Consider the following 61,223-nt stretch of genomic DNA (forward strand, 5'->3'; position numbering starts at 1 on the left):
TGCAAGGGGCGGGGTGATTGAAAACATTGTGTCTGCAAGGGGCGGGGTGATTGGAAACATTGTGTCTGCAAGGGGCGGGGTGATTGAAAACATTGTGTCTGCAAGGGGCGGGGTGATTGGAAACGTTGTATCTGCAAGGGGCGGGGTGATTGGAAACATTGTATCTGCAAGGGGCGGGGTGATTGGAAACATTGTGTCTGCAAGGGGCGGGGTGATTGGAAACATGGTATCTGCAAGGGGCGGGGTGATTGGAAACATTGTGTCTGCAAGGGGCGGAGTGATTGGAAACATGGTATCTGCAAGGGGCGGGGTGATTGGAAACGTTGTGTCTGCAAGGGGCTGGGTGATTGGAAACGTTGTATCTGCAAGGGGCGGGGTGATTGGAAACATTGTGTCTGCAAGGGGCGGGGTGATTGGAAACGTTGTATCTGCAAGGGGCGGGGTGATTGGAAACATGGTATCTGCAAGGGGCGGGGTGATTGGAAACATTGTGTCTGCAAGGGGCGGAGTGATTGGAAACATGGTATCTGCAAGGGGCGGGGTGATTGGAAACATTGTGTCTGCAAGGGGCGGGGTGATTGGAAACATGGTATCTGCAAGGGGCGGGGTGATAGGAAACATTGTGTCTGCAAGGGGCGGGGTGATTGGAAACGTTGTATCTGCAAGGGGCGGAGTGATTGGATACATTGTATCTGCAAGGGGCGGAGTGATTGGAAACATTGTGTCTGCAAGGGGCGGAGTGATTGGAAACATTGTATCTGCAAGGGGCGGAGTGATTGGATACATTGTATCTGCAAGGGGCGGGGTGATTGGAAACATTGTGTCTGCAAGGGACGGAGTGATTGGATACATTGTATCTGCAAGGGGCGGGGTGATTGGATACATTGTATCTGCAAGGGGCGGGGTGATTGGGTACATTGTATCTGCAAGGGGCGGGGTGATTGGATACATTGTATCTGCAAGGGGCGGGGTGATAAGGTGGAGAGACCCTTGCAGTACCGGGATAAGGTCATCTAGCACCAAAATCCAGGTCATCCGGGGCAAAAATGCCAAATGGCGCCCCAAAAACACGCATGAGCATTATGTGCCAGCAAAGGTCCCACCCCCTCCCCCGGCACACTTACCCCCTAAACATAAATTCCCTTTCCAAGCCAAAATTATCCCCAAACAAGAATCCCTCCCCCCATCACAAATCCTCTCCCCCTCCAAATCCCCCCCATCACAAATCCTCTCCCCCTCCAAATCCCCCCCATCACAAATCCTCTCCCTCTCCAAATCCCCCCCCATCAAAAATCCTCTCTCCCTCCAAATCCCCCCCCCCCACCCCATCACAAATCCTCTCCCCTCCAAATCCCCCCACCCCATCACAAATCCTCTCCCCCTCCAAATCCCCCCCACCCCATCACAAATCCTCTCCCCCTCCAAATCCCTCCCCCCATCAAAAATCCTCTCTCCCTCCAAATCCCCCCCACCCCGTCACAAATCCTCTCCCCCTCCAAATTTCCCTCTCCCAACACTAATCCTCCCCCCCTCCAATCCCCCTTCCTAACAGAAAACCACCCCCCTAGTACAACCCCCCCCACCCCTTCTAGCACAACCCCCAAATCCCCTCCCTGTCCCACCCCTTGTCCCAGCTGTGGCCCCTTGCAGTGGGAACCCAGGGCTGTGCCACCCATAAGACCAACTGGGGCATGACGGGCAGCACTGAGGTCAGTGTCCAAGAATGGCCGCCATGGGTAGCATCCACGTCCCCCAGCACGGCCATGGTGGTCCCTGATCCTGTAGATCCAGAGAGAGATCTGTGGACATTCAGTGAGGGATCGGCCCCTTCGGCTGGTGAAACCGATGATCTCAGTGATTGCTCCACTGAAAATCAGGTTTCTGTGTGCAGACTCTAATCTTATCTTCAGCCGTGTTTGTTTTTGTAACTGTGCAAACTAATGAGGCCACAGAGTCCCCGAAGTGTGTTCCTCAGAGACTCCGACCGACTCCAACCGACTCCAACCCTCCTTAATGACGGTAATTCCGTGCAGCTCCGAGACCAATTAATTCTCAACAAGAAGAAGCTTAGCAGTCAAATGCAGCCAGGAATGCTTAACCCATCAGAGGCCAGAAGATCCGCCACCCAACCCAATGAGGGGTACGGCACCTGGAGGACCTTCCACATCTCGTTCACATTCCAGAGCAGCTGAAAGTCTAAGGAACCCACCTGAACCCAACTTGTCTCAACGGGTCTAACGGAAAGAAATTCAGTGCGTTGTGCAACATACGATGTCATGTGATGTTTATTCCCCAGAAAATTCTCTTTCCACTTTTTTTTCCCTTAATAAACTTTAAAATAAATATATAGAACAATGTATGGCAAATACACCCAACGGCCACTTTATGAGGTCCACCTTGCTAGTCCCGGGTTGGACCCCCTTTTGCCTTCATTCTTCGTGGCATAGATTTAACAAGGTGTAGGAAACATTCCTCATAGATCTTGCTCCCGGGTTGGACCCCCTTTCACCTTCATTCTTGGTGGCATAGATCCAACAAGGTGCTGGAAACGTTCCTCAGAGATTTTGCTCCATATTGACATGATGGTGTCACGCAGTTGCTGCAGATTTGTCGGCTGCACATCCATGATGGGAATCTCCAGTTCCACCACATCCCAAAGGTGGTCTATTGGATGGAGATCTGGTGACTGTGGAGGCCATCGGAGTCCAGTGACCTCATTGTCATGTTCAAGAAACCAGTGTGAGATGATTGGAGCTTTGTGACATGGAGCATTATCCTGCTGGGAGGAGCCATCAGAAGATGGGGACACTGGAGTCATAGAGGGGTGGACATGGTCATCAAGAAGACTCAGGTAGGCCGTGGCATTTAAACGATGTTCAATTGGTACTAAGGGGCCAAAGTGTGCCAAGAAAATCTCCCCCACACCATGACACCACCACCACCAGCCTGAACCATGGATACAAGGCAGGATGGATCCCCACACCATGACACCACCAGCTTGAACCATTGATACAAGGCAGGATGGATCCACCACACCATGACACCACCACCAGCCTGAACCAATGATGCAAGGCAGGATGGATCCCCCACACCATGACACCACCACCAGCCTGAACCAATGATACAAGGCAGGATGGATCCCCCACACCATGACACCACCACCAGCCTGAACCAATGATACAAGGCAGGATGGATCCCCCACACCATGACACCACCACCAGCCTGAACCATTGATACAAGGCAGGATGGATCCACCACACCATGACACCACCACCACCAGCCTGAACCATTGATACAAGGCAGGATGGATGCCCCACACCATGACACCACCACCAGCCTGAACCATTGATACAAGGCAGGATGGATCCACCACGACACCACCACCAGCCTGAACCATTGATACAAGGCAGGATGGATCCACCACACCATGACACCACCACCACCACCCTGAACCATTGATACAAGGCAGGATGGATCCATGCTTTCATGTTGTTTACACCAAATTCTGACCCTCCCATCTGAATGTCGCAGCTGAAATCCAGACTCATCAGACCCGGCAACGTTCTTCCAATCTTCTATTGTCCAATTTTGGTGATCCTGTGTGAATTGTAGCCTCCGTTTTCTGTTCTTGGCTGACAGGAGTGGAACCCGGTGTGGTCTTCTGCTGCTGTAGCCCATCTGCTTCAAGGTTGGACGTGTTGTGCATTCAGAGATAGAATTCTGAATACCTTGGGTGTAACGAGGGGTTTTTGGAGTTCCTGTTGCCTTTCTATCATCTGACCTCAACAAGGCATTATCCTCCACACAACTGCCACTCACTGGATATTTTCTCTTTTTCGAACCATTCTCTGTAAACTCCAGAGATGGCTGTGCGTGAAAATCCCAGGAGATCATCAGTATTTGAAATTCTCAGACCAGCCCGTCTGGCACCAACAACCATGCCACGTTCAAAGTCACTTAAATCCCCTTTATTCCCCATTCTGATGCTCGGTTTGAACTTCAGGAAGTAGTCTTCACCACATTTAGATCCCTAAATGCATTGAGTTGCTGCCATGCGATTGGCTGATCAGCAATTTGTGTTAGCGAGCCATTGGACAGGTGGACCTCATAAAGTGGCCAGTGAGTGTATTACAGCGTATCATAATAGATCGGCCTTTCTCAACTACAATGGTGGAGTGGTGCGCTGAACTGGTCTCCAGCACCTAGAAGAAGTGGTAACCCAACACCAGGACAGGTACCCAACCTTCGTGGAGACATGAACTGTATGGATCATTTTCTCAGGTTCCCCACAACTCAGAACCATTATCCAATTGGTAGCCCAAAACCATGACAGGTACCCCACTTTCATGGCCACATAGACTATATGGATAATTTTCTTGGGTTTCCCACAACTCAGACCCTTATCCAATTGGTGCCCAACACCAGATACCCCACTTTTGTGGCCACATGAACTGTATTACAGTAAGTGTTTTTTTTTTTTGTGGGAGTGGTCTTAATGATTCAGAGCCATTATTCCATTGGTAGCCAAACACCATGACAGGTACCCCACTTTCATGGTCACATAGACTGTATAGATCATTTTTTTGGGTTCCCCATGATTCAAACTATTATCCCATTGGTAGCCCAACACCATGACAAGTACCCTACTTTCGTGGCCACATGAACTGTATTAAGTTTTTTTGGTGTTCTCCATGATTCAGAACCATTATTCCATTGGTAGTCGACCACCAAGACAGGTACCCTACTTTTGTAGTCACATGGACTGTATGGATCATTTTCTCATGTTCCCCACAACTCAGAACTATTATCCCATTGGTAGCCGAACACCATGACAGGGACCCTACTTTCATGGCCACATGAACTGTATGGAGCATTTTTTGGGGTTCTCCATGATTCAGAACCATTATCAACACCATGACAGGTACTCCACTTTCGGCACCACATAGACTGTATGATTAATTTTCTTGGGTTCCCCACAATTTAAAAGCATTATCTCATTGGTAGCCCAGCCCACTTTGTGTCCAAATGAACTGTATGGATGATTTTCTTGGGTTTCCCACAATTCAGAACCATTATCTCATCGGTAGCCCAGCCCACTTTGTGTCCAAATGAACTGTATGGATGATTTTCTTGGGTTTCTCACAATTCAGAACCATTATCTCATTGGTAGCCCAGCCCACTTTGTGTCCAAATGAACTGTATGGATGATTTTCTTGGGTTTCCCACAATTCAGAACCATTATCTCATCGGTAGCCCAGCCCACTTTGTGTCCAAATGAACTGTATGGATGATTTTCTTGGGTTTCTCACAATTCAGAACCATTATCTCATCGGTAGCCCAGCCCACTTTGTGTCCAAATGAACTGTATGGATGATTTTCTTGGGTTTCCCACAATTCAGAACCATTATCTCATCGGTAGCCCAGCCCACTTTGTGTCCAAATGAACTGTATGGATGATTTTCTTGGGTTTCCCACAATTCAGAACCATTATCTCATCGGTAGCCCAGCCCACTTTGTGTCCAAATGAACTGTATGGATGATTTTCTTGGGTTTCCCACAATTCAGAACCATTATCTCATCAGTAGCCCAGCCCACTTTGTGTCCAAATGAACTGTATAGATAATTTTCTTGGGTTCCCCGTGATTAAAACTATTATCCCATTGGTGGCCCAACACCATGACAGGTACCCTACTTTCGTGGCCACATGAACTGTATGGAGTGTTTTTTGGGGTCCTCTATGATTCAGAACCATTATCCCATTGGTAGCCCTACACCATGACAGGTACCCCACATTTGTGGTCACATGGACTATATGGATCCTTTTCTCGGGTTCCTCATGATTCAGAACCATTATACTTGAGTGCCTGTGGCAAAAACAAATAGTTTGGAGGCTTGTTTTCCAACCTTGCCACCCAACAGGCTCCCCCACCCCACCCGTGTTCCCCCTAGCCACACTTAGCTTTAAATTCCCAATATCTCCTCCCCTTCCGTTGTCTATTGTTCCCCAATACACCTTTTTTTTTCCTCTCCTCCTCTGTTTCTGTCCCCCCGGACTGCGCAGTCCTACTGAGATCTTCTTGTAAGGATGCCTATCGATCACAAAGGGGTTCTACTCCCCGTACGGCCCAAGTCTACTGCAATACATATCATGAAATATAGTACTCCTTGAGGGACCTGGAGTTTGTACTGGATACACCTAATTGGATCATCGGGGGTCAGCGGTTACTATCAGAGAGACAGAAACTCATCATTGCTTGAGGAACCTTAGCAACCTCTGGAGCAACCGTTCTCAACCTTGAAATAACTTTCTGGGCTCAGGGAACCCCTGGTAATAATATCTATCTCAGTGATGGGACACTATTCCTCCCACTGACACCAATGATGGGGCACTATTCCTCCCACTGACACCAATGATGGGGCACTATTCCTCCCACTGACACCAATGATGGGGCACTATTCCTCCCACTGACACCACTGATGGGGCACTATTCCTCCCACTGACACAAATGATGGAGCACTATTCCTCCCACTGACACCAATGATGGGGCACTATTCCTCCCACTGACACCAATGATGGGGCACTATTCCTCCCACTGATACCAATGATGGGGAACTATTCCTCCCACTGACACCAATGATGGGGCACTATTCCTCCCACTGACACCAATGATGGGGCACTATTCCTCCCACTGACACCAATGATAGGGCATGGGGCACTATTCCTCCCACTGACACTAATGATGGGGCACTATTCCTCCCACCGACACCAATGATGGGGCACTATTCCTCCCACTGACACCAATGATGGGGCACTATTCCTCCCACCGACACCAATGATGGGGCACTATTCCTCCCACTGACACCAATGATGGGGCACTATTCCTCCCACTCACACCAACGATGGGGCACTATTCCTTCTACTGACACCAATGATGGGACACTATTCCTCCCACTGACACCAATGATAGGGCATGGGGCACTATTCCTCCCACCGATACCAATGATGGGGCGCTATTCCTCCCACTGACACCAATGATGGGGCACTATTCCTCCCACAGATACCAATGATGGGACACTATTCCTCCCACTGACACCAATGATGGGGCACTATTCCTCCCACTGACACCAATGATGGGGCACTATTCCTCCCACTGATACCAATGACGGGGCACTATTCCTCCCACTAACACCAATGATGGGGCACTATTCCTCCCACTGACACCAATGATGGGGCACTATTGCCCCCACTGATACCAATGATGGGGCACTATTCCTCCCACTGATACCAATGATGGGGCACTATTCCTCCCACTGACACCAATGATGGGGCACTATTGCCCCCACTGATACCAATGATAGGGCACTATTCCTCCCACTGACACCAATGATGGGGCACTATTCCTCCCACTGATACCAATGATGGGGCACTATTATTCCCACTAACATCAATGATGGGGCACTTTTCCTCCCTCTGACACCAATGATGGGGCACTATTCCTCCCACTGACACCAATGATGGGACACTGTTCCTCCCACTGACACCAATGATGGGACACTGTTCCTCCCACTGACACCAATGATGGGACACTATTCCTCCCACTGACACCAATGATGGGACACTATTCCTCCCACTGACACCAATGATGGGACACTGTTCCTCCCACTGACACCAATGATGGGACACTATTCCTCCAACTGATACCAATGATGGGGCACTATTCCTCCCACTGATACCAATGATGGGGCACTATTCCCCCCACTGACACCAATGATGGGGCACTATTCCTCCCACTGACACCAGTGATGGGGCACTATTCCTCCCACTGACACCAATGATGGGACACTATTCCTTCCACTGACACCAATGGTGGAGCACTATTCCTCCCACTGACACCTGTGGTGGAGCACTATTCCTCCCACTGACACCAGTGGTGGAGCACTATTCCTCCCACTGACACCAATGATGGGACACTATTCCTCCCACTGATACCAATAATGGGGCACTATTCCTTCCACTGACACCAATGGTGGAGCACTATTCCTCCCACTGATACCAATGATGGGGCACTAATCCTCCCACTGACACCAATGATGGGGCACTATTCCTCCCACTGACACCAGTGGTGGAACACTATTCCTCCCACTGACACCAGTGGTGGAGCACTATTCCTCCCACTGACACCAATGATGGGACACTATTCCTTCCACTGACACCAATGGTGGAGCACTATTCCTCCCACTGACACCAATGATGGGACACTATTCCTTCCACTGACACCAATGGTGGAGCACTATTCCTCCCACTGACACCAATGATGGGGCACTATTCCTCCCACTGACACCAGTGATGGGGCACTATTCCTCCCACTGACACCAATGATGGGACACTATTCCTTCCACTGACACCAATGGTGGAGCACTATTCCTCCCACTGACACCAGTGATGGGGCACTATTCCTCCCACTGACACCAATGATGGGACACTATTCCTTCCACTGACACCAATGGTGGAGCACTATTCCTCCCACTGACACCTGTGGTGGAGCACTATTCCTCCCACTGACACCAGTGGTGGAGCACTATTCCTCCCACTGACACCAATGATGGGACACTATTCCTCCCACTGATACCAATAATGGGGCACTATTCCTCCCACTGACACCAATGATGGGGCACTATTCCTCCCACTGACACCAATGATGGGGCACTATTCCTCCCACTGACACCAATGATGGGGCACTATTCCTCCCACTGACACCAATGATGGGGCACTAATCCTCCCACTGACACCAATGATGGGGCACTATTCCTCCCACTGACACCAATGATGGGGCACTATTCCTCCCACTGACACCAATGATGGGGCACTATTCCTCCCACTGACAACAATGACGGGGCACTATTCCTCCCACTGACACCAATGATGGGGCACTAATCCTCCCACTGACACCAATGATGGGGCACTAATCCTCCCACTGACACCAATGATGGGGCACTATTCCTCCCACTGATACCAATGATGGGGCACTATTCCTCCCACTGACACCAATGATGGGGCACTATTCCTCCCACTGACACCAATGATGGGGCACTATTCCTCCCACTGACACCAATGATGGGGCACTATTCCTCCCACTGACACCAATGATGGGGCACTATTCCTCCCACTGACACCAATGATGGGGCACTATTCCTCCCACTGACACCAGTGGTGGAGCACTATTCCTCCCACTGACACCAATGATGGGGCACTATTCCTCCCACTGACACCAATGATGGGGCACTATTCCTCCCACTGACACCAATGATGGGGCACTATTCCTCCCACTGACACCAATGATGGGGCACTATTCTTCTTATTGAAACAATTGATGAGACACTATTCTTTCCACTGATATAATTTTCTGCTCTCACTGGCCACTGTCTAGACCCCTAGATCCCTTTGTTTAGAAAGGTTTTAAAGACCCCTGCCTACCCCCCTATTTAATTGAAGTCTTCTTGTAAAGTTGCTGTATCCTGGTAAAGAATACGACCCCCCCCAAAAAAAAGTAATATTCCTATGCATCTGTTGTGTCCCAAGATGGCCAGTTTTCTGGCTATGCTGGAAGACTTCTGCTTACACCCGCCCCCCCCCCCTGCACAGCCTGCCTGTTGTCCAGTGGCCAAGACTTGTGCTGACAACCCCCCTGCACAGCTTGCCTGTTCTCCAATGGTCAGACTTGTGCTGACACGCCCCCCACACAGCTTGCCTGTTCTCCAATGGTCAGACTTGTGCTGACACGCCCCCCCCCCCACACAGCTTGCCTGTCCTCCAATGGTTAGACTTGTGCTGACACGCCCCCCCTGCACAGTCTGTCTGTCCTCCAATGGTCAGACTTGTGCTGACACGCCCCCCCTGCACAGTCTGTCTGTCCTCCAATGGTCAGACTTGTGCTGACACGCCCCCCCTGCACAGTCTGTCTGTCCTCCAATGGTCAGACTTGTGCTGACACGCCCCCCCTGCACAGCTTGCCAGTCCTCCAATGGTCAGACTTGTGCTGACACGCCCCCCCTGCACAGCTTGCCTGTTCTCCAATGGTCAGACTTGTGCTGACACGCCCCCCCTGCACAGCTTGCCTTTTCTCCAATGGTCAGACTTGTGCTGACACGCCCCCCCCCCCCCCACACACAGCTTGCCTGTCCTCCAATGGTCAGACTTGTGCTGACACGCCCCTCTGCAGAGCTATCCACTGGAGAAATCAGTGTCCTGCTGTTTTTCTGTCTCATGCTGACTCGCCCCCCTCTACAGGCCCCACCCTCAGCTCTCTAGGCCCCTTATGCAGCTGAGAACAAAGGTCATGTGATCACTTATAGAAAAAGAACAAAAAGACTGAGTGGGGTGTTTTCCCAGGTGAGGGGTCACAGATTGCCGGTATTGGCCTGCTTGGCTTTGTATGATCAGCAAATCAAACCCATAAGGAGCTGTGATTGGTCAGAGGGCAATCAATGTAATTCCGTTCGGATGACGTCTGCTCTGCTCTGAGCTCTTTGTAACGTGACACATTTTCCTGTTATTTTCTCTCATAAAAGTCTGTTTTTACCTTTTTTTCCTGCATAAACTTTTTATTGCCTACAAAGTACAGGGAGCAGCAAATCATAAAGGTGTTTCATGACAATCTATGGTTAGTGAGAAGGTGGTAGAGCTGCACATTCGTCCCGGCAAAATGCCTCCAGGTCAAGTCTTTGGTGGTCTTGCATGAAGTCTTTGGTGGTCTTGCATGAAGTCTTTGGTGGCCTTGCATGAAGTCTTTGGTGGCCTTGCATGAAGTCTTTGGTGGTCTTCCATGAAGTCTTTGGTGGTCTTTCATGAAGTCTTTGGTGGCCTTGCATGAAGTCTTTGGTGGTCTTTCATGAAGTCTTTGGTGGCCTTGCATGAAGTCTTTGGTGGTCTTCCATGAAGTCTTTGGTGGTCTTCCATGAAGTCTTTGGTGGTCTTGCATGAAGTCTTTGGTGATCTTGCATGAAGTCTTTGGTGGTCTTGCATGAAGTCTTTGGTGGTCTTCCATGAAGTCTTTGGTGGTCTTGCATGAAGTCTTTGGTGATCTTGCATGAAGTCTTTGGTGGGCTTGTTTGAGATCTCCCCAGAGTGTCTCAATGATTCAAAGGCCAGGAGATGGTGATGGCCACTCCAGAACCTTCACTTTTTTCTACCGTAACCACTGGAGGGTCAATTTGACCTTGTGCTCGGGGTCATTGTTGTGCTGGAAAGTCCAAGACTGTCCCATGTGCAGTTTTCCTGCAGAAGAATGCAAATTGTCTGTCGGTATTTTCTGATAACATGCTGTATTCATCTTGCCATCAATTTTCACCGGATTCCCCCGTGCCTTTAGAGCTCACCCCCCCCAAACATCGATAAGCCACCACCATGCTTCACAGTGGGGATGGTATTCTTGTCACTATGTGGGTGGCACAGGGGCTAAATGGTTAGTATTTCTGCCTGGCAGTACTCAGGTCGTTTGTTCGAATCATAACCACGGCACCACCTGCCTGGAGTTTGCATGTTCTCCCTGTGCCTGCGCGGGTTTCCTCCGGGCGCTCCGGTTTCCTCTCAAACTCCATAAGACATACTAGGAGGTGAATTGGCTCCTGTCTAAATTGGCCCTAGTATGTGAATGTATGAATGTGAGTTAAGGACCTTAGATTGTAGGCTCCTCGGGGGCGGGGCCTGTTGTGAATGTACAATATATATGTAAAGCATACATTGATGGTGCTATATAAGTACCTGTAGTAATAATTTAGGCCTTGTTGATGCCTCTCCAAACATACGCTTATAGTTGTGACCAGAAAGCTCTATTTTGGTCTTGTCGCTCCAGATTACAAAGTGCCAGAAGCTGTGAGGCGTGTCAGGGTATTGTCGGCCATATTGTAACCGGGCTTTTTTGTGGCATTGGCGCAGTAAAAGCTTCTTTCTGGCAACTCAACCACGCAGCTCATTTTTGTTCAAGTATTGTCGTATTGTGCTTCTTGAAACAACCACGCTTTCTTTTTTCCAGAGCAGCCTGGATTTCTTTTGGGGTTTTTCTTTGTATCCCGAACAATTCCTCTGGCAGTTGTGACTGCCATCTTTCTTGCTCTCCCTGACCTTGGCTTGGTATCAAGAGACCCTGGAATTTGCCACTTCTTAATAAGTGATTGATCAGTCCTGGCTGACATATTCAAGGCTTTGGATATCTTTCTATATCCTTTTCCATCTTTATAATGTTCCATTACCTTGTTACGCAGGTCTTTTGGCAGTTATTTTCTGCTCCCCATGGCTCAGTATCTAGCCTGCTCAGTGCATTCATGCGAGAGCTAACAAACTCACTATTTATACACAGACACTAGTTACAATCTAAAAAGCCACAGACAGGCCCAGACTGGCCATAGGGCACAGCGGGCATGTGCCCGGTGGGCCGGGGCCACCAGGATAGGAGGGGCAGCACATAGAGGAACCAAACCATGCATTTCTCGGTTCCTCTATGTGCCACCTGACCACCCCTCCTATCCATCTCCTGCATACCCTTGGGTCCTGTGTGCTACTCCCACTCCCCCCCCCCATCTCATGCAGTGCTGTGGGGGGGGGGGATTTGTCAGCATATTCTGTCCCCAGTGTTGATAATTCCTCCTCCACCACAGACGGGAGAGGAGAGAGAAAGCTGGTTCTGCCCCTCCTCCTCCCGCACTCTCCTCCTGTGACTGCCCCGCCCACACTCTCTGCCAACCTTGTGTCGTCTTTCTTTCTTTCCCTCCCTCCTTCTTTCCCTCCTTCCTTCCTTCTTTCCCTCCTTCCTTCTTTCTTTCTTTCTTTCTTTCTTTCTTTCTTTCTTTCTTTCTCCAAGTGACAGCCAAGTAACCTCAAGAATACAGAGATCTGTAAAGAAGAGTGGACCAAAATCCCTCCTGAGATGTCTGCAAATCTGTGCTCACCAACAAGGGTTCCTCCACCAACTACAAGAAACGTCTCACCTCTGTGCTTCCAACAAGGGTTCCTCCACCAACTACAAGAAACGTCTCACCTCTGTGCTTCCAACAAGGGTTCCCCCACCAACTACAAGGAATGTCTCACCTCTGTGCTCACCAACAAGGGTTCCTCCACCAACTACAAGGAACGTCTCACCTCTGTGCTCACCAACAAGGGTTCCTCCACCAACTACAAGGAACGTCTCACCTCTGTGCTCACCAACAAGGGTTCCTCCACCAACTACAAGAAATGTCTCACCTCTGTGCTCACCAACAAGGGTTCCTCCACCAACTACAAGGAACGTCTCACCTCTGTGCTCACCAACAAGGGTTCCTCCACCACCTACAAGGAACGTCTCACCTCTGTGCTCACCAACAAGGGTCTCTCCACCAACTACAAGGAACATCTCACCTCTGTGCTCACCAACAAGGGTTCCTCCACCAACTTCAGGAAACGTTTCACCTCTGTGCTTCCCAACAAGGGTTCCTCCACCAACTACAAGAAACGTCTGACCTCTGTACTCGCCAAAAAGGGTTGCTCCACCAACTACAAGAAACGTCTCACCTCTGTGCTCACCAACAAAGGTTCCTCCACCAACTACAAGAATCGTCTCACCTCTGTGCTTGCCAACAAGGGTTCCTCCACCAACTACAAGAATCGTCTCACCTCTGTGCTTGCCAACAAGGGTTCCTCCACCAACTACAAGAGACGTCTCACCTCTGTGCTCACCAGCAAGGGTTCCTCCACCAACTACAAGGAATGTCTCACCTCTATGCTCACCAACAAGAGTTCCTCCACCAACTACAAGGAACGTCTTACCTCTGTGCTCACCAACAAGGGTCTCTCCACCAACTACAAGCAACGTCTCACCTCTGTGCTCGCCAACAAGGGTTCTGCCACCAACTACAAGAGATGTCTTACCTCTGTGCTCACCAACAAGGGTTCCTCCACCAACTACAAGGAATGTCTCACCTCTGTGCTCACCAAGAAGGATTCCTCCACCAACTACAAGAATCGTCTCACCTCTGTGCTCTCCAACAAGGGTTCCGCCACCAACTACAACAGATGTCTCACCTCTGTGTTTGCCAACAAGGGTGCCTCCACCAAATTCAGGAAACGTCTCACCTCTGTGCTTCCCAACAAGGGTTCCTCCACCAACTACAAGAAACGTCTGACCTCTGTGCTTGCCAACAAGGGTTCCTCCATCAACTACAAGGAATGTCTCACCTCTGTGCTCACCAACAAGGATCTCTCCACCAACTACAAGCAACGTCTCACCTCTGTGCTCGACAACAAAGGTTCCTCCACCAACTACAAGGAACGTCTCACCTCTGCGCTCGCCAACAAGGGTTCCTCCACCAACTACAAGGAACGTCTCACCTCTGTGCCCGCCAACAAGGGTTCCTCCACCAACTACAAGAAACGTCTCACCTCTGTGCTCGCCAACAAGGGTTCCTCCACCAATACAAGGAAAGTCTCACCTCTGTGCTCACCAACAAAGGTTCCTCCACCAACTACAAGGAACGTCTCACCTCTGTGCTCACCAACAAGGGTTCCTCCACCAACTACAAGGAACGTCTCACCTCTGTGCTCGCCAAGAAGGGTTCCTCCACCAAGTACTAAGTCATGTTTTGCTTGGAGATCAAATACTTATTTTACTCCCTGAACTGCAACTCCATTTATAACATTTGTATTGTGTGTTTTTTGGATTTCTGGTTGATATTCTGTCTCTCTCATGTAAAATACACCTATGATAACAATGATAGATCCTTCATTTTTGTGTAAGTGGTCAAACTTACAAAATCTTCAGGGGATTGAATCATTATTTTCCCCGCTGTATTCTAAACTTACATTAAAATTGTTATATTTAAATACACTTTACGTCTTAAACGAGAGGATGGACTCCATAGTTTGGACCAGGGGTGTATTTACCACAAGGCAAACAAGGCACTTGCCTAGGGCGGCATTTTTCAGGGAGGCAGCACCCCCCCCAAGAAGAAGGGATGGAAGAAAGGACACGCACCATGGGAACCAGGTGGGATCTGAGAGAGCCTGTGGGGTGCTTTATGGTGTATTTAGAGCCTGACTCTCATTCCCGGGGATGTCCGGAGCTGTGAAGATGAGTGTCTGGCGGGAGGGGAGGGGGTTAGTGGAAAGATCTCCTAGGTGGGGGGCAGGGGTGTTGTTGGTCAATGTCAGGCTTTTTCCGTGGGAGGGGGAAGGAGGGTGGTGTTGGTTCATGTCCATAGGGGCAGATGATCTTTGTGTTGCCTAGGGCAGCACAAAACCTAAATACACCGCTGGCTTGGACTTAGCGCCTTCATAACTGGAATGCAGTTGCTGATGGATTTCATGAAAACTTCTAATTGGTGAAGTGCAAGTCCACATCCTTCAAGAGCAAAGGGCATCACCAGCACATCACAAGCTCAGCTAAGAACCATTTATTAGTCACAAGAAGGAAAGTGTGACATTTCGGAGCCCCTTCAGCAGGCAAACAGTGAAGGAAAGGCTGCTCTGTTCTCCGAATGGCTGAGCTCGTGATGTGCTGGTGACACTCTTTGCTCTTAAGGATGCTAGACAATGCCATCCGCCTTCTGCTCACAACTAGGCCCCACACCCAGGCCATCTTTTCTTTACGACAGGTTCTCTTTAAATAAGAACCTTGTACAGAAGACTTTTTTTTGAAGGAGAGAAAATAGTAGAACAATTGTCTCCTTTATACCAGAGATATTTTCACAACCACAAGCGTTCCTTTATTCTTCTGGATACAATGTGTTCCATTTTCATCCTCTGAAAACATGAAGGTTCCACAGATCAAAGAGAACCTGTTGCCCTTTCCTCCCACCGTACCTTTTTGTTTCATAGAGCCTGGTATTTTAGGTTGATTTAGTGAGGAATAAGTTCAGCTACAGATGTGAGAGAGAAGATGAATGATACAACCTACACTATACAGACGTATGAACACCTGACCACCACGCCTGTATGAGCTTGGTGGACATCCAGTTCCAAAACTTGGAGGAGGACGTTTGCTTTATTTACAACATTCCTTCTTCTCTGGGTCGTCGCTAGAGACCTTCACAACATGGGGGCCCTACTGATAGCTACACTATATGAACAAGAGCATATGGACACTTGATCATCATGTCTCTATGAGCTTGCTGGACATCCAGTTCCAAAACCTGAAAGTGGTTGTTGGCCTTAATCCCAACTCGCCTTCTTTGGGTCAACACCAGATACTTTCCCAGCATGGGGGGGCTTACTGATAGCTACACTATATGGCCAAGAATTTGTGGACATCTGACCTTCACAACTATATGAGCTTGTTGGACATCTCATTCCAAAACCTGTGGAAGACTGAAGGGGAGGAGTCGGTATACCTGTGCAAGACTGAAGGGGAGGGGCCGCTACATTTGTGCAAGACTGGAGGGGAGGAGCTGGTACACCTGTGCAAGACTGAAGGGGAGGAGCCGCTACACTTGTGCAGGACTGAAGGGGAGGAGCCGGTACACCTGTGCAAGACTGGAGGGGAGGAGCTGGTACACCTGTGCAAGACTGAAGGGGAGGAGCCGCTACACTTGTGCAAGACTGAAGGGGAGGAGCCAGTACACCTGTGCAAGACTGGAGGGGAGGAGCCGGTACACCTGTGCAAGACTGAAGGGGAGGAGCCGCTACACTTGTGCAAGACTGAAGGGGAGGAGCCGGTACACCTGTGCAAGACTGGAGGGGAGGAGCTGGTACACCTGTGCAAGACTGAAGGGGAGGAGCCGCTACACTTGTGCAAGACTGAAGGGGAGGAGCCAGTACACCTGTGCAAGACTGGAGGGGAGGAGCCGGTACACCTGCGCAAGACTGAAGGGGAGGATTTTGGAATGAATATTCATTGTGACGGGTTCTCTTTAATCAGAATTCCTCAGTATAAGGGCAGCGGGGGAGGTGCTTTTCTCTTGTTAGTGCGGTCAGATCCGGCAGCGCATTAGCGCGGTGTCTGTGTCCGATGATAACGCGGAGTTGTATTCAGGCTGAGTAAGCTTTGTTCTGACACACAATGCAGAAATCGATGACCTTTCCTCCCTGAAAACAAAGTGAGCGATCGGCAAAAAAAAAGGCGGGTGTTCGGTTTCACCTCCCAGCTCTGGAGTGTGCGAATTAAGAGCCGCATGTGATCCTGATGGTAACATCTGCTAATGAGGAATGTGTGATGTTAGAAATTTAAAGGGTATGTACACCCCGAGAATGATTTCTTCTTATTGGCTTCCGTTTTTTCTGAACAGCGATATCATTGTGTAGATGGTCGGCGTAGACCCGGGCAGGGGGCGGGCTCATTCAGGGGTGTCAGCGGGTGCGGTCAGCTACCTGTGCAAACTCTCCATTCCTTGTCCATTACGGCCTTCTGGATTAAAAGTCATTTGGAGGCTGTCTATGGGAAGGCCCCCCACAAGGTTTAGGAGGGTGTCTATGGGAAGGTTGGACCATTCTTCCAGAAGCACATTTGTCAGGTCAGGCACTGATGTCGGGGGAGGGGCACTGATGTCGGGGGAGGAGGCCTGGCTCCCAGTCTCCGCTCTAATTCATCCCAAAGGTGTTCTATGGGGTTGAGGTCAGGACTCTGTGCAGGACAGTCAAGTTCCTCCACCCCAAACTGGCTCCTCCATGTCTTTATGGACCTTGCTTTGTGCACTGGTGGGCAGTCATGTTGGAACAGGAAGGGGCCATCCCCAAACTCCTCCCACAAAGTTGGGAGCATGAAATTGTCCAAAATGTTGCCTTAAGAGTTCCCTTCACTGGAACTAGGGGGCCAAGCCCAACCCCTGAAAAACAACCCCACACCATAATCCCCCCTCCACCAAACTTTACACTTGGCACAATGCAGTCAGGCAAGTACCGTTCTCCTGGCCACCGCCAAACCCAGACATGTCCATCGGATTGCCAGACAGAGAAGTGTGATTGGTCACTCCAGAGAACACGCCTCCACTGCTCCAGTGGCGGCGTGCTTTACACCACGGCATCCGCCGCTTTGCATTGCACTTGGTGATGGAAGGCTTGGATGCAGCTGCTCGGCCATGGAAACCCATTCCATGAAGCTCTCTACGCACTGTTGTTGGGCTCATCTGAAGGCCACACCAAGTTTGGAGGTCTTTAGCTATTGACTCTGCAGACAGTTGGCGACTTCTGCGCACTGTGCGCTTCAGCATGCGCTGACCCCGCTCTGTCATGTGACGTGGCCTACCACTTGGTGGCTGAGTGGCTGTTGTTCCCAGTTGCTTCCACTTTGTTATAATCCCACTAACAGTTGAGCGTGGAATATTTAGTAGCCAGGAAATGTCACGGATGGACTTATTGCCCAGGTGGCCACCTATCACGGGACCACGCTTGGAGTCACTGAGCTCCTGAGAGCGACCCATTCTTTCACCAATGTTTGTAGAAGCAGTCTGCATGCCTAGGGGCTTGATTGTATACACCTGTGTCCATGGAGGGGATTGGAACACCTGAATCACATGATATGGAGGGGATTGGAACACCTGAATCACATGATATGGAGGGGATTGGAACACCTGAATCACATGATTGGAGGGGATTGGAACACCTGAATCATATGATATGGAGGGGATTGGGACACCTGAATCACATGATTGGGAGGGGATTGGAACACCTGAATCACATGATTTGGAGGGGATTGGAACACCTGAATCACATGATTTGGAGGGGATTGGAACACCTGAATCACATGATATGGAGGGGATTGGAACACCTGAATTTCATGATATGGAGGGGATTGGAACACCTGAATCACATGATATGGAGGGGATTGGAACACCTGAATCACATGATTTGGAGGGGATTGGAACACCTGAATTACATGATATGGAGGGGATTGGATAACACCCCCCCACCCCCCCGTACAGCATGCCTGTCCTCCAATGGTCAGACTTGTGATGACACGCCCCCCTCCTGCACAGCCTGCCTGTCCTCCAATGGCCAGACTTCTGATGACACGCCCCCCTCCTGCACAGCCTGCCTGTCCTCCAATGGTCAGACTTCTGATGACACGCCCCCCTCCTGCACAGCCTGCCTGTCCTCCAATGGCCAGACTTCTGATGACACGCCCCCCCTCCTGCACAGCCTGCCTGTCCTCCAATGGTCAGACTTCTGATGACACGCCCCCCAGCTATACTCTAAATATGACCATTTCCTGTGTCGGATCTCCGCTGTCTCTCTGTATCTCTCATCCTACTTTCTGTATTTCTAATGATTCTAGTCATGTATTGGAATAAAAATGGGATTTTTTTTTTTTTAAGAATGTTGTGATTGGTTGTCGGACGAACTCTTCCAAAGTTCCTCGGGGAGTTTTGTATTTGAGAGTTCCGGCGTATCGGGGACCGAGCTGCACCGCCATCCCTTGTACCGCGGTCCCTCTGTATGGCACCCCAAGCATGGGTAGCAAATGTGCCAATATGTGCGCTGCAAAAAATGCCCGATGCACCGCGACTGAAACGGTTCTGGATCTACTTTTGGTGCGTTTGTGAACTTCGAGTGAATGGGCTGCCTCAGGCATGGCGTGCGTTAGCACAAAAACGTTCCGGTGCGAATGGGACCTCGGGAACAATCCAGCCTGACCGGAAATAAGGGGGTGGGGAGGATGGACAGAAGTTCCTCTTTAAATACCAAGATTCTTTTTTTTCAGCAGAGCAGCTAAGAAGAGACTGGTAAACATGAAAGGGAGAATACATTTAACTCCGAACGTGAAGATGCTGAATCTTTAGATACAATATTTTATATTCACATTTCTATTTTTTCTTTAAATTTCTTTAAAACGTACTTTAAAAAATAAGGAAGTTACTCCCTTTAGAACAGTGATCTCCAAACTGCGGCCCACGGGCCAGATGTGGCCCTTTGCTTGCATTTATCCGATCCTTGGGGCACTTTTTCTCCCACTGACACCAATGATGGGACACTATTCCTCCCACTGACACCAATGATGGGACACTATTCCTCCCACTGACACCAATGATGGGACACTATTCCTCCCACTGACACCAATGATGGGGCACTATTCCTCCCGCTGACACCAATGATGGGGCACTATTCCTTCCACTGACACTAATGATGGGGCACTATTCCTCCCACTGACACCAATGATGGGGCACTATTCCTCCCACTGACACCAATGATGGGGCACTATTCTTCCCACTGACACCAATGATGGGACACTATTCCTCCCACTGACACCAATGATGGGACACTATTCCTCCCGCTGACACCAATGATGGGGCACTATTCCTCCCACTGACACCTATGATGGGGCACTATTCCTTCCGCTGACACCAATGATGGGACACTATTCCTCCCGCTGACACCAATGATGGGACACTATTCCTTCCGCTGACACCAATGATGGGGCACTATTCCTCCCGCTGACACCAATGATGGGGCACTATTCCTCCCGCTGACACCAATGATGGGGCACTATTCCTCCACTGACACCAATGATTGGCACTATTCCTCCCACTGACACCAATGATGGGGCACTATTCCTCCCACTGACACCAATGATGGGGCACTATTCCTCCCACTGACACCAATGATGGGGCACTATTCCTCCCACTGATACCAACGATGGGGCACTGTTCCTCTGACTGACACCAATGATGGGGCATGACTCCTCCCACTGACACCAATGATGGGGCACTATTCCTCCCACTGATACCAATGATGGGACACTATTCCTCCCACTGACACCAATGATGGGACACTATTCCTCCCACTGACACCAATGATGGGGCACTATTCCTCCCACTGACACCGATGATGGGGCACTATTCCTCTACTGACACCAATGATGGGGCACTATTCCTCTACTGACACCAATGATGGGGCACTATTCCTCCCACTGACACCAATGATGGGGCGCTATTCCTCTACTGACACCAATGATGGGGCACTATTCCTCCCACTGACACCAATGATGGGGCACTATTCCTCCCACTGACACCAATGATGGGGCACTATTCCTCTACTGACACCAATGACCAATGATGGGGCACTATTCCTCCCACTGACACCAATGATGGGGCATGACTCCTCCCACTGACATCAATGATGGGGCACTATTCCTCCCACTGATACCAACGATGGGGCACTATTCCTTCCACTGACACCAATGATGGGGCACTATTCCTCCACTGACACCAATGATTGGCACTATTCCTCCCACTGACACCAATGATGGGGCACTATTCCTCCCACTGACACCAATGATGGGGCACTATTCCTCCCACTGACACCAATGATGGGGCACTATTCCTCCCACTGATACCAACGATGGGGCACTGTTCCTCTGACTGACACCAATGATGGGGCATGACTCCTCCCACTGACACCAATGATGGGGCACTATTCCTCCCACTGATACCAATGATGGGACACTATTCCTCCCACTGACACCAATGATGGGACACTATTCCTCCCACTGACACCAATGATGGGGCACTATTCCTCCCACTGACACCGATGATGGGGCACTATTCCTCTACTGACACCAATGATGGGGCACTATTCCTCTACTGACACCAATGATGGGGCACTATTCCTCCCACTGACACCAATGATGGGGCGCTATTCCTCTACTGACACCAATGATGGGGCACTATTCCTCCCACTGACACCAATGATGGGGCACTATTCCTCCCACTGACACCAATGATGGGGCACTATTCCTCTACTGACACCAATGACCAATGATGGGGCACTATTCCTCCCACTGACACCAATGATGGGGCATGACTCCTCCCACTGACATCAATGATGGGGCACTATTCCTCCCACTGACACCAATGATTGGGCATGACTCCTCCCACTGACACCAATGATGGGGCATTATTCCTCCCACTGACCACCAAGCCTAGTGTATGGATTACTCCCACCGTTGCTCGTGCATTTTCTGCTCCCATTGGTCACAATCTGGCCCCCCTAAAGTCTGAAGTCAGTAATCTGGCCGTTGGTGTCACACATTTGGGGCCCCCGGATGTGGAACATAAAGACGTTTAGAAGTTCGATGAGCTCACAATAGATCCGGAATTGTACGTGGAATGGAATATTCTGGGATGGCTCGGGTCTGTCACAGGCGGCTGGAAAGTCCCTTCCACAGTTTGCAGTCCTGTCAGCGGGACTCTTCACGAGCGGCAGAGCGAGGAACACGCACAACGCAGGAAGAAAAAAGTCGTCCATCAACAGATCGCTTTCATCCTCCGGAGATCTGCCAGCCGTCCGACAACGAGAAACGAGAAAACGAGAAACGAGAAAACGAGACGCGACTTTCCTTTAAATAAATGTTTTATTCAATATTTCCAGAAACAAAAATATACAAACAGACAAAACACATCGCAGAGAACAAATTTTACAAGTTTTCCTGGTCGATTTTAAATAGCGCACACGCACTCTTCTGGAAACCAGCACGGGATTGGCTCCTGCTGAGGAGGGCGGAGAGAAACGCAGGAAACCGACTTCTCCCCCCCCTCCCCCGCAGAACCAGGTCATTCACGCCACAATCGCACATTCACACCCAAAAACAGTGTAAAAAGAACATTCTTTACATCATTTATTATACAGGAAGTCGGGGATAATGGAGACGCAGAAATATCGATTCGCTTTACCAGGCGGCGGGCGCTACGCCGCGATTATCGCTGAAATGAGGGACTAGGAGACCGCCGATTGGCTTACTCAAGAAAGCGGCGACAATTACGGCACACAACCTGCGCCAGACCAGCAGAGGGCGCCTCACTGAAACCTGAGCCGTGATAGGGCCGTGTCGATTGGTTGGTACGGGTTAGGAAGCTAAATTCTGATTGGTTGATGGGAGATATCATAAGTTCTGATTGGTTTGCAGGAGCTATGACATTAATTTCTGATTGATTGCTGGAGGTTATGATGCTAAATTCTGATTGGTTGGTAGGGGTTAGGAAGCTAAATTCTGATGTGTTGGTGGGAGATATCATAAGTTCTGATTGGTTTGCAGGAGTTATGACACTAAATTCTGATTGGTTGGTGGGGGATATGAAGCTAAATTCTAATTGCTTGTTATGGGTTATGACATAAAATTCTGATTGGTTGCTATGTGTTATGACATTAAATTCTGATTGGTTGCTATGGGTTATGACATAAAATTCTGATTGGTTGAGGGGCGGTTGTGATGATAAATTCTATCTGGTTCCCAGGGTCGCACTTTGCTTTCTTGAGTAAGCCGGGTAGCAGTCTGTGAAGGCACAGGGATACCGGAGAGCAGGAAGGCAGCAGCTGAACTCCTTATTGCCCTAAGAATAGAAAAACAAACTTTATATATTGCCATGAAGATAGAAGTGGAGCTGCAGCCTTTCTCAGCCGAGGAGCTGCTGTCAGGGTACCATCCGGGGAGGGGGGGGGGGGCTCTCAAAAATGAGATGAAACTAAAAAAAAAAAATCTACACACCAGCCTTTCCCCACCGAGGTGCCATCCTCAGGGGCACTACCAGCCGGGAGATTTCTGTGACATCATTGCCTATATATATAGTCATGACCATATTTGGTCAGTGATGTCAGCCAACATGCCCCACCCCTTTGTGTAGCAGGCGGCCGAGGTGAGAGTCCAGCGGGAACACATCATCTCAGCACGTCATCACGTTGTATGTTGGCAGGTTGTCAGGAGTCATTCATTGTGATGGAGGAAGTGGTGGTGGACACCATGGGGTGTTGTATGTTGGCTGGTTCATTCATTGTGATGGTGGAAGTGGTGGTGGACACCATGGGGTGTTGTATGTTGGCTGGTTCATTCATTGTGATGGTGGAAGTGGTGGTGGACACCATGGGGTGTTGTATGTTGGCCGGTTCATTCATTGTGATGGTGGAAGTGGTGGTGGACACCATGGGGTGTTGTATGTTGGCCGGTTCATTCATTGTGAAGGTGGAAGTGGTGGTGGACACCATGGGGTGTTGTATGTTGTCAGGAGTCATTCATTGTGAAGGTGGAAGTGGTGGTGGACACCACGGGGTGTTGTAGTTGGCCGGTTCATTCATTGTGATGGTGGAAGTGGTGGTGGACACCATGGGGTGTTGTATGTTGGCCGGTTCATTCATTGTGATGGTGGAAGTGGTGGTGGACACCATGGGGTGTTGTATGTTGGCCGGTTTATTCATTGTGATGGTGGAAGTGGTGGTGGACACCATGGGGTGTTGTATGTTGTCAGGAGTCATTCATTGTGATGGTGGAAGTGGTGGTGGACACCATGGGGTGTTGTATGTTGGCTGGTTCATTCATTGTGAAGGTGGAAGTGGTGGTGGACACCATGGGGTGTTGTATGTTGGCCGGTTCATTCATTGTGATGGTGGAAGTGGTGGTGGACACCATGGGGTGTTGTATGTTGGCCGGTTCATTCATTGTGATGATGGAAGTGGTGGTGGACACCATGGGGTGTTGTATATTGGCCGGTTCATTCATTGTGAAGGTGGAAGTGGTGGTGGACACCATGGGGTGTTGTATGTTGTCAGGAGTCATTCATTGTGATGGTGGAAGTGGTGGTGGACACCATGGGGTGTTGTATGTTGTCAGGAGTCATTCATTGTGATGGTGGAAGTGGTGGTGGACACCATGGGGTGTTGTATGTTGGCCGGTTCATTCATTGTGATGGTGGAAGTGGTGGTGGACACCATGGGGTGTTGTATGTTGGCCGGTTCATTCATTGTGATGGTGGAAGTGGTGGTGGACGCCATGGGCTGTTTTATGTTGGCCAGTTCATTCATTGTGAAGGTGGAAGTGGTGGTGGACGCCATGGGCTGTTTTATGTTGGCCAGTTCATTCATTGTGATGGTGGAAGTGGTGGTGGACGCCATGGGCTGTTTTATGTTGGCCAGTTCATTCATTGTGATGGTGGAAGTGGTGGTGGACACCGCAGGTGTTTTTTTGGGGGTTTTAGGCCCCTTTCCAATGTGGGAGGCATGTGTTCCTGGTGTGGTTTGGGGGTGCGCATGTTCCCTTCCCTGGCCAGCCAGATTCTGGTGTAGATTTTGGGCAACCCCCTCCCCCAATATAGTTTTTTTCTCCTGTTGCATGGGGTCCCCCTTAAAATTGTAATCAAGGATAAGGGTTTGGCCTGGATTTTGGAAGCTCTCACATCATTTTTATCTTTTTCCATTTTACACTGAGGTCCCTCAAGATCTTAAATACTTTTAAAGGGCGCCGTAAAGGTTAAGAAACACCGTTCCGGTGCACACGCTAAAGGCAGCCATTTTTTTGCGCCCTGGGCCATCACAATTTGGTCTACTGGCTGGTGACCTCATATGGACACAAGATTCCCAATTTCGGTCCTATGAGCCCATTTTTGGAGGCCTAGAATTGGGATAGGAAGAGAATTCCTTCTGCTTTAAGGCCTAGTTTTTACCACCCCAAGTTGTGAAGGCAGGAGGAGGGGCGGACTGACAATTCATGGGGTCCCTGGGCAATAGGGGATCATGGGGCCCCTGTGTCCTTGCCCACACCCAAAAAAGCCTATGAAAAAGCCAAGGAAAGGTACCAGGGGCATCTCATGGGGCCCCCTACTGACCCCGGGCCCTCCCAGTCGAGCTGTGATCTTCAAAAGGATTCCGCAGGCTTTAAAGATAATCTTCCTGTTTTCTCAGCAACAAATCCCTCAGACACACCTACAGGTTCGTCCTTCTGGGAGATACAGCGTTTCAAAATGGCTGCCTTCAGCACCCGCGCGGCAAACGGCGCCCCTTGAAAGGAAAGACTGCAGCAAAAATGTAACGCCACGGTGTCCTGTCATTGACTAAACTTGACCTCATCCTGACAGCTGACCCTCCATGCGTGTGATTGGCTGCTGGCGAGGGCCGTGGGATCCTAAGGGGCGGGGTCAGCGGTATTTTGAAGCCTTCGGCCTGGTATAGGTCCGTCCCCGCGGGAAGGTTGTTCGTGGCAGCCGTGGCTTTGTACAAAGAACCTTCGTCAGGCACAAGTCAGATAAGTCGTTGATGCAGCCGATTCCTCGGGAGGGCGAATTCCAGATGGTCGTCGGATTGAGGGGGTCTCACCATTGGCTGTACGGGGAATTCGACTAAAACAGAAGGAAAGAAAAATGTAAAATTTCATTTCAAGAATTCCACAAGCCGCAAAAGTACGTTTTCATTTCAATTTTATTACAAAGAAGAAGAAGCAGAGAAAAAAAGATGAAAGATGAAATTATATATATATTATTATTATACAGGATTTATGGCGCCAACAGTGTGCTCAGCGCTGTACAATATAACGGGAGACAATACAGCAACAATACAGATCAATACAAGAGGGAAAGGAGGGGCTGATCCTGGGAGCTTACAATCTAAGGGGGAGGGGCTGATCCTGGGAGCTTACAATCTAAGAGGGAGGGCCTGATCCTGGGAGTTTACAATCTAAGGGGGAGGGGCTGATCCTGGGAGCTTACAATCTAAGAGGGAGGGGCTGATCCTGGGAGCTTACAATCTAAGAGGGAGGGGCTGATCCTGGGAGCTTACAATCTAAGAGGGAGGGGCTGATCCTGGGAGTTTACAATCTAAGGGGGAGGGGCTGATCCTGGGAGCTTACAATCTAAGAGGGAGGGGCTGATCCTGGGAGTTTACAATCTAAGAGGGAGGGGCTGATCCTGGGAGTTTACAATCTAAGAGGGAGGGCCTGATCCTGAGAGTTTACAATCTAAGAGGGAGGGCCTGATCCTGGGAGTTTACAATCTAAGAGGGAGGGCCTGATCCTGGGAGCTGACAATCTAAGAGGGAGGGCCTGATCCTGGCAGTTTACAATCTAAGAGGGAGGGGCTGATCCTGGGAGTTTACAATCTAAGAGGGAGGGGCTGATCCTGGGAGCTTACAATCTAGGAGGGAGGGGCTGATCCTGGGAGTTTACAATCTAGGAGGGAGGGCCTGATCCTGGGAGTTTACAATCTAGGAGGGAGGGGCTGATCCTGGGAGCTTACAATCTAGGAGGGAGGGGCTGATCCTGGGAGCTGACAATCTCAGAGGGAGGGGCTGATCCTGGGATCTTACAATCTAAGAGGGAGGGCCTGATCCTGGGAGTTTACAATCTAGGAGGGAGGGGCTGATCCTGGGAGCTGACAATCTCAGAGGGAGGGGCTGATCCTGGGAGCTTACAGTCTAAGAGGGAGGGGCTGATCCTGGGAGCTTACAATCTAAGAGGGAGGGGCTGATCCTGGGAGCTTACAATCTAGGAGGGAGGGGCTGATCCTGGGAGTTTACAATCTAAGAGGGAGGGCCTGATCCTGGGAGCTGACAATCTAAGAGGGAGGGCCTGATCCTGGCAGTTTACAATCTAAGAGGGAGGGACTGATCCTGGGAGTTTACAATCTAAGAGGGAGGGGCTGATCCTGGGAGCTTACAATCTAGGAGGGAGGGGCTGATCCTGGGAGTTTACAATCTAGGAGGGAGGGGCTGATCCTGGGAGCTTACAATCTAGGAGGGAGGGGCTGATCCTGGGAGCTGACAATCTCAGAGGGAGGGGCTGATCCTGGGATTTTACAATCTAAGAGGGAGGGCCTGATCCTGGGAGCTGACAATCTCAGAGGGAGGGGCTGATCCTGGGAGCTTACAGTCTAAGAGGGAGGGGCTGATCCTGGGAGCTTACAATCTAAGAGGGAGGGGCTGATCCTGGGAGCTTACAGTCTAAGAGGGAGGGGCTGATCCTGGGAGTTTACAATCTAGGAGGGAGGGGCTGATCCTGGGAGCTTACAGTCTAAGAGGGAGGGGCTGATCCTGGGAGTTTACAATCTAGGAGGGAGGGGCTGATCCTGGGAGCTTACAATCTAAGAGGGAGGGGCTGATCCTGGGAGCTTACAATCTAGGAGATTATATATATAAAATGATTAATATACATTAATGCGATATAATATATTAACACACATTAATGATTGTATTTACATATATAAATATATATAATAATTAATGATAATAATATTAATAAAACATTATTATAAAGAAGAAGAAATAAAAATGTATATATATATATATAAATTTTAATTAATGAGATATATTGATGCACATTAATAATTGTATATATATATAATTAGTATTAATAATAGTAATATTAATACATTATTATAAAGAATAAGAAAGAAGCAGAGAAAAAAAGAAGTAAGAAGAAGAAATTATATCTATATATAAATATTTAATGATTGATATAAATTAATTATATATCTATATAAAATGATTCTTGGGGAGTTAATAAAACCCATCCGGTGTGCATGAGGCCCAAGGGGTACAAGTCCAGGCAGTGCTGACTGAGAGGGTGACGTTCTGCTTTAGTAATATATACATAGAATATTTTCCCATTATTTGTTTCTTCTGCTGGTTTCGATTGTTGCATCACAAATCCCTTCCCCCTCGTCCAGAACTTCTTCATTTTTTCAAGTTTCATTGTTAATAGGACAAATTACACCAAAACTGGATTTTTACAAAATCTACGTTAATACTGTTTTAAAAGATCGGCCTAACTGCAAAAAAAAAAAATATTTTTCTTAATTTTTTTTGTCTTTAGATTGCTTATACAATATTGTTTTGCAAGACAATGTAAGCAAAATAAAGCTTCAACTGTTGAAAAAACAAACAAACTATCACTGTGCAACCTAAGGGGTTAATCCTCCGCACTGTGTAAAACCGCAGTTTGATCCTGTCTTCTCTGATCCTCCCCTTCCTCCAGTGCCCCTCCTCTTATCTCCTGACAGGAAATAACAGGAGACACTCTGCACATGCTCAGTTTGGTGTGTATTGCTAGAGAGGGTTTTTTTTTTCCCATGGGAGACTGCATGTGATCAGCACAGAGCCAATCAGCAGATATATTGAATGCGGGGTCCGGGGAGAGTGGATATAGTGAATGCGGGGTCCAGGGAGAGCGGATATAGTGAATGCGGGGTCCGGGGAGAGCGGATATAGTGAATACGGGGTACGGGGAGAGCGGATATGGTGAATGCGGGGTACGGGGAGAGCGGATATGGTGAATGCGGGGTCCGGGGAGAGCGGATATAGTGAATGCGGGGTCCGGGGAGAGCGGATATGGTGAATGCGGGGTCCGGGGAGAGCGGATATAGTGAATGCGGGGTCCGGGGAGAGCGGATATAGTGAATGCGGGGTCCGGGGAGAGCGGATATAGCGAATGCAGGGTCCGGGGAGAGAGGATATAGGGAATGCGGGGTCCGGGGAGAGCGGATATAGTGAATGCGGGGTCCGGGGAGAGCGGATATAGTGAATGCAGGGTCCGGGGAGAGCGGATATAGTGAATGCGGGGTCCGGGGAGAGCGGATATAGTGAATGCGGGGTCCGGGGAGAGCGGATATAGTGAATGCGGGGTCCGGGGAGAGCGGATATAGTGAATGCGGGGTCCGGGGAGAGCGGATATAGTGAATGCGGGGTCCGGGGAGAGCGGATATAGTGAATGCGGGGTCCGGGGAGAGCGGATATAGTGAATGCGGGGTCCGGGGAGAGCGGATATAGTGAATGCGGGGTCCGGGGAGAGCGGATATAGTGAATGCGGGGTCCGGGGAGAGCGGATATAGTGAATGCGGGGTCCGGGGAGAGCGGATATAGTGAATGCGGGGTCCGGGGAGAGCGGATATAGTGAATGCGGGGTCCGGGGAGAGCGGATATAGTGAATGCGGGGTGACAATCCGGAATCCTCTCCCTATCTCTGTCACTGGTGGTCATACCTGTCCGTTGTTTGCGGCGTGGCGGTTTTGATTGCTGAAGGCGTCCTCGGCCCGCAGTGTGGAGTTCCCGCTCACGGCTGGGTGGGTGTTGGCAGTGGCTCTGGGGATTATGATGTCATACGGAACTTCTGCCTGTGGACAAAGACAAGCAAAAAGGTTTAATATGAAAAAAGGCGAATCCATCGATCTCAAACCAATAACGATAAATCGCACGGAATGCGGTAAATATTCGATGCCGGAACCCTGAGCTGTGTGATTGGAGGTGGGTAGGGGGCGGAAACAAGGGATGGTGCTCGGAGGTGGGTAGGGGGCGGAAACAAGGGATGATGCTGGGAGGTGGGTAGGGGGCGGAAACAGAAGATGGTGCTGGGAGGTGGGTAGGGGGCGGAAATAAGGGATGGTGCTCGGAGATGGGTAGGGGCGGAAACAAGGGATGGTGCTCAGAGATGGGTAGGGGGCAGAAACGAGATGGTGCTCGGAGATGGGTAGGGGCGGAAACAAGGGATGGTGCTGGGAGGTGGGTAGGGGGCAGAAACAAGGGATGGTGCTGGGAGGTGGGTAGGGGGCAGAAACAAGGGATGGTGCTGGGAGGTGGGTAGGGGCGGAAACAAGGGATGGTGCTGGGAGGTGGGTAGGGGGCAGAAACAAGGGATGGTGCTCGGAGCAGGGGCAGACTGACCATTTGGAAACTTGGGCACTGCCTGAGGGCCCAGGGTCAGTAGGGGGCCCCATGAGATGCCCCTGGTACCTTTTTCATAGGCTTTTTTTGAGTTTGGGCAAGGACACAAGGGTCCCATGATCCCCTATTGCCCGGGGACCCCATGAGTTGTCAGTCTGCCCCTGGCTCGGAGGTGGGTAGGGGGCGGAAGCAAGGGATGGTGCTCGGAGGTGGGTAGGGGGCGGAAACAAGAGATGGTGCTCTGAGGTGGGTAAAGGGCGTAAACAAGGGATGGTGCTCAGAGGTGGGTAGGGGGTGGACACAAGGGATGGTGATCAGAAGTGGGTAGAGGAGGAACCAAGGATGGTGCTCGGAGGTGCGTAGGGGTGGAGACAAGGAATGGTGCTCGGAGGTGGGTAGGGGGCAGAGACAAGGGATGGTGATCGGAGGTGGGTAGGGGCAGAAACAAGGGATGGTGCTCGGAGGTGGGTAGGGGCAGAGACAAGGAATGGTGCTCGGAGGTGGGTAGGGGTGGAGACAAGGGATGGTGCTCGGAGGTGGGTAGGGGGCAGAGACAAGGGATGGTGATCGGAAGTGGGTAGGGGTGGAACCAAGGGATGGTGCTCAGAGGTGGGTAGGAACGGACACAAGGGATGGTGCTTGGAGATGGGTAGGGGGCGAAAACAAGAAATGGTGCTAGGAGGTGGGTAGGGGGCGGAAACAAGGGATGGTATTCGGAGGTGGGTAGGGGGCAGAGACAAGGATGGTGCTCAGAGGTGGGTAGGGGGCAGAGACAAGGGATGGTGCTCGGAGGTGGGTAGGGGGCAGAGACAAGGGATGGTGCTCGGAGGTGGGTAGGGGGCAGAGACAAGGGATGGTGCTCGGAGGTGGGTAGGGGGCGGAGACAAGGGATGGTGCTCGGAGGTGGGTAGGGGGTGGACACAAGGGATGGTGCTCGGAGGTGGGTAGGGGCAGAGACAAGGATGGTGCTCAGAGGTGGGTAGGGGGTGGAGACAAGGGATGGTGCTCGGAGGTGGGTAGGGGCGGAGACAAGGGATGGTGCTCGGAGGTGGGTAGGGGCGGAGACAAGGGATGGTGCTCGGAGGTGGGTAGGGGCAGAGACAAGGGATGGTGCTCGGAGGTGGGTGGGGTGGAGACAAGGGATGGTGCTCGGAGGTGGGTGGGGTGGAGAGAAGGGGTGGCTTGGAATGAGAGAATTCCTGAACCTAATCTCTGAGAAAGCTACATATATCTACACACACAGTATACATAGTGTATATAAATATATATATATATAAAATGAATATTATGGATATTATTATAAATATTGTTATTATTATTATTATTATTACATTATACAATATATTTTCTGGCGACAACTAAAGGGAACAAATGCCTCCAGACAGCAATGAAGACCTGACAGGGGGTCCAGCCCTCCCCCACTCTCCCAGAACACATGGAACCTTTTCATTCTCGGTGGAGGGAAGTTCAGAGCCCCATAAAACGATCCTTCCTTTCTGAACGGCTACAACGTATCAAACAAGATGGTTCTCGTTGGCCGGTCGCAGACGTCCCGATCTATTCTGGGAAGGTATTTATTGTACCGGAGTGGAGTGGCCCTTTAAGAAGCGGCGTCTCGGTGTTGGCAGGGCGCGGGGCCCGCCGTGAATAGTCTGCAGAGTCACCGAGTCACCGCACCGGAGAGGAAAGACATTGGCGGGGAGAGGCGCATCGCAGACGGGGGCCCCGGGCCCCAGCTTACCGTGTTCTTGTTCATGAGCGCCATCTCCGTGGGCTGGTACACGCTGCTCCTGATCTGCCCGTTGTACCCGCTGTAGGGCGACACCGGCTTCTTGGCTGCTGGAAAACAAAAGCCGAGTAACGATCACCTTGTGTGTGAACAGGACAGAATGTATCCATTGTGCGATATTCTGTACATTGTATCCGCGGGGAGCGCGTTACATTGTATCCGTGACGTCACACGTGGTGACTAACGAGAGCCGCGTACACACGGGATGAGAAAAAGACGCAAATCGCAGCTTACCTGTCCTTCGGGTGACGGCTGCATTCCTTTTCTTGTTTTCAGATTTTTTTCCCCCATTTATTTCCACCCGGTGATCCCGCCAGTAACACATTCCCTGTCATCGGGTGACAACGCTCATTCACTGCACTGTATCCACAAAGGAGCAACGTTGTCACCTTAGGACAGGAAATGCTACAGAACAGCTCCCCCCTCCTCTTCTTCTTCAGTGCTTGTCAACCTATGAGCCAAAGGGGGCCCGAAATGTGGCCCCTGACATCACCAAAGGACCCCACACGGACCTAATAGAGGAGATGAGGGTCAGAGAGTGTGGACAGGATGTAATGTTGACTGGGGATATGCTGCAGAAGACCAAGGGCCACACATCATATACCAAAGGGCCACATGCGGCCCTCGGGCCACAGGTTGGGCACCCAGGACATAGAGGGCAGGGGATGGATGGATGGAGACATGGAGGGATGGATGGAGACATGGGTGGGTGGATGGATGGATGGAGACATGGAGGGATGGATGGTTGGCGGGATGGATGGATGGAGACATGGAGGGGTGGATGGAGACATGGTTGGATGGATGGTTGGAGGGATGGATGGATGGAGACATGGAGGGATGGATGCATGGATGGAGACATGGTTGGATGGATGGATGGTTGGAGGGATGGATGGAGATATGGGTGGGTGGATGGATGGATGGAGACATGGTTGGATGGAGACATGGTTGGATGGATGGTTGGAGGGATGGAGACATGGAGGGATGGATGGAGGCATGGAAGGAGGGATGGATGGATGGATGGATGGAGACATGGAGGGATGGATGGATGGTTGGAGGGATGGATGGAGATATGGGTGGGTGGATGGATGGATGGAGACATGGTTGGATGGAGACATGGTTGGATGGATAGTTGGAGGGATGGAGACATGGAGGGATGGATGGAGGCATGGAAGGAGGGATGGATGGATGGAGACATGGAGGGATGGATGGATGGATGGGGGAGATTGCTTTGAATATTAAAAATAAATAAAATAGTCTTCTCAGTCTGTGGTTGTCACCTTAGGACAGGAAATGCTACAAAACAGCAACCCCCCTCCTCCCCTTGTCAACTTATGAGCTAAAGGGCGCCTGAAATGTGGCCCCTGACATCACCAAAGGACCCCACACAGACCTAATAGAGGAGATGAGGGTCAGAGAGTGTGGACAGGAAGTATTGTTGACTGGGGATATGCTGCAGAAGACCAAGGGCCACACATCATATATCAAAGGGCCACATGCGGACCTCAGGGCACATTTTGGGCACCCAGGACATAGAGGGTGGGGGGGGGGGGGGTTGTAATCCTCAGAGTTAGCTGGCAACAATGTAACTAAGGCTAAGGCTCCGTGCACATCTGGAGATTTGGGATCAAGGGTGGAATTGCCGCGTTTCTGCTCACGATTCCAAAACGCACGGAACTCCTGGAAAGCGCACCGTGCGTGTTTGTGTGCCGTTCATTGTTAATGGCACCTAAAGCGGTTTTGCTGCGATTGAAGCTCCTGCTCCTGTTTGGGTGACGAGCTGCAGGCGAAGCGGTTCACCGCCACTGCCGCACGATCATTTGCGCGACAATCGCGGCAGAACTGCCTCCTGCTTTAGGTGCCATTAAAAACGAGTGGCACACAGACACGCACGGGGCGCTCTGACAGGAGTGCGTTGCGATTCGGAGTCGTGGGCAGAATCATGGTGATCCCAGATCACTGGGGCCTTAGCCTTATGCAGGCCATACATGGGTCGAAAATCGGCCAATTTTCACACCGTTAGTGGGTTAATTGGTCGGCTGTTTTTCGGGGTTTTGGCACATTTTTTTATCGGTCAAGTTGGAAAATTCGTGGCCGATTTTGACGATCGGCCGATTTTCCCGGCTATGATGGGCAAATCTGCCGATCGTTTTACCGATAAAAAATCTGCGCATGAGCCGTGACCTGGAAGAGGAAGAAGAATCCCAGTCCGCTGTTATATTTTATATGTCAAGTCTTGGGGTTGCAACAATGTATCTATTTGTATCTATTTGTATCCGAATAAAAACATCTGTATCCGAAATGAATACAAATAGATACAAATAGATACATTGTTGCAACCGCAAGACTTTTTCATGTCAAATATAATAGCGGAGCTCTCTGCAGGGACAGAAGTAATTAAATGCAGACGGGATGAAAATCGGCCAATTTTTTTACCGTTGGTGGTAATGTCGGCCGATCTAATGACTGATTTTTCTTTTTTTTTTAATAAAAAAACTTTCGGTTTTTGACCCGTGTATGACCTGCATTAGTTACATTTTTGCCAGCTATCTCTGAGGATTACAGCCCCCCCCCCCCGCCCAACCTGTGGCCCTAGGTACACGTGGTGCGCTTTTGGCAGGATTGCAGTGTGATTCGAAATCGCGGTGATCCCAAACCTTCAGACTTGAAAGGGCCCTAAAAATGCAGCAGAGGCAAAAATCGCAGAAAGGGGAGGCGGCCTGTTCAAATCTGATGAACAGGGAAGGAGCGTTCCTGTTCCTGATTTTATGAGCGTGATTTACGCACATTTCCACAGATTCCACGCATGGGGCAACGTAATCACTTCAATAGGCTGCCCTATGCGTGTTTGTCGCCCACAAGAAGCTCCTTCTCCTTTATTGGCCGATGAGCTTCACGTGATTTCCAGGCGATTCTGTTGCATGCATGACCAAAAAAAAAAAATCGTGTTTGGGGTGCTGTTAAGAAATAGGCTCCGTTCACACTTGTGCGACTTATCACGCGACTTTGCGAAATCCAAGCTGCAGAACATTCTTTTCGATGGCGATTGTTGAAATCGGTGCGACTCAAAGATGCAGCGACTTTGGAAAGGTGTCTGCTGCTACTTTGTTGCAAGAGAGTGTAGAGTTGGATCACCTGGAAATCATGTGACTGTGGAGTCGCTCCAGTGTGAATGGAGTCATATGGCGCCCAAACACGCATTGCGCTTTTATTTACCACAGTTTGGAATCGCAGCGATCCTGTCGAGCGATTCCAAATCCCTGAGTGTGATCGTTGGCAACAATGTAACTGATAAAGGTGCAGAAGAGAGCAAAGTAAGTTTTCAGCTCACTGGAATCTGGCAGTCTAACCCCCCCAGGGGCGGACTGACCATTTGGGAACTCGGGCAGTGCCCGAGGGCCCGGGGTCAGTAGGGGGCCCCATGAGATGCCCTTGGTACCATTTCATAGGCTTTTTTTGAGTGTGGTCGAGGACACAGGGGCCCCATAATCCCTTATTGCCCGGGGGCCCCATGAGTTGTCAGTCCACCCCTGAACCAGACTAAACAGAAGTTCATTGCTGATGGCGACCCACACTTTAGACTGAACGACTATCTGCCATTTTGAGTTCACGTCCCGATGACAGCCACCTTCCGTGCTTCTTGTAGGGGTGTCACTGGGACAGGAAGTAAGGGAAAATCTTCCCAATGAGGTCACAGCTCGGAGGCAAAACATGACAGGTATTTGAACCCTTCCAAAAAAAAAAAAAAAAAAGGGAGTTAGAGATTAGCAGGCAATTCACTGAATGTGACGCGGCCCTTACGAACTGCTCTTTCAATGGGTCATGTGATCATCACCAACTGACAAAAGTGACAGCTCCTTTAAATACAACTACAATCAGAGGTTCATCTCAAAGGGTGTTGGGTTTGGAACTTAGCAGAGACAATACTAGAGCTCAGGATCTCCATATTTGTGTAGGCCTCAACCCAACCAAACCCAACAGAAGGCCAGATGGCCCTAAAATGTGAACTTCTGATTGAGCGTGGCAAGGACATTAGGGACAGACAGTGACTCCGGGGACAGACAGTGACTCCGGGGACAGACAGGATTCTATGTGTTCTGGATGACCACAGGGACTAGATAAGCTTTCAAACTGCTTCAGTCATCCGGTGAAGGAGTAAAATCATCGTCTGCTTACCTGCTTGCGACTCGTCCATAGAAAAGGCTTTGTTCTCCACGTACATGCTCTGAGAACCTTGTTCCTTGAGGATGGTTTCATAACCCACGCCTCTTGTCGTGTAGAGCTCCTCTTCGAAAGTCTGCTCCAGGCTCGGTTTGGTCAGCTGAGAGATCTCGGGAATAATGTAGAGGAAGATGAAGGCCCAGGCGTTGGATACAAGAGCGATGGCCAACGTTGGGTCATCCCAGTACACTGGGTCTCCAACCTGGATGTTTCCATAAACGTACATAACAATCCAAACGATCCAAATGCAGGCAGAGACAAAAAGGGTGATGATGATGAAAGCCGAATGCTTCTTCCAGTGGCCGTATCGCCCACTCAGTGCCGGCCAGCAGGTCACAAACCCGGCCACAATGAGGAACATGACGTAAATCAGAGCCATGACGAAATCCTGGTTTTCAATGGCACATGGAGCTCCTGGGGTGCCCGTTGTCCGTACAATGGTGACAATGAGCCATTCGGTGTTAATGATGACTTCTACGAGAGAAAGGGCCAAAGCAATGCCGAAAATGGTCCAGCCGCTCGGCCCCTTGTTCCTTCTCACCAGGTAGTTGAGGTTAATTGCGTGCGCCCACAAACATGAGAAGCAGATGCCAAAGAGCACTCCAAAGAGGAACCTCCTTGACGCACAAGTGGAGAAGTATTTTTGGACTATCATATCAAAGACCAAACAGAAGAGGCCAAAGGTGCCGATAAGGAAGAACACCTGAGTTCCCAGCATGCTTTTCTTCCTCTTGTCCTGGATAAATGGGATGCTGGCTAACAGAACAATGGTTAGGATGAACGAGGCCACAATGCCAGCACTGGTAATCGCTTCTAGAACAATACCCCATACAGAGGAAAGGTCACATAAATAGTAATATATTGAGTTGATGTTTCCACATCCTGCTGGAGGAGTCTGCGCATCTGTCAAATGTAGGAAACCAGACAGAAGCAAAATGGAAACCAAAAATGTCCAAGAGGTGGAGAGGTTTGTTGAACTAGCCATGTCCTGCAACAAAAAGAAGAAAGATTACTGAAGACAATCCATGACCAGTGCATCTGTTACCTTTTATAATGTTATATACTCTAAGGAATATGTGTAAAGTTTGTCCCGTAACGATCATAATGTTGTCAATAATCAAGAAAACTTGTTACAAATGTACTTTTAAAAAACAAATTATATGTACAGGACATGGTTTGACCAGTTTGGTGTGGAGGAACTCGAGTGTAGGTTTGAGGTCCTTGAGGAACTCAAGTGTCCTATACAGAGACGTGACCTCAACCCTACTTTTGGAAGACCTTTAGGATCAGGTCTTCTCATTCCATTGGTGTACAATAGCTTTGATGTCATAGAGGAACGTGAGTGTCCTGCACAGAGCCGAGACCTCAACCCTACTTTTGGAAGAACTTTGGGATCAGGTCTTCTCATTCCATTGGTGTTCAATAGGTTTGATGTCATAGAGGAACGTGAGTGTCCTGCACAGAGCCGAGACCTCAACCCTACTTTAGGAAGAACTTTGGTATAGGGTCTTCTTATCCAGCATTGGCACCTGCCCTTAACCCTGCAAAACAGCTTTGGGATGAGGTCTTTTCTTCCTAAAGGTGTTCAGTAGATTTGAGGTCCTGGAGGAATTCAAGTCTCCTGCACAGAGCCCAGACGTTAGCCTTTTGGAAGACCTTTGGGATCAGGTCTTCTCATTCCATAGGTATTCAGTAGGTTTGATGTCATAGACGAACTTGAGTGTCCTCCACAGAGCCCTGACTTCAACCCTACTTTTGGAAGACCTCCGGTCTTCTTGTACAGCATCCAGCTAGTGGTGTATTTAGGTTTTGTGCTGCCCTAGGCAACCTGACAGTGATCAGCAACACCCCTGCCACATCCCCCCACCTGAGAGAGCCTTCCACTAACACCCCCCCCCCACACACACACAGTGACAGAGAGAAAGACACACACTTTCACAGCTCTGATCATCCCCGGGAACAACAGTTAGGCTCTGCATGCACCATCAAGCAGCCTGGAGCCTCTCTCGGATCCCACAGGGTCCCCATGTAGTATATGTCCCTTCTTCCAGGGGGCAGTGCTGCCTCCCTAAATAATGCCGCCCTAGGCAAATGCCTTGTGGTGAATACGCCACCTGCCCTTAACCCTACAGAACAACTTTGGGGTGAGGTATTTTCTTCCCAAAGGTGTTCAGTAAGTTTGAGGTCCTGGAGGAGCTCGAGTGTCCTGCACAGAGCCCAGACCTAAACCCTACTTTTGGAAGTCTTTTGGTATAGGGTCTTCTTATACAACATCCAGCCCTTAACCCTACAAAACAGCTTTGGGATGAGATCTTTTCTTCCTAAAGGCGTTTAGTAGGTTTGAGGTCCTGGAGGAACCCTAACTTCAACCCTACTTTTGGAAGACCTTTGGTATAGGGTCTTCTCATTCCAAAGGCTTTCAGCAGGGCTGCAATCATAAAAGAACTCAAGTACTCTGCACAGAGCCCTGACCTCAACCCTTCTGAACACCTCTGGGATGAATTGGACCACTGATGGTGAGCCAGGGATTCCTCATCCAACCCACAAAGACACTCAAAAATCTTCTGGAAAGCCTTTGAGGATGTTATAGTTGTAAAGGGGAGCAACTTCATATTAAGGGCCATGGTTGCTTCTGAACCCAGCAAACCCATTGATTGAATGATTGTAGATAAGCCCATGACAACAAGGTCTCGTTCACACCATAGCGCATCCATTAGTAGACATGTTCGGTTCGTTTCATTCTGAATCGAATTTCGGATTTATTTTTTTGTTATTCGGAGATTCAGATGTATCATAATTACAAATTACAAAAATAAAAAATATAAACTAATCCTAAATAATGCAACGAAATTCGGCTAAAATTCAAATCGAAGACAAGTTTGAATTTAAAAACAATATCGAACAAACATTTGAAAACCAATTTCAAGCGGAGCTCCACTCAAGTTCTGCTGTAAGGACTATTTGCCCATTCCCTGTAGGGGTTTTCTGGGTGGGAAATGTCTCAGACAAATTTGCATATTTTTGAATAATCCCACACTGCTTGGGGGCTGAGCCAAGGAAAGGAGTAGGCAAATTAGTATGCAAAATAGGGTGACCATGGTCCTTTGCAATTGGATCAGAACACTCTCTCTAATGTGCAACAACAACAAAAGGAGTATGGTGTATGTATAGCAAGCCCCATGGAATGGGTTTCTATGGCTGAACAGTTGCATCTGAGTCTTATATTACCAAATGCAATGCAATGCAAAGGGTTGGATGCTGTGGTGTAAAGCATGCTGCCACTGGAGTCTAGAGCATGGCGATGTGTTCTGGAGAGACCAATCATGCTTTTCTGTCTGGCAATCTTATGAATATGTCTGGGTTTGGTGGTTTCCAGAACATTACTTGCTTGACTGCATTGTGTAAAGTTTGGTGGAGGGGGGATTATGGTGTGGGGGTGCTTTTCAGGGGTTGGGCTTGGCCCCCTAGGTCCAGTGAAGGGAACACTTTAGGCGACAATTTTATGCTCCCAACTTTGTGGGAAGGGGCACACCAGTTCACAAAGCAAGGTCCATAAAGACATGGAGGAGCCAGTTTGGGGTGGAGGAACTTGACTGTCCTGCACAGAGTCCTGACCTCAACCCCATAGAACACCTTTGGGATGAATTAGAGCGGAGACTGCGAGCCAGGCCTCCTCCCCCGACATCAGTGCCTGACCTCACAAGATGGCCATGCTACAAAGAGACAATTACAAGCACAATGTTTCCCATCTAACAGTCTAATTTCCTTCAATTAACAATGTAACCCTTTCAGCTCTGGGATTTGCACCCCACAGGGAGGGCTGCCCGGGGCAGTAAAGTGTTAAAGCCGCCTTCAGCTCAGGGCATGGCTGGGAACACATGACTGCACCTTGCTGGGGTTTGGTAAATACAAACTAGTTTCTGCCAGCGGGAGTCAAAGTTTACACACAAGCATCAGAGTTCCAGCAGGAGGGCTTTGTCTCTGTCCTCACGCTGCACAATGCGCCATCTCACTGAATAGCCCTCGGAGGGCGCCGTTGCACTCATGGATAATCTTTTTAGCGGAATTGGTTGGTGTTTCTATAGGCATTAAAAAAAGTTAATAAAAGCCCTGAAACAAAAGCAAGATATAAATCTGGGGTCACACGGGGTTAAATCTGCGGGCTTTACTCCAGAGGGAGGATGAATCCATGCAAGGTCCCAGGGACATCATTTTATTCAAGGGATCTGCCTGCGGCTCTCACTTAAAGGGCATGTAGACCCCAACAATGAACTTCCTTTATGTATTCGTTTTGGTTTGCTAAGCGTTTTGTTGTATCTGATTGAGAAGAATACATTTTTTTTTAAAGTTGGTTAAAAAACGAACAAAAAAAGTGCAAAACACCAACACAAAAAAGTACACTTAGGGGTGTGCTCTAGTCCACAGACCTCTACCCTGTGGGGCGCAAGGCTCCTGACAGGGACTGAGGTTTCCATCATGGTCCAACAAAGGGGTCCACCAGAAGGCTTGGCGGACCCCTTTCCTTGTGGCTAGCCAAAGCCGACCACCAAGTACTAGGGGGGCACTCCTGAAGAGAACAGGGGAGGAAGGAACCAAAAGGCCACACATCTAATTTAGGGGGTGCTGAATCCTCAAAATACATGGCTTGTCTAAACTGAAATCGGAATCTGTACTTCTGGCTTCTTTGATCGTTCTCCACTTCCTATTGAAGTGGCTTTGAAAGCCCTTCTGTACATGAGAGCCGCCTGCCCGCCATGGAATTGGACCCATTTTGCACATTCACTCATGTTGGTTTATTCCCCTCCCCTTTGTCCTAATGGAATATTTTTTCCTTTGTAAGATGTTTGGCCTCGTCTAGTGTGGCGCTCCTTTGATCTACCTCCAAGTCCAATCTGGAGTGGCTTTGGAAGCCCTTCTGTACATAAGAGCTGCCTTCCCGGCATCCAAATGCCGCACATCACTAACTTCACGACCTGTGGAGCTGAATTTTCCCCGGGAGTCCAGGACCAATTATTTGTTCAAGCTCAACATGCCAAGTTAAAATTGTCACACTCTTAAGAATTGTGGCCGCAGCAATGTCAACCCACCCAACGTCAACCCGGGCTGCCATGCAAATTTGAAGGTGAGTGGGTTAGGGGTTAACAAATGCTGACCAACCTCCTAATTTTGAACTAAGCCTAATAGATTTTCTAGCCCTTCCCCCTGAATACAAAGCAAAACACAAAAATGTGGTTGTAGTTGATCTTTAAATAATGTTCTAAAGGCATGGTCTTAAGTTCCCTCAGAGAACCTGGGAAGCACGTCATATAGACAATGACATGGAACATTGTTGTCGAGAATTGCTGAGTACGTTCCGGTATATTTCATACTGAAGGAAGCGGCTGGAAAGGTCACCATATGAGCTGAGCAGAACCTGGGAAATTCAAGGTTGTATCGGGAGAAAGAAAAGGATGTCCAGCTTCCTATGATGGCTGCCATAAATATCCGATGTGGATAAACGACACAGAACACTGGAGAGGACACAGAACTACGGAGAGCTAAAGGGTCAGACGACATAGAAGGCTCCAATATCGCTGCTCTCTTCTATCCCAACCATCTCCTGACAACGTTTCCAGTTCTGCCCACCTGCTGGAGTCATGGATGGGGCTCCTCGGTGTGCACTTTGTGTACTTTATTATACAAACAAAATCCTCCATACTCCATAACCCCCAGTATGCACACAAAGGACACATCCCCATCAGGACCCACGTTACGTGGTCCAGGAAAAATGAATAGGCCAAAAATGTTTGGTTCAACCCACAGCTGCTTATTTAATTTACGTTTCAGGACAAGAAATTAAATAATTTAGGAGTTGGGTGAAAGGTTTAGTGTAGAAAAAAAATTTGGTAGTTAAACAGAACATCTGTATTGAGGTCTGTACATGAGATCACAAAGAGGTTCAGCAGAGGAGGCATGGTGGACAACTGAGAAGGAAAGAGAGGCAATTGAGGAAGAAAGGTAGACAACTGAGGAGGAAAAAGAGATAGCTGAGGAGGAAATATGGAAAACTGAGGAGCAAAGATGGACAACTGAGGAGGAAAGAGAGACAGCTAAAGAGAGAAGATGGATAACTGAAGAGGAAAATAGACAACTGAGGAGGAAGTATGGATATGAGGAAGAAAGAGAGATAATGGAGGAGCAAAGATGAACAACTGAGGAGGAAAGAAAGACATCTGAGGAGGAAGATGGATAACTGAGGAGGAATTAGGGAAAACTGAGGAGGAAGAATGAATATGAAGAATAAAGAGAGACAACAGAGCAGCAAAGATGGACAACTGAGTACGAAAGAGAAACAGCTGATAAAGAAGATGGATAACTGAGGAGGAAAAAGAGACAACTGAGGATGCAAGATGGTTAACTGATAGGAAAATGGACAACCCTGCAGGAAATAGGAAAAACTGAGGAGGAAATATGGATAACTGAGGAGGAAATGAAACTGTAAAGTAAAGATGGACAACAAAAGTGCAAGGATGTATAACCAGGGAAGAAAGAGGGACAACTGAAGAGAAAAGGTGGACAGCTGAAGAGTAAAGATAGATAACTGAGGAGGAAAGAGGGACAACTGAGGAGGACAGACGGACTACTGAGGAGGACAGATGGACAACTGAGGATGAAAGAGGGATAACTGAGGAGGAAAGAGGGACAATTGAGGAGGAAGTATGACTATGAAGAAGAAAGAGAGACAATAGAGCACCAAAGATGGATAACTGAGGAGGAATTATGGAAAACCGAGGAGAAAAGGAGAAAAGAGGGACAATTGAGGAGGAAGTGTGGATATGAAGAAGAAAGAGAGACAATGAGAGCCAAAGGAGGAGAAATGAGAGACAACTGAGGAGGAATGACATAAAACAGAGGAGTAAAGATAGACAACTGAGGAGGAAAGATGGACAACTGAGAATGAAAGAGGGACAACTGAGGATGAAAGAGGGACAACTGAGCAGTAAAGAGGGACAACTGAGTAGGAAAGAGGGATAACTGAGGAGGAAAGAGGGACAACTGAGGAGGAAAGAGGGACAACTGAGGAGGAAAGAGGGACAACTGAGGAGGAAAGAGGGACAACTGAGGAGGAAAGAGGGATAACTGAGTAGGAAAGAGGGATAACTGAGGAGGAAAGAGGGACAACTGAGGAGGAAAGAGGGACAACTGAGGAGGAAAGAGGGACAACTGAGGAGGAAAAAGGGATAACTGAGGAGGAAAGAGGGACAACTGAGCAGTAAAGAGGGACAACTGAGGAGGAAAGAGGGACAACTGAGGAGGAAAGAGAGACAACTGAGGAGGCAAGATGGACAACTGAGGAGGAAAGAGAGACAGCTAAAGAGAGAAGATGGATAACTGAAGAGGAAAATAGACAACTGAGGAGGAAGTATGGATATGAGGAAGAAAGAGAGATAATGGAGGAGCAAAGATGAACAACTGAGGAGGAAAGAAAGACATCGGAGGAGGAAGATGGATAACTGAGGAGGAATTAGGGAAAACTGAGGAGGAAGAATGAATATGAAGAATAAAGAGAGACAACAGAGCAGCAAAGATGGACAACTGAGTAGGGAGAGAAACAGCTGATAAAGAAGATGGATAACTGAGGAGGAAAAAGAGACAACTGAGGATGCAAGATGGTTAACTGATAGGAAAATGGACAACCCTGCAGGAAATAGGAAAAACTGAGGAGGAAATATGGATAACTGAGGAGGAAATTAAACTGTAAAGTAAAGATGGACAACAAAAGTGCAAAGATGTATAACCGGGGAAGAAAGAGGGACAACTGAAGAGAAAAGGTGGACAGCTGAAGAGTAAAGATAGATAACTGAGGAGGACAGACGGACTACTGAGGAGGACAGATGGACAACTGAGGATGAAAGAGGGATAACTGAGGAGGACAGACGGACTACTGAGGAGGACAGATGGACAACTGAGGATGAAAGAGGGATAACTGAGGAGGAAAGAGGGACAATTGAGGAGGAAGTATGACTATGAAGAAGAAAGAGAGACAATGGAGTACCAAAGATGGATAACTGAGGAGGAATTATGGAAAACCGAGGAGAAAAGGAGAAAAGAGGGACAATTGAGGAGGAAGTATGGATATGAAGAAGAAAGAGAGACAATGAGAGCCAAAGGAGGAGAAATGAGAGACAACTGAGGAGGAATGACATAAAACAGAGGAGTAAAGATAGACAACTGAGGAGGAAAGATGGACAACTGAGAATGAAAGAGGGACAACTGAGGATGAAAGAGGGACAACTGAGCAGTAAAGAGGGACAACTGAGGAGGAAAGAGGGATAACTGAGGAGGAAAGAGGGACAACTGAGGAGGAAAGAGGGACAACTGAGGAGGAAAAAGGGATAACTGAGGAGGAAAGAGGGACAACTGAGGAGGAAAGAGGGATAACTGAGGAGGAAAGAGGGACAACTGAGGAGGAAAGAGGGACAACTGAGGAGGAAAAAGGGATAACTGAGGAGGAAAGAGGGACAACTGAGGAGGAAAGAGGGATAACTGAGGAGGAAAGAGGGACAACTGAGGAGGAAAGAGGGACAACTGAGGAGGAAAGAGGGATAACTGAGGAGGAAAGAGGGACAACTGAGGAGGAAAGAGGGATAACTGAGGAGGAAAGAGGGACAACTGAGGATGAAAGAGGGACAACTGAGGAGGAAAGAGGGACAACTGAGCAGTAAAGAGGGACAACTGAGGAGGAAAGAGGGACAACTGAGGAGGAAAGAGGGGGACAGCTGACGAGGATAGGTGAATAAATGAGGGGGATAGATAGCTAAGTAGTAAAGAGGGGCAACTAAGGAGGAAATTAGACAATTGAGAAGGAAAGAGGGGCAACTGAGGAGGAAAGAGGGACAACTGAGGATGAAAGAGGGACAACTGAGGAGGAAAGAGGGACAACTGAGCAGTAAAGAGGGACAACTGAGGAGGAAAGAGGGACAACTATGAATCTATCCAGGTATCCAGCATTAGTCTGAGAACGTGGGAAGATAATATGGAGAGCAAAGAGCAGTACTTCTGTTATGCAGTAATTTGGCCCTTTAAGTGCCGTGCCATGGTGCAAAAAAACAAAACAAAGCGCCACCATGACATCCCAGCTTGAAAGTGCTTCAGTGCGATTCGTTGATCTGGATCTTGCTGTATCTTAGCGAGCCTGAACTGCCTTCCCTCCGGATATTGTCGGTTTTATTCTCAGTCATATCTTTTAAAAGGTTCCAGTTGTTTGTTCGTTTAAAGAACAATTAAACATCTGATCACACGTGGATCGCTCACATCGGCACGATGACGTTTAGCAGCACAACTATAAAATCTGTATTTATACTACAAATATCACGAGGGAAGGGGCTGCGGGTTGCCAGGTGCCTGTCTGCAGATATGGTGTCGTCAATGTAATGTTTACCGCCATCTGTTACCTAGGAGGCAGCTTTTATCTCAGGCGTTCCGTTTAATCGCTTGTACCGCACCCACACGGCACTCACCCCTCCGCTCTCCTCTCCTAGGCCACTGACAGCCAATCCACATCCGCACACCTTCCATAGGAAATGACCATGAAAGCCGAACTCCAGGTTTTAGGTTACTTTAATTGGTTTGTTCGGCCAGCTTGGCCCAAGCAGGGACAGAAGGACATATCTGCACTACTGGGAGGAATGTTTCCCCTGCAGGAGGAGATTGGATCGTGCTTTGCTGGGTGTATTTTCCTTCCTCTGGATCCACTGTGGGTGTAGCATTATAACTTTTTTTTTAATGGTTGAACTGGATGGACTTTTGTCTTTTTTCAGCCAGACTAACTATGGAACTATGTAATATGTAACTATGTAATATGTAACTATATATGGTGTATAAAGCTCCAGCTTGCATCACGCCAAGTGTGACAGGTTCTCTTTAAAGCCGAACTTCAGGGTTTTTTCTTTTATACTTTGAACAATTTGTTTTGGCCAGCTTGGCCCGAACTTTACAGTAACACAAAACTTGCTCTTAGGCTCGGTTCACACCTATGCAGTTTGTGTTTGATCCATTTCTGCAGTGCGTTTTGTGCTTTTGAACATTCGTTTTTGATGCATTTTGCTTTTTTTTCTCTTGTTGCCAGGCAGATTAAAATGCATCAAAAACATATAAAAAATAACACAGCAAAAAATACACTCCATGCTTTTCTGCAGCGTTTCCATTGAAATCTATGAAACCAAAAATGCAGCTTTTAAAAAAGTCCCCGCCCCTTTAAAAAAAAATGCACCGGGTGAAAACCTGGAGATGTGAACCTGTCCCATAGGAAATCATGTTCAATGGACTGCTGTGCGTTTCTGCAAAATGCAAAACGCTGTGGAAAACGCATACGTGTGGACCCGGGGTAAAGAGAACCGGTCACACCTGGATTATGCATAATAGAGCTTTATACACCAGTAGAATTTTGTTGAAAAAAATGTATTTTCAGTATGTTTTATTTTTTGTTAGTTTTTGTTTTTGTTAGTTAAACCTGAACTCCGGGGATGGTTTTTATTGCATACATACATACTGTGCATACATATTGTACATACATACATACTGTGCATACATACATACTGTACATACAGGAATACATATTGCACATACATACATACTGTGCATACATATTGTACATACATACATACTGTGCATACATACATGCATACATACTGTACATACATACATACTGTGCATACATACATGCATACATACTGTACATACATACAGGCATACATGCATACATACTGTACATACATACATACTGTGCATACATACATGCATACATACTGTACATACATACATACATACTGTACATACATACATACATGCATACATACTGTACATACATACATACATACTGTACATACATACATACATACATACATACATACTGTGCATACATACATACTGTACATACATACATACTGTGCATACATACATACTGTACATACATACATACTGTGCATACATACATACTGTACATACATACATACATACTGTGCATACATACATACATACATGCATACATACTGTACATACAGGCATACATATTGTACATACATACATACTGTGCATACAGGCATACATACACACATGCATACATACTGTACATACATGTGTCAGGGATGTCTGTTTGAAAACATCCATTGCGCTCCACGTTACATACATCATATGTGGGATCAATCATTATCATCCAATTATTCCTACAGCAGAGTGGTTAGCACTTCCACCTGGCAGTACTCGGGTTCTTGGTTCGAATCCCAGCCATGGCACCACCTGCCTGGAGTTTGCATGTTCTGCCTGTGTGGGTTTCCTCCGGGTACTCCAGTTTCCTCCCACACTCCAAAGACATGCTGGTAGGTTAATTGAATCCTGTCGGCCCTAATATGTGTATGTATGAATGTGAGTTAGGGACCTTAGATTGTATGCTCCTCGGGGGCGGGGCCTGATGTGAATGTACAATATATATGTAAAGTGTGGAGTACATTGATGGTGATATAGAAGGACCTGAAATACATAAATAATTCCTGGCTAACTCTATAGCAATGGCCGGTCGGAGCTTTGAAAGTGTCGCCTATGGAAAATATCGGGCGCAGTCGTTTGTCTTCATGTCGCGGTCGGTTGGAAGACTCGACACGTTTGGTATCTGTTTACTCGGTGCACCTCGTCTCTTATCATGTACAGAATAATTGGGTGATGGAATCGGTGTGACTGAAAATGGACTTTCCTGTATTCTTTACTGGGATCGTGTGGCATAAAAAAATGTGGAACGGCCACCATTTTATTCTCCTGGGTCTCTGCTTTCGGAAACGTGTCGTGTTTTTGGGGGTTTGAACGAATCTTGAGGCCAAAAATGATTTTTTGCAGACACGGCTCCGGCATTGAAGGGGTGATGGGAGGAATACGGAGCCCTGGGGGGGAGGGGTAGCTGGATACGTCTGTCCCCCAAAGCCCACCTGGACGCAATGATTGCGCTCGGTCTGAGGAACCCCAAAGGACTTCGGTGCCAACAGGCGCACCTCGGCTCACACCCGGCTACCCATAGAGATGCATTGCAGTCCATGTATGATCCATGATCCATGTATGATCCATGTATGATCCATCCAGGCAATGGCAGACGGACAGGACACCCCCACAGCCATCTGCATGCTGGGGGGACGGTCCGCAGATGTCCAGGTAGCGGCACAGATGAATGATGGTGACGTCACCTCCTGTGGTCCTCTATTCAGGGACATGAAGTACCAGGATGTTATGAGAGGAATCTCTGGAATGATGATGATGACCCCCCCCACATACACCAGCCCCCCTTCCCCCAGAAGTGTTTATTAGAGCTCAGCTCCAGCCACAAAAACCTGTCCTTCAGTATTTCCCTCGAAGGTCACGAAGGTTATAAATCCGCTTTGCGTGCACCAAAATGTCTTTGCAAACCCAGATATTACCTAGTAAAAGTAGTAATGACATCATCGCCGGGCTGTACATAGCCTGTGCAGAGTACAGAGCTGTGGGAGGGACCAAGCAGGCTCCTCCTACTATAGGCAGCCTGCAGAAAACCAAAGGAGGAGGCGGAGACGAGACCGGTCACAAGGACAGAAAGAAGAGCTGTGGGAGGGGCTCAGTAGGCTCCACCCACTACAGAAAACTACAGGAGGGGCGGAGACGAGACCAGTCCCCCAGTACAAAGAGAGAGAGAGCAGAGCTGTGGGAGGGGCCCATTAGGCTCCACCCACTATAGAAACCTGCAGGAGGGGGCGGAGATGAGACTGGTCCCCTGCACAAGGAGAGCTGTGGGAGGAGTCCAGTGGGCTCCACCTACTACAAAAAACTACAGGAAGGGGTGGAGACGAGACCAGTCACCCTGCACAAAGAGAGAACAGAGCTGTGGGAGGAGTCCAAGAGGCTCCACCCATTACAAAAACCTACAGGAGGGGGTGGAGACCAGACCAGTCCCCCTGCACAAGGAGAGAGGGCAGCAGTGAGTGGTCTTTATTCCAACAAGTCTCACACTGGGTGACGGCTCAGATCTGGGAGAAATGAAATCCATTTTTCTGGAGGGGAGGGGGAGCAACTGGTCTCCGGAGGGTTCTCTCTAGGAGGCGGGGGGCTTTGCAGGGGCACTGTGAGAGCACTCTGGAGGCTCGGGTACACTGCAGGATTTTGGGGGGCACTGCGGGATTTCGGGGTACACTGTGGGATTTCGGGGGGCACTGTGGGAGTGGTGGCACAGTTGGAGGTTGGAGGCCACCATGGGGGGTAAGAGTTCTGAGGGGACACTGGGACGGGTTGGGGGTGATCTGGGACACTGCAGGATTTCGGGGGGACACTATGGGGGGCTGGAGGCTGTACAGCAGGCTAGGGGCCACATTGGGCGGCTGACTGTGGAATGTTGGGGGGGTAACTTGGAGGCTAAGGGCTCTCAAAGGGCCTGGAGGCACCCGGGATGGGGGGGGGGGTGCACTTTGGGCCAATATAAGAGGTTGGGGGCACTATGGGAGCTGGGAGGCACTGTGGTGGGTTTGAGGATCTGCAGCTGGCTGGAGACCCGGGAGGAGGGGGGTTGTGGCCCTGCGGCAGGCCCCTGGCCCAGTGTTTGGGGCCCATTGCTATCATGGGATTGGTGGGAACCGGCTGACTTTTCTGACCCGACTTGTTGCTGTAAATATGAAGCTGTGATTGTGTCTCATCGCCTGCAGCGCTTGTCAGGAAACGCTCACATACCAGCCAATCATAGAACACGTAATACTGTCATACAAATGTCATACAAATGTCACCCCGAATAACGTGTTCCGAAGATGCCTCTAATGTGTGATATATATATGTATTGTGTTGTATGTGTGATATATATATGTATTGTGTTGTAGATGTGTTTTACATGCGGTGCCATTTATTCCTGTTTTGCTTGAAAACTGCAACAAAAATGCAGCAAAGAGGATTTTGTAAGTAGCGGTGTCTGTGCAGCTCTTGGCTGTGTTCACAATTGTCTGACGCAGATCAGCCCCTGTTGCAGCCTCACACTTTGTGACTTACTGCAAGGTTACAATGTACTGCGCCAAATCGTAGCGGGAGGAACGTGGCTCTGAGGACACGTCGCCCGAGTGATCCCATCAACTCGCCAGTTACAAGATCCCTGAAAGGGATCCTTCTTTCCATAGCCTTGCTCCAATATTGCTCCCATGAAAGTGAACAACATTCTGCAGCTTTCCAAGTGACACCCATTAGGGCTAAGAGTAGACCGAAGACTGCAGCGCTAAGAGTGAGACAGCAAAACGTCACAAATCTTGTGCTTATGAGTCACACGGGTCACATTGGATTGTCTCACTCCAAATGCTGCAAAATATATAAGACTGCCACAGGTAATCATATCATATAGACAGCAATATTCATTCTCTCTCTCCCCCTCCCTCTCCCCCCTCTCTCTCTCTCCCCTTTCTCTTTCCCCCTCCCCCCTCTCTCTCCCCTTTCTCTCTCCCCCCCTCTCCCCCCCCATCTTCCTCTCCCCCTCTCTCTCCCCCCTCTCTCCCTCCTTCTCTCTCTCTTTACCCCCCTCCCTCTCTCTCTTCACCTCTCTCCCTCTCTCCCCCTCTCTCTCCTTCTCTCTCTCTATCTCCCCCCATCTATCCCCCTCCCACTCTCTCCCTCCCTCCCTCTCTCCATCCCCCCCTCTCTCTCCCTCTCTCTCCCCTATATCTCCCTCTCTCTCTTTCCCTCCCATCTCTCCCTCTCTCTCTTCCCCCTCTCTCTTCACCTCTCCCCCCTCCCTCCCCCCCTCTTCCTCCCCCCTCTCTTCACCTCTCCCCCTCTCTCTCCCCTCCCTCCCTCCCCCCCTCTTCCTCCCCCCCCCCTCTTCCTCCCCCCTCTCTCTCCCCTCTCTCTTCCCCTCTTCTCCCTCCCTCCCCCCCTCTTCCTCCCCCCTCTCTCTCCCCCTCTCTCCCCCTTTCTCTTCCCCTCTTCTCCCTCTCTCCCCCCCTCCTCCTCTATCTCCCCCCTCCCTCTCCCTCCCTCTCTATCTCTATTCCCCTCTCTCTCTCCCCCTCCCCCTCTCTCCCCCCTCCTCCTCTATCTCCCCCCCCTCCCTCTCCCCCCCTCCCTCTCTCTCTCCCCCCTCTCCCCCCCTCCCTCCCCCCCCTCTTCCTCCCCCCTCTCTCTCCCCTCCCTCCCCCTCTCTCTTCCCCTCTCCTCCCTCTCTCCCCCCTCCTCCTCTATCTCCCCCCTCCCTCTCCCTCCCTCTCTATCTCTATTCCCCTCTCTCTCTCCCCCTCCCCCTCTCTCCCCCCTCCTCCTCTATCCCCCCCCCTCCCTCTCCCCCCCCTCCCTCTCTCTCTCCCCCCTCTCCCCCCTCCCTCCCCCCCCCTCTCCCTTTCCCCCCTCTCTCTCTAAAATATATACAGTACAATATTAAATAAATTAATTAATCTCTCTCTCTATGGCAAAAAATATATATATATACTGTACACACGCCTATATATACTTACATAAAATCAAATATAAATGATATATATCCATGAAATAAAAAATATAAAGTATTATCAATAATAATAATAATAATAATAAATATTTCTATAGACACATTAATGGTTTAAAAGCTGCAGTTCCAGTCCGGAAGGTGTTAAGGGAGGTAAATATCATCCGGTAATTCAGAAAATCTGACTTTCTGGCTGGAAGTGCCATTTGCCAGCTCATGTTGTTGCCACATCTCTATTGTCTGCGGGAGACAAAGCCGGAGTCACCTTTATTGCTGCACATTCATAGTTAGGCCTCGCCCCGGGGCTGAGGGCTGAATTGTTGGGTGTTTTTTTATCTGATGCTTCCAGGCTCACCCGTCTTTAGTAAACATTGTCATTGTCAGCTGTTTGCTTCCTCTGCAAATGAATGCATTTCAACGCCTCCATCACTAATTGCCAGCTCTGTTGCCAAGACAGTGTGTTTGCCGGGCCGGCCAGGCATGTTCTCTAATGAAGGACATTTATCTGTGATTAGTGAGAGCCGCGTGCGATGGGCCGAGATATACCATCCCTTTTATATCGTTGGATTAAATGTGACACAATTGTATCGATGTGTGCTATGTATGCCAAAGGATCCTACGTAACTATGTATGTAACTCAGGGGAGGAAGTCACGTGTGCTCATTACATGTTCAGGTGCCGCTTCCTGCTCGATGTGTGCTATGTATGCCAAAGGATCCTACGTAACTATGTATGTACCTCGGGGGAGGAAGTCACGTGTGCTCATTACATGTTCAGGTGCCGCTTCCTGCTCGATGTGTGCTATGTATGCCAAAGGATCCTACGTAACTATGTATGTACCTCGGGGGAGGAAGTCATGTGTGCTCATTACATGTTCAGGTGCCGCTTCCTGCTCGATGTGTGCTATGTATGCCAAAGGATCCTACGTAACTATGTATGTACCTCGGGGGAGGAAGTCACGTGTGCTCATTACATGTTCAGGTGCCGCTTCCTGCTCGATGTGTGCTATGTATGCCAAAGGATCCTACGTAACTATGTATGTACCTCGGGGGAGGAAGTCACGTGTGCTCATTACATGTTCAGGTGCGGCTTCCTGCTCGATGTGTGCTATGTATGCCAAAGGATCCTACGTAACTATGTATGTACCTCGGGGGAGGAAGTCACGTGTGCTCATTACATGTTCAGGTGCCGCTTCCTGCTCGATGTGTGCTATGTATGCCAAAGGATCCTACGTAACTATGTATGTACCTCGGGGGAGGAAGTCACGTGTGCTCATTACATGTTCAGGTGCCGCTTCCTGCTTCCTGCTCGATGTGTGCTATGTATGCCAAAGGATCATTGTAATTCTGTAGGCAACTCGGGGGAGAAAGTCACGTGTGCTCATGACATGTTCAGGTGCCGCTTCCTGCTCGATGTGTGCTATGTATGCCAAAGGATCCTACGTAACTATGTATGTACCTCGGGGGAGAAAGTCACGTGTGCTCATGACATGTTCAGGTGCCGCTTCCTGCTCGATGTGTGCTATGTATGCCAAAGGATCCTACGTAACTATGTATGTACCTCGGGCGAGGAAGTCACGTGTGCTCATTACATGTTCAGGTGCCGCTTCCTGTTCGATGTGTGCTATGTATTCCAAAGGATCATTTGTAATTATGTATGTAACTCAGGGGAGGAAGTCACGTGTGCTCATTACATGTTCAGGTGCCGCTCCCTGCTTAGTTTTCCAACACAGAAGTCTTTATTCCTTCCCGGCAACGTCAACCCGGACACCACGCTGACCAGGACGACTGTCAGCTGCTGCGCGGTTAAGTGTTTCATTTGTTTATGGATTCCTTTTTAAAAAACTAAATTGTATACAATGTATCATTCCAATAAAATGTCCGACTTCTCAACCAATTCAAATTGTCAGAATAAAGTGTATGTGAGCAGGGGCGAACTGACAACTCATGGGGCCCCCGGGCAATAGGGGATCATGGGGCCCCTGTGTCCTCGCCCACACCCAAAAAATCCTATGACAAAGCCAATGAAAGGTACCAGGGGCATCTCATGGGGCCCCTTACTGACCCCGGGTTCTCGGGGATGTACTGAGAATGGAAATTCTCAGTACATTCGATGACCGAACGTCCTTCAAAAGTACTTCAGTAATTTGTTTTTATCATTCGATTTTGGAAGGAATGGACTTTCTCAAATGAAAACAGTAATTCACTTGAGAACAATTTTCCATCCCGCTCCTTCGAATTTTCTTGTCACTGCCGTTGAAAACCAACGCCAATTTCACCCGCGAATAATTCGAAAATCGAATGAATGTTCTTAAAAGGAAACATTTCGTAAGAAACTCCACTAACTAACCAGCTTTCCATGGCGATTCAATTCACTCCGAAGAGATTTCCTCTCATTTCTTGCTGGGAGACAGAAGAGTGAAGGGAAATCTCCCCAGCAGGATACAGGCAACAAAGACACAGAAACAAACAAACAAACAAACAAACAAACAAACAAACACATGGATTAATTACACGGAAATGTAAGTAAATTACCTAATCCAGCGGTTAACCCTTTTCTGCTCCAAAGCAATGAAAGCAAAGCCCCGCCCTCACATCTCCCCCCCCCCCCCCTCGGAATCAGTACACAGAGGAAAAGACATTTTATCACCCAATTGTTACATTGTTGCAGGTTTTTTGGGTCATTTCCCACATTTAATGAAACCCATAAAAAGTGATCGCTTCTATTTACTTTTCAAGTTACATTTGGTCAGCAAGTAATAAAAATCAATGAGAGAAAAGCAGGAAATCTGTATTCTTGAGCCCTTATAGTACAGGTGGGCACCGCCATCTCTCCTCTCTATAACCCCTCTATGTCACAGGTGGGCACCGCCACCTCTCCTCTCTATAACCCCTCTATGTCACAGGTGGGCGCCGCCATCTCTCCTCTCTATACACCCCTAAGTCACAGGTGGGCGCCGCCATCTCTCCTCTCTATACACCCCTATGTCACAGGTGGGCGCCGCCATCTCTCCTCTCTATAACACCCCTATGTCACAGGTGGGCACCGCCATCTCTCCTCTCTATACACCCCTAAGTCACAGGTGGGCACCGCCACCTCTCCTCTCTATAACCCCCCTATGTCACAGGTGGGCACCGCCATCTCTCCTCTCTATAACCCCTCTATGTCACAGGTGGGCACCGCCACCTCTCCTCTCTATAACCCCTCTATGTCACAGGTGGGCGCCGCCATCTCTCCTCTCTATACACCCCTAAGTCACAGGTGGGCGCCGCCATCTCTCCTCTCTATACACCCCTATGTCACAGGTGGGCGCCGCCATCTCTCCTCTCTATAACACCCCTATGTCACAGGTGGGCACCGCCATCTCTCCTCTCTATACACCCCTAAGTCACAGGTGGGCACCGCCACCTCTCCTCTCTATAACCCCCCTATGTCACAGGTGGGCACCGCCAGCTCTCCTCTCTATAACCCCTCTATGTCACAGGTGGGCACCGCCACCTCTCCTCTCTATAACCCCTCTATGTCACAGGTGGGCGCCGCCATCTCTCCTCTCTATACACCCCTAAGTCACAGGTGGGCACCGCCACCTCTCCTCTCTATAACCCCCCTATGTCACAGGTGGGCGCCGCCATCTCTCCTCTCTATAACACCCCTATGTCACAGGTGGGCACCGCCACCTCTCCTCTCTATAACCCCCCTATGTCACAGGTGGGCACCGCCATCTCTCCTCTCTATACACCCCTAAGTCACAGGTGGGCACCGCCACCTCTCCTCTCTATAACCCCCCTATGTCACAGGTGGGCACCGCCATCTCTCCTCTCTATACACCCCTATGTCACAGGTGGGCGCTGCCATCTCTCCTCTCTATAACCCCCCTATGTCACAGGTGGGCGCCGCCATCTCTCCTCTCTATAACACCCCTATGTCACAGGTGGGCACCGCCACCTCTCCTCTCTATAACCCCCCTATGTCACAGGTGGGCACCGCCATCTCTCCTCTCTATACACCCCTATGTCACAGGTGGGCACCGCCATCTCTCCTCTCTATACACCCCTATGTCACAGGTGGGCACTGCCATCTCTCCTCTCTATACACCCCTATGTCACAGGTGGGCACCGCCATCTCTACTCTCTATACACCCCTATGTCACAGGTGGGCACCGCCATCTCTCCTCTCTATACACCCCTATGTCACAGGTGGGCGCTGCCATCTCTCCTCTCTATAACCCCCCTATGTCACAGGTGGGCGCCGCCATCTCTCCTCTCTATACACCCCTAAGTCACAGGTGGGCGACGCCACCTCTCCTCTCTATAACCCCCCTATGTCACAGGTGGGCGACGCCACCTCTCCTCTCTATAACCCCCCTATGTCACAGGTGGGCGCCGCCATCTCTCCTCTCTATAACACCCCTATGTCACAGGTGGGCGCTGCCACCTCTCCTCTCTATAACCCCCCTATGTCACAGGTGGGCGACGCCATCTCTCCTCTCTATACACCCCTATGTCACAGGTGGGCGCCGCCATCTCTCCTCTCTATAACCCCCCTATGTCACAGGTGGGCGCCGCCATCTCTCCTCTCTATAACCCCCCTATGTCACAGGTGGGCGCTGCCACCTCTCCTCTCTATAACACCCCTATGTCACAGGTGGGCGCCGCCATCTCTCCTCTCTATAACACCCCTATGTCACAGGTGGGCGCCGCCACCTCTCCTCTCTATAACCCCCCTATGTCACAGGTGGGCGCCGCCATCTCTCTTCTCTATAACCCCCCTATGTCACAGGTGGGCGCCGCCATCTCTCCTCTCTATAACACCCCTATGTCACAGGTGGGCGCCGCCACCTCTCCTCTCTATAACCCCCCTATGTCACAGGTGGGCGCCGCCATCTCTCTTCTCTATAACCCCCCTATGTCACAGGTGGGCGCTGCCACCTCTCTTCTCTATAACACCCCTATGTCATAGGTGGGCGCCGCCATCTCTCCTCTCTATACACCCCTATGTCACAGGTGGGCGCTGCCACCTCTCCTCTCTATAACCCCCCTATGTCACAGGTGGGCGCTGCCACCTCTCTTCTCTATGACACCCCTATGTCGCAGGTGGGCGCTGCCATCTCTCCTCTCTATACACCCCTATGTCACAGGTGGGTGCTGCCATCTCTCCTCTCTATAACACCCCTATGTCACAGGTGGGCGCTGCCATCTCTCCTCTCTATAACACCCCTATGTCACAGGTGGGCACCGCCACCTCTCCTCTCTATACACCCCTATGTCACAGGTGGGCACCGCCACCTCTCTCCTCTATGACACCCCTATGTCACAGGTGGGCGCTGCCATCTCTCCTCTCTATACACCCCTATGTCACAGGTGGGCGCTGCCACCTCTCTCCTCTATGACACCCCTATGTCACAGGTGGGCGCTGCGATCTCTGCTCTCTATAACCCCCCTATGTCACAGGTGGGCGCTGCCATCTCTCCTCTCTATAACACCCCTATGTCACAGGTGGGCGCCGCCATCTCTCCTCTCTATAACCCCCCTATGTCACAGGTGGGCGCCGCCATCTCTCCTCTCTATGACACCCCTATGTCACAGGTGGGCGCTGCCACCTCTCTCCTCTATGACACCCCTATGTCACAGGTGGGCGCTGCCATCTCTCCTCTCTATACACCCCTATGTCACAGGTGGGCGCTGCCACCTCTCTCCTCTATGATACCCCTATGTCACAGGTGGGCGCCGCCATCTCTCCTCTCTATAACCCCCCTATGTCACAGGTGGGCGCCGCCATCTCTCCTCTCTATACACCCCTATGTCACAGGTGGGCGCCGCCACCTCTCCTCTCTATACACCCCTATGTCACAGGTGGGCGCCGCCACCTCTCCTCTCTATACACCCCTATGTCACAGGTGGGCGCCGCCACCTCTCCTCTCTATACACCCCTATGTCACAGGTGGGCGACGCCACCTCTCCTCTCTATACACCCCTATGTCACAGGTGGGCGCCGCCATCTCTCCTCTCTATAACCCCCCAATGTCACAGGTGGGTGCTGCCACCTCTCCTCTCTATACACCCCTATGTCACAGGTGGGCGCCGCCATCTCTCCTCTCTATAACCCCCCTATGTCACAGGTGGGCGCCGCCATCTCTCCTCTCTATAACCCGGGCTATTTCAGTCTGTGGGATTCTCTAATAACTTCTCCATGTACAACTTTTTCTGGAACTTCACAGTAAACCGGACGCCTCCACTTCAATCTTTCTTCTTAATATAGCAAAGCAAATGTTCCGTAACAAACCAGCAATTGCCTGTCGCCCACCAGGTGTCTCCTTGAAGGTTGGCCAGACATCTGCTCGTCTTCTATACCTTCAGGTCCTGCCATTGCCCGAGTAGCCCGAGAGAATGAAAGGGTCGGAGATAATGTATGGAGATTTTTTCAAAAAGTTAAAAAATCTCCGTGAGTAAAACCAAACATTTTACCTCCTCCTCTGTTTCCGGCATCTGCCCATGTATGGTGGCCCTTGCCGAGCACAGCATTGTCAAGGGATCTTGACAGTCAACAAATCTCTGTGAGCAAAACCAAATATTCTACCTCTTCCCGTGCTTCCAACGTTAACCCATGTATGGTGACCCTTGCTGACCACAGGGTTGTTGGGGGATCTTGACAGTCACCAAATCTTTATAACAAATCCAAACATTCTACCTCCTATTATGCTTCCAACTTTGACCCATACATGGTGACTCTTGCTGACCACAGGGTTGTTAGGGGTATTTACGGTCAACAAATCTCTATGAGCAAAACCAAACATTCTACCTCCTCCCATGCTTCCAACGTTAACCCATGTATGGTGACCCTTGCTGACCACAGGGTTGATGGGGTATTTATGGTCAACAAATCTCTATGAGCAAAACCACACATTTTACCTCCTCCTATGCTTCCAGCTTTGACCCATGTATGGTGACTCTTGCTGGCCACAGGGTTGTTAGGGGTATTTACGGTCAACAAATCTCTATGAGCAAAACCAAACATTTTACCTCCTCCTATGCTTCCAGCTTTGACCCATGTATGGTGACTCTTGCTGGCCACAGGGTTGTTAGGGGTATTTACGGTCAACAAATCTCTATGAGCAAATCCAAACATTCTACCTCCTCCTATGCTTCCAACGTTAACCCATGTATGGTGACCCTTGCTGACCACAGGGTTGATGGGGTATTTATGGTCAACAAATCTCTATGAGCAAAACCAAACATTTTACCTCCTCCTATGCTTCCAGCTTTGACCCATGTATGGTGACTCTTGCTGACCACAGGGTTGTTAGGGGTATTTACGGTCAACAAATCTCTATGAACAAATCCAAACATTCTACCTCCTCCTATGCTTCCAGCTTTGACCCATGTATGGTGACCCTTGCTGACCACAGGATTGATGGGGTATTTACGGTCAACAAATCTCTATGAGCAAAACCAAACAATTTACCTCCTCCTATTCTTCCAACTTTGACTCATGTATGGTGACTCTTGCTGGCCACATGGTTGTTAGGGGATCTTGATGGTAAACAAATCTCTATGAGCAAAACCAAACATTCTACCTCCTCCCATGCTTCCAACTTTGACCCAAGTATGGTGACCCTTGCTGGCCACAGGGTTATTGGGGGTATTTACGGTCAACAAATCTCTATGAACAAATCCAAACATTCTACCTCCTCCTATGCTTCCAGCTTTGACCCATGTATGGTGACCCTTGCTGACCACAGGATTGATGGGGTATTTACGGTCAACAAATCTCTATGAGCAAAACCAAACAATTTACCTCCTCCTATTCTTCCAACTTTGACTCATGTATGGTGACTCTTGCTGGCCACATGGTTGTTAGGGGATCTTGATGGTAAACAAATCTCTATGAGCAAAACCAAACATTCTACCTCCTCCCATGCTTCCAACTTTGACCCAAGTATGGTGACCCTTGCTGGCCACAGGGTTATTGGGGGTATTTACGGTCAACAAATCTCTATGAGCAAATCCAAACATTCTACCTCCTCCCGTGTTTCCAACATTGGCCCATGTATGGTTACCCTTGCTGGCAACAGGATTGTTGAGGATCTTGATGGTCCACAAATCTCTATGAGTACAACCAAACCTCCTCCAATGCTTCCAACCCTGACCCATGTATGGCTGGTGACCCTTCCTGGCCACTCTATATCAATCAACAAGAAGATCTGATTGGCAGTAATGGATGTTACCCCAGAAGTCACAAACCTTTTTATTTTTTTTTTCCTTTGCTCCCTTCACCTGAACCAAAGAAATGAAAACAGCGTAGATATTCCAGCTCAGTGGAAAATTCTACAGAGCCTTGGTTACGGACGACCCTGGCTTACGAAAGAGTCTGTAGGGAGCTCAGGATACGTTTGAAGCAGAACCCACACCGCAATTAAAACATACATAGGAACACTATACGGCCTTGTGCCTTAAAAGCTGCGCTATGCGCATAAGAACCCTCTGGGGCCAAGGCTGGGTTAACTCCTTCCCAACCACAGAAACTTACAATGGATATCTTGTAGAGAGAACGCCAATTGTGTGCAATGTCCTGCATGGCCAAGGTGCTCTTACCTAGTTTTTGCAGAATTCCTTCCAGGGGACTGAGATCCGAGCAATAGAAGGAGTTTTAGTCCGGAGTTGTCAGAGACCAGGCGTCCAGAGTTGTCGGAGACCAGGCGTCCAGAGTTGTCGGAGACCAGGCGTCCGGTGCTGGCTCTGCAGCTTCTGTCAATTCTGAGCTGTAGGCACTGAGTGCTTCTCCCTCTCACTTCTCCACTCCTCCTCCTCCTCCTGAGGTTGCACAAGCTTTGGCTTGTTGACATCACAGTGACATCATTAAAACACCCCTCAGGACCTGCAGGTAGACAAAGCCACTCCTTTCCCCCCCCATGCCTGGCTGATGTCTGCAGCATGCAAGAGCAAAGGCACACCTTGTCCCATGGTGATAACATTGTTGCAGCAGCTGGGAACCCCAACCGGACGACCATTACTTTGCCAAAGCTCCGAGTCTTGGAAACTTTTTCCTTTTTTGTGAATTTTTTATTTATGAAAGAAGAATCCGTAACATTGGTGAAGGAGATCCTTATTATATAGAAGAAAAAAAACAGTTCACCGCGTATAATACAAAGTGACAATAAAAGAGGAAAAGAAAAACCCCAGATGGTTCTCAGAGGATTGTTGGGGGTGCTTGACCCCTGGGGCCCAACCTGCGGCACTTCTTATGCAGCCCTCAGGGTCCCTGCAGACAGTAATCTGTGTTTCCCTATTGCCCCGTTATAGCAATGATCTCTAATAGTCGTATATGATGTCTGCAGTCAATGACTGTCTCCTGAAACGTCCCAAGCCTCCAGCAACTGCTACAGGATATTC

The 61,223-nt window shown here is 49.4% G+C and overlaps 1 protein-coding gene across 2 annotated transcripts; it reads right to left on the reverse strand.

Moving 5' to 3' along the window:
• Positions 1–22,291: 22,291 nt before the first annotated feature.
• Positions 22,292–60,732, reverse strand: LOC149428575 (G protein-coupled receptor family C group 5 member C-like). Of its 2 annotated transcripts, none has more exons than XM_089667240.1 (5): positions 60,426–60,732; positions 36,330–37,362; positions 32,109–32,203; positions 29,689–29,820; positions 22,292–26,058 (listed from the first exon to the last, which is right to left on the reverse strand). In XM_089667240.1, exons 2-5 carry the CDS (start codon positions 37,357–37,359, stop codon positions 26,032–26,034), a joined length of 1,284 nt encoding a protein of 427 aa, XP_089523366.1. In that variant the 5' UTR covers positions 37,360–37,362; positions 60,426–60,732; the 3' UTR covers positions 22,292–26,031. The 2 variants fall into 2 exon arrangements, with proteins under 2 accessions (XP_089523366.1, XP_089523365.1); XM_089667239.1 differs by having other exon boundaries at positions 32,109–32,206; positions 60,426–60,730.
• Between the last annotated feature and the right edge of the window lie 491 nt (positions 60,733–61,223).

The sequence above is a fragment of the Staurois parvus genome, unplaced genomic scaffold (assembly GCF_062004578.1).
Source record: "Staurois parvus isolate SC_StPar_1 unplaced genomic scaffold, SC_StPar_1.0 ptg003123l, whole genome shotgun sequence".
Classification (NCBI taxonomy): domain Eukaryota; kingdom Metazoa; phylum Chordata; class Amphibia; order Anura; family Ranidae; genus Staurois; species Staurois parvus.

What these genes read in the sequence shown, in the direction of transcription:
- LOC149428575 (XM_089667239.1), bottom strand. Translation starts at nt 37,359, where the DNA reads ATGGCTAGTTCAACAAACCTCTCCACCTCTTGGACATTTTTGGTTTCC. An exon ending in CGCTCATGAACAAGAACACG is followed by an intron (nt 29,821 to 32,108) that starts GTAAGCTGGGGC and finishes CTTTGTCCACAG; the next exon opens with GCAGAAGTTCCGTATGACAT. An exon ending in ACGCCGCAAACAACGGACAG is followed by an intron (nt 26,059 to 29,688) that starts GTATGACCACCA and finishes CTTCTGTTTTAG; the next exon opens with TCGAATTCCCCGTACAGCCA.